The sequence below is a fragment of the Gossypium hirsutum genome, chromosome A02 (genome assembly GCF_007990345.1).
Source record: "Gossypium hirsutum isolate 1008001.06 chromosome A02, Gossypium_hirsutum_v2.1, whole genome shotgun sequence".
In the NCBI taxonomy this organism is placed as follows: Eukaryota; Viridiplantae; Streptophyta; class Magnoliopsida; order Malvales; family Malvaceae; genus Gossypium; species Gossypium hirsutum.
Genome location: NC_053425.1, coordinates 2,141,670 through 2,213,758, shown reverse-complemented (window position 1 = coordinate 2,213,758; position 72,089 = coordinate 2,141,670). Strand labels below are relative to the sequence as shown.

The 72,089-nt window shown below is 31.4% G+C and overlaps 5 protein-coding genes and 1 long non-coding RNA gene across 7 annotated transcripts; 5 read left to right on the top strand and 1 right to left on the bottom strand.

The window, feature by feature from the left end:
- Positions 1-34,343: 34,343 nt before the first annotated feature.
- Positions 34,344-36,139, top strand: LOC107939137 (CRIB domain-containing protein RIC4). The gene is made up of 3 exons (XM_016872415.2): positions 34,344-34,641; positions 34,735-34,878; positions 35,737-36,139. The coding sequence occupies exons 1-3, from the start codon at positions 34,515-34,517 to the stop codon at positions 35,970-35,972; spliced, it is 507 nt and encodes a 168-aa protein (XP_016727904.1). The 5' UTR covers positions 34,344-34,514; the 3' UTR covers positions 35,973-36,139.
- Positions 36,140-37,258: 1,119 nt separating this feature from the next.
- Positions 37,259-37,952, top strand: LOC107939139 (uncharacterized). The gene has a single exon (XM_016872418.2). It carries the CDS (start codon positions 37,438-37,440, stop codon positions 37,753-37,755), a length of 318 nt encoding a protein of 105 aa, XP_016727907.1. The 5' UTR covers positions 37,259-37,437; the 3' UTR covers positions 37,756-37,952.
- Positions 37,953-39,913: 1,961 nt separating this feature from the next.
- Positions 39,914-40,785, top strand: LOC107939131 (uncharacterized). Its single transcript, XR_005910146.1, has 3 exons — positions 39,914-40,207; positions 40,323-40,389; positions 40,659-40,785. It is a non-coding gene; the product is annotated as an uncharacterized lncRNA (long non-coding RNA).
- A 478-nt stretch (positions 40,786-41,263) lies between these two features.
- LOC107949891 (uncharacterized) lies at positions 41,264-42,320 on the top strand. The gene is made up of 5 exons (XM_041091721.1): positions 41,264-41,284; positions 41,435-41,545; positions 41,634-41,740; positions 41,881-42,142; positions 42,222-42,320. Exons 1-5 carry the CDS (start codon positions 41,264-41,266, stop codon positions 42,318-42,320), a joined length of 600 nt encoding a protein of 199 aa, XP_040947655.1.
- Positions 42,321-46,534: 4,214 nt separating this feature from the next.
- LOC107939129 (uncharacterized) lies at positions 46,535-49,702 on the top strand. Of its 2 annotated transcripts, none has more exons than XM_016872407.2 (7): positions 46,535-47,166; positions 47,309-47,411; positions 47,506-48,104; positions 48,185-48,287; positions 48,416-49,020; positions 49,113-49,211; positions 49,291-49,702. In XM_016872407.2, exons 1-7 carry the CDS (start codon positions 46,630-46,632, stop codon positions 49,369-49,371), a joined length of 2,127 nt encoding a protein of 708 aa, XP_016727896.2. In that variant the 5' UTR covers positions 46,535-46,629; the 3' UTR covers positions 49,372-49,702. The 2 variants fall into 2 exon arrangements, with proteins under 2 accessions (XP_016727896.2, XP_016727897.2); XM_016872408.2 differs by having other exon boundaries at positions 46,575-47,166; positions 49,296-49,702.
- Positions 49,703-51,611: 1,909 nt separating this feature from the next.
- On the bottom strand, positions 51,612-53,633 carry LOC107939149 (xyloglucan endotransglucosylase/hydrolase 2). Its single transcript, XM_016872430.2, has 3 exons — positions 53,067-53,633; positions 52,316-52,509; positions 51,612-52,238 (listed from the first exon to the last, which is right to left on the bottom strand). The coding sequence occupies exons 1-3, from the start codon at positions 53,346-53,348 to the stop codon at positions 51,839-51,841; spliced, it is 876 nt and encodes a 291-aa protein (XP_016727919.1). The 5' UTR covers positions 53,349-53,633; the 3' UTR covers positions 51,612-51,838.
- Positions 53,634-72,089: the final 18,456 nt, after the last annotated feature.

Here is a 72,089-nt window from a genome sequence, read left to right as displayed (position 1 = left end):
ACAACTGGAAACTTTTGATCGGGATAAAATCCAGCAACATCTTGAAGGAATAGAAACTCGACTTCAAACGGGCAAAGCTATGCTGAATTGACGAGAACGGTATTGCCCCGGCAAAGAATTGCATCGTTCGCACTGTAAATTTCTGACATCGTGCTGTTGTGCAGGTTTTATTATAAGACTCGAGGCATACCCTGGTATGATCATACAAAGACATCTTTGAATTTTTCGTCTCTGTAGGCAGGTTAATTCTAGTCTTCATCAAGCTCACAATTTCTAATGATTCACTGAGAGGTAGGATCTGTTTATCCTTTTGTTCTACCATCCTCAACAAGTTTGGAGATAAGCTACGATCTGTGTCATCTTCAAAGTCGTGAGATCCCTTTAAGCACATATCTCGCTCAAAAGGAGGTTCTAAGTCTGTAGCAGTGTTATTCATGTCGTTGATATCCAGGGACCTATTGTAGGTACAAAATAATATATAAAGAATGTGTGAATTTAAGAATAATTATCTGCACAGTATGATTATGAATGAACGAAAGAATGATTTGGATGGAAGAATAAAAGAATGATCGATGAAAAAAATATTAGTTCAAAAGATCGCAAAGATGCATTCCATTAAAATAATGACGTTCAGACATAAGCCTTTTTCACAAAAGACTTCTTGTTGCTCTAGGCTGAAAGCAACAAGTGTGTTTTGAATATTACTCTGAGTAAGCTCTAAATACTACCAAGGTTTCTTTAGAACACTCCCAGGTTTATAAGGGCGAACATCTAATAAGATCCCTTTTCAATTATGCCTTCATATATGGTATTGATGTGAAAACTTCCCAACACTTTCTCATATATTGCGTTCACCCCATTGTTAATCATGATTGGGTGGCGAATTTTCTGCATTAGATGAGTCACCAAACTTGACGACACCCATGTTGATGAGCTTTTCAACCAGTTTCTTGAAGGCTATACAGTTCTCTATGGAATGCCCCGTATTTCCCGCATGATATTCGCAATGTGCATTCGCATCGTGCCATTTGGGGTACGGTGGCTGTGGAGGTTTCGTGTAGAGAGGGGCGACAATACGTGCGTTGAATAAGCTTTGATACAACTCCTTATATGACATCGGAATTGGCGTGAATTGAAGGTTCTCAGTGCCTTGCTTCACATACGATTCTTGTCTAGATGAACCTTGCTGACTAGTAATCACCTTTCTTGGCTGTGTAATCGATTTGTTGTAGGTGTTCACATTGCTCACATCATTTTCCTTCCTCTTTAAGTCTGACCTTCTAGTATTCTCCCCAGCATCAATCTTTCCACTTCTCACGGCACTTTCAATCATTTCACCGCTCATGACTATGTCTAAAAAACTCATCGAAGCACTTCCCAACATGTGAGTGATGAACGGGGCCTTCAATGTGTGGATGAAGAGCATCGTCATTTCTTTCTCTAGGAGTGGCGGCTGAACTTGAATAGCGACCTCCCTCCACCTTTGTGCGTATTGCCTAAAACTTTCATTAGGCTTTTTCTCCATATTTTGAAGGGTAATTCTGTCAAGGACCATATCAGCTACATGACTGTATTGTTTCATAAAGGCTTGTGCTAAATCCCTCCAAGAACTAATCTGGATACGCGTCAATTGATTGTACCACTTAGACGCTGTCCCTGTGAGGCTATCTTGAAAGCAGTGTATGAGCAGTTGGTCGTTGTTGACGTATCCAGCCATACGCCTACAGAACATAGTAATATGGGCTTCTGGGCAGCTGGTCCCATTATATTTCTCGAATTCCGGCATCTTAAATTTGTAAGGAAGTACCAAATCCGGAACTAAACTCAGATCTTTCGCATCTATTCCAAGATAGCCGTCGATACTTTCTATCGCCCTAAACTTCTCTTCAATCCATTTCCATTTCTCCTCAAACTGCTTTGGTAACTCCTCCTTCATCTTGTCTTTCTCCGCTACTTCATCGAAGTCCGGGACAACCAGATTATCGTCAGGACTAGAACCAGATCTGCCCTGAAGGTTCTTCGGTATTGAAGCGTCACCTTGAAAGTGCTGAGGCCTAATCGAAACAGAAGATCTTCGTGGATGTGGTTCAATCTGAATTTGCGCTTGCGGAGGCGTGTATCCTGGAGAAAAAAGTGGCTCATCATTGTTTCCTTCTTCATCGCAAACCACAGGATTTTTCCCTTTATCCACTCCCTTGGTTATTAGTTGCGTCAATTTAGTCATTAGTTCCTCCTGAGACTCCTTCATCTTTTGTGCCATGTCTTTCTGGATCTTTTCCATATGTTCTTTCATTTGCACCTGTAACTGGTCTTGCACCTCTTTTTGCGTTTGCTCCAATTTCTCTAATCTTTGATCCATTTCTTTGGCTTTGCGACGAGTACCGTACGGATGTTTGGTTGATTGGTTTTCCAGATTAGCTGAAATAATTTTACATAATTAGGGTCACTTCGTGAAAATCTAATGCATATGATGCAATGTAATGCAAATGCATGAAATGAATACCTAAAGAGACGTTGATTCTGATTCAATTACATTTAGGAAACTTTTCTAGAAAGTAAATTCCCTTACATAAAACGGATACATGTACGACCTTACCCTCATATTCCAAGAAACAACATCGATTTTTTTCTTCATCCGCATGTTTGAGGTAATCTCACCAATAGATGCCATTGCTAGCTCATTTTCTTGATCTTGGTCGCGATCCATCATCTGCCCATCTTCATAAGGCCTCGTCAGCTTGTTGAAGGCTTTTGGACAATCGTCTCGAATCCCCAGGCCACCAAGCAAGGTCACGAACTCTTCCATCGCCATTCTTGTGTTTCTCAGAATATATTTGGGAAGTCGTATTGTTTTCCACTTTATCAAGGAATTCGTATCCCATGACAAGCTTTCTAATTTAGTAATTGGATTTGAATCCATATCTCTTTCCTAAAATGCAATGCAATCATAATCAAAACAAAACAAGATCGGTTAGTAAAAAAAACAGAAGCAAACAAGGAAAACAAAAAGTACCTAATCGGGTAGATACTAGGGGTTTGGAGTGGCTCTACCTAGGTTAAGTTCCTAAGTCTACCATATGAGGGTTGGTTCTAAAGTAAGGGTACCCGAACCAGCAGATTCCTCGATCCTCACCCATTATAGGCTCATACGGACTGAGTTCAGTTCAGGGGAATACATTTCCCTATGGCCATGCGGAGATGAAAATCTCACGAAGACATAGGTACGGATGTATCCCGAAAGCGATTCACTATCCCATGCGGAGGTGAAAACCTCATGAAGGCGTAGCTTCTCACTCCCACTTAAAAGGGTATGACCAACGGTCATGCAATGCAATGTGTAAAAATAAATCTGAACTTAAACACAGCAATTATGAATCACAATGACGAAGATCATAATAAAGATAAATAAAAATACAATGAAAGGATTGTATATTTAAACTAGGTTTTTGATTTTTGACAAAAAGACAAAAAGTAATCAACTCATGGCTTGACTCTTGTGCTTGTCCCCAGCGGAGTCGCCAAGCTGTTGACACCTTTTTTTTGATTGAAAAACGGGGTCGACTTGGGTTTTAAAAAAGAAACGGGAGTCGCCACCAATCCTTTTTTATGAGGTGTGATTGGATCACCTCGAAAATGGGTTGTTTTTAATAAACGGTTTGATTTTATTAAAATAACAAGTTTGGTCCACGAAATTTAGAAAAACGGGTTCGGGAGTCAGTTACGCACGAGGAAGGATTAGCACCCTCGATACGCCCAAAATTGGTACCTAGTTGATTACTTAATGTCTTAGTGTCAAAGAATGAAAACTTTGAAGAATTTAAAAATACGATCCTTGTATTAAAAGAGTTAAAAATTTTTAGGAAAATGGCATGTTTCACATTATTCGAGAAAGAGAATCATATCCAGTAAGTTAGGACACAATTGTCTCGAATTCTCGATACGCGAATGAAAATGCTTGTTCAAAAGACATTTAACTATCTTGGATAAAAAAGGGATCACGACCAGTAAGTTAGGACACGATCATTTTTTAATTCCCGATATCGTTTAAAACTTGAGTTTGAAAAGATTCGTGTAATAAAGTTTAAATGAATATTCAATTGTTTAAATCAAATGAAGAAATCGCAACCCAATATGTTAGGGCACAATTTATCAAAATATTAAACATTGAATATTACATTTATTTTGAAAAATCATCGTTTCGAGAAAATAACATGTCACATCCAATGCGTTAGGACACAATATATTGAATTCTCGATAACGAACTTTTTATCATTTTTAAAAGAGTAATCTCGATTATTTTGATTCAACAAAGAAAATCGGAACCCAATACGTTAGGGCTCGATTCTCTCAAAGATCTCAAATATCGAGTGTTATTTTTATTTTGAAATTTTCCATTTTTGGATAAATCCGAGTAAAAAATGAATGTAAAATAATAATGATGATAATGCAAATAAGATAATACAAGCAAAATAAGAAAAGATAAATAAATAAGATGGCAAATATATAATAAAAGAAATCAATAAATAAACGAATAAAAATTAAAGCACTTAAGTAAATAATAATAATGAGCATGTAAATAAATAAATGAATTAACATTAAATGTATATATGAAAATGAAAACGTATATATAGGACATATATAATATAAGGTATAAAATATGATATATATATATTAGGGAAGTAGATAAATACATAAATATGTACATAAATAATAATGAAGGGATAAATGTATGCCTATATATATCCTAAAATATGTATGTATATATGAAGATAATAAAAATGCATGCATATATACGTAGATTATAAAATATAGATATGTATGTATATATGTATATGTTTTAAAATATGTATGTAATAACAAAATACATTAATACGTATATAGGATACAACATATAGAATATAAGTATATAATGTACAAATATTTGATTATAATATCAATAATAATATAATAATATTGTATGATGATATTAATAATATTAAAACAAGTAATTTTAAATAAAATAACCTAAACAGCAAAAAAAATGGGATTAAATTGAAAACGAAATTAAACTTTGGGCTCGAAATAAAAATAAAAAGGGATTAAATGGTAAGACGCGCAAGAGAGAAGGGACCAGTAGTGAAATATTCCCACATCACTGAAACGGTTCGTTCTAGGGGAATACAAGCGCATGGTCAAAGGACCAAATCGAAACAGAAGCAAAATTACGTCGCCAAAATCAAAGATAAGAAGGAGATCTCATCGAACACGCCACAAGGGAGGGGGGGACCTATGGCGCAAATATCCCCCTAAGGCAAAACGCGCGGACCCTCCGGGTCGGGTCGGGTCAACGCGCGGATCCCTCACCAAAACGGTGTCGTTTCGCTCTTTATAAAAATAAAATTAAAAGAAACCCTAAACTAATGCTCAGTCATTTGAAATCAACACCAAAACTTAGCCGCCTCCCCTCTCATTCGGCCGAAAAAAAAAAGAAAGACTTCAATTGTTGTTTTGCCTCCGTACTCGGCCGACGGTCATCAAGCGAAGGCCAAATCTAGCCCTGTTCGACCACGAATCCGAGGGTCGTGCTCCTGAGCCTCCGAACCTTCGCCTAGGCTTCGATAACGACGAAGCAAGCAAGGACTCGAAGGAGTTACTACTAAGATAAGTCTCTTCCGTCCTTATTTGATCTCTATCTCCTTTTTTAAAACCAAAAATCAAAAATAAAAGGGAAGAAAAAAGGGTTATTTCAGATCCTATTTTCCCTCTTTTAAACCCTCGTTGAGAGCTCAACGGGTTTGTGGCGTCAAAACGCCGGCGACGGCCTTTAACCGTGGTGAGAAACCAAGACAACAGGTATGTTTTGCTTATTTATTTATTTTATCAAAAATAAAAAATAAAAAGGATAAAAAAACCTTTCGAAACTCTTGGTCTCTTTTTGATTAATTTCTTCGTTTTTTGAATTTTTGAAAAAGAGCCCCTTAAACATAATCGGTCTGGCCTTTTATAGCCGAAAGAAAGAAATAGAGTTTTTCTTCGTTTCTGCTTGCGTGTTTGCCATATTCTTTGCAGGTGATGTGACGATGGCGGTGGAGTTGGTGGCTACCAGAGGAGTGGCGGTAGGTCTGGGGCAAGTGGGCGTGGTGACGGCTGTGAACAGAGGGCAGGTGAGGAGGCCAGGAGCTGGGCCTTTTATTTCTTTCTTGGGTCCGGGCAAATGGGCCTGCAACAGACATGTTATCCATGTGACAATCCATGTGCATGTGAATCCAACAAAGTTAACAAAAGTTAACTTTTCTATCCAATTTAGAATGATTTGACAAAAAATGAAAATTTAAGGGCTAAAAAAGACAAAAATTAAATGAAGAACAATCACTATTTTTTTTTGTAAGATTAGAGAATAAAAAAAATCATTATACTTTTTTTTTACTTTCATAAATTTAATATAGCACGTTGAAAACCTAATTTTGGTTTAATTCGTTCATATAGATAAAAATAAACTACAAACTCAATTAATTCAAATAAAAAAGATTAATATGAAATACGAAAAACATGCTTTAAATTTGTTTCACATCATATCCAAACTAAAGTTTAACGTAGACGTCAGTAACTAAACTATTGAGACTTTTGAAAATTGATCGCAAAAATGTTAAAATTAAAAATTGATAAATTATAACTCATAATTTGAGGATGTCTAATGAAATTAACCTATAATTTATATAAAAATAAAACTCATTTAATTTCTTATTTATGATCATAATTTTAGGCTTGTTAATATCATATCCCATCAACATTACTTCGGAACAATAAATGCGCGAAGAGCTAACATATATATATTTTTATATAAAAATGCTTACTTCTACATAAACTTCATCCTCAACTCTTAAATCAGATTAAAAATGCACTTAATTGTGCTTAAACTAATGTTTTCTTGGTTGTTGCAATTAGCAACGGTTCCAATTGAACTAAAACTCAATTGACAAGATAACTTATGTTAGATAGTACTATAGTACTTACACTGTCATTTTCATTTTTCTTTTAAAAAAACCACATCCACGTATAAATCCATTTATCTATACCATTGTTGTTGTTATCATTTGAAACTTTCAGATCCTTTTGGATGGCGATGAGATTGGCTCCAATGAGATGAAAGTAATAGTATAGATGTGTAACTAGGAATGGTCAAACCTGAATCACTCCATGAATTTTGAATCAATCAACCCTATATGGAGAGGATTCTTTTTGAAAAGTGGATGTGGAGCAGGGTGAGGTGGATTTTTTTATTTTTGATAGTGAGTATGGAGCAATTATGGTAATTGCTTACCTTACCTCACTCCATGAGATTAAATTATATATGATTTTATCATTGTATATATAACAATTGAAAAGGTGAAAAAAATGTAATAATGTATTATAAAAAAATTCATATATTTTATGTTCAAATATTTTTCTGAAGAATTATGGTTAATTATATACTTGACTTTAAAAATAGTTACTGAACTATTCAGAAGATTTTTATTTATGTCACTTGCAGGCTCAGCCCTCGGGTTAGTTTAGGAGTGCAGCGCCCAGGGTTGGAAGGTCTCAAAAAAAAATATTCAACCTTTTAAATCTTCAGATTTACATGCAGAAAAAAAAGGCCCCAATTTTTTTTGTTATATTGTATTACATCTTATAATTTTTTTAAAAGCGCCCCCAATTTATTGTTTTGCATAGAGCCCCAAAAATGTCAAGAATGGGCCTAGACATTTGGCTGTTTTTTTTTTTTGAAAAGTCTAGGTAGCCAGTTCCAAGCGACTATTTGACAATCGGTATTGTGATCGATACCCATAGATAAGTAGAATATCATACCTTAAATCCAATGCAATTTCACAGTTAGTATTCGATATAGAAGAAGAAAGCTATTTAGATTTTGGTTCAGAAATTAGTGACGTTTGAAGTTGTTTCATCGAAAAAAATTGAACTATAAAAGGAAAAGGAGTGTTTTTGATTGGTGCAAATGATGTAAATAGAGAAGGTCAGAATGATTTTAAAACACATCAACCATCACCCACAACGTCTTTGAGTGAAACAAAGTGAAGTAAATTGAACCCATTAATAATAGTGATAAACATGGCAATTGAAAATGGGGAGAGAAATTATATGTATTTTTGTCGTGTATGGCTATTAGGCACTAGACTAGTCAACGTCCCTTAAATTTGCCCAAAATATCTCGTTTAAAACTCTTTAAGTTTCATCTCATTTTCATCCTTAAGCATCAATAAAAATATATCTTTACTTACTTCTTAACCTTCTTAGAAAATAAAAAAGATGGCAAAGGTTTTTTTGGTTGTGTTCTCATTGGCTTTGGTGCTCTCAATCCAATTCGTAGTAGGACAATAGGAGAAAGCTTTTGATGAGGCAGCATCTCTGGGAGCTGACAGGGTACTTTTGAGTTTAAGGATGGCAGCTTCTTCAGAACCGGAAGTTGAAGCTCCTACTGGATTTTTTGGCGGGTCAAAGAGGAGAATGGCATAGTGATGCTCAAAAAGCAACATGAGACCCTTATTTTAATGAGGAGGATGCTAACACTGAAAATGAGAAAAATTAGTCAGAGGATGATGCAACAAATTCCCATAATCACAATAAGCAACCTTAGGCAATGTAATTGAATAAAAGAAGCACATGCAATAATATGGATATATATATACATTATATGGGCTAGAAAATTTTCTCAATGGCCAAAACAAAAGTAATTGGTAAACAATAAATTCAACGAACAACAATAAATTTCATACATTTTCGATGTTCGACTACGTAAATATTATTATTTAATATTTGTCTTGGGAAATTAATTCTCTTTTTTTTACTTTTTATAAAGCTGCTTAACTTTAGATTCAACTTTTGGAGGAGAAAAGAAAATTTAAAAATTTTTGCCATAATGACTTATTTGGCCCTCCAGTTTGATAAAAATATATTTTATTTTAGCCATTCATTTATTTTTTTCATTCTTTTTAGTCTTTAAACTTGTGTTTTTATCAAATCACCCCAAAATGGATAGAAAAATTAACGATTTTTTAACTTTGCTAATGTAGCATACACGTGGATTGCCACATAGATGACACCTCATCATTTAATTATTTTTTAATTTTTAAAAATTAAAAAATCTATTTTTAAAAATTAAAATGATTAAAAAGTATAAAAATTATAAAAAATAGTTTTTAATATTTTAAAATTTTAAAAAATTAATTAAATGTTGACATGTTATCCACGTGGAAATCTATGAGTATGCCGCTTCAACTAAGTTAACAAACGTTAACTTTTCTATCTATTTTAGAATGATTTGACAAAAAATGCAAATTTACGGGCTAGAAGAGATGAAAACTTAAATGAAGAACTAAGGTGGCTTTTTCTGTAAAATTAGAGAGTAAAAAAAATCATTATACCTTTTTTTTTCTTTCATATATTTAATATAGCTGGCATGAGGAAAACCTAATTTAGGTTTAATTCATTTATATAGGGAAAAAATAAACTACAAATTCAATTAATTCAAATAAAAAATATAAATATGAAATACGAATAACGTGTTTTAAATTTGTTTCACATCATATCCAAACTAAAGTTTAACGTTGAAGTAGACTATTGATACTTTTGAAAATTGATAGCAAAATGTTAAAATTAAAAATTGATAAACTATAACTCATAATTTGAGAATGTCTAATGAAATTAAACCTATAATTTATATAAAAATAAAACTCATTTAATTTCGTATTTATGATCATAATTGGAGGCTTGTTAATATCATATCCCATCAACATTACTTCAAAACAGTAAATGCGCGAAGAGCTAACATATATATATATAAATTCTTACTTTTAAAGCAAAATTCATCTTCAACTCTTAAATCAGATTAAAAATGCACTTAATTATGCTTAAACCAATGTTTTCTTGGTTATTGCAATTAGCAACGGTTTGAATTGAACTAAAACTCAATTGACAAGATGACTTATGTTAGAAAGGACTATAATACTTACACTGTCACTTTCATTTTTCTTTTAAAAAAACCACATCCACGAATAAATCCATTTATCTATACCATTGTTTTTGTTATCATTTGAAACTTTCGAATCCTTTTGGATGGGCGGTGATATTGGCTCCAATGATATGAAAGTAATAGTATAGTCGTGTAATTAGGGATGGTAAAACCCAAATCATTCCATGGATTCTAAATCGATCCACTCCATATGGAGAGGTTTTTTTTTTTTGAAAAGTGGATGTGGAGCAAATATGGTAATTGCTTACCTTGCCCGCGCCACGAGATTAAGATCATTTTATCCTTGTATATATAACTATTGAAAAGGTGAAAAAAATGTAATAATGTACTATAGAAAAATTCATATATTTTAGGTTTAAATATTTTTATGAAGAATTATGGTTAATTATTTACTTGACTTTAAAAATTATTATTGAACTATTCAGAAGATTTTTATTTACGCCATATGCAGGCACAACTTTAGGGTTAGTTTGGGAGTGCGGCCCAAGGCTTGAAGGGTCTCAAAAAAAACTCTTTAACCTTTTAAATATTCTTGTTTATTGCATGCAGAAAAAAGGGCACTAATTTTTTTTTATAGTGTATTACATTTTATAATTTTTCTAAAAGAGGCCCCAATTTATTGTTTCCCCTAGGGCCCCAAAAATGTCAAGAACAGACCTGGGCATTTGGCTGTTAATTTTTTTTTTAAGTCTAAGTAGCGAGCTTCAAGCAACAATTTGACAATCAATACTGTGATCGATACCCATAGACAAGTAGAAGAACATACATTAAATCCAATGCAGTCTAAGGTTGTTTTGGTTGTGTTCTCATTGGCTTTGGTGCTCTCAATCCAATTCATAGTAGGATAAGAGGAGAAGGCTATTGATGAGGCAGCATCTCCGGAAGCGGACAGAGTATTTTTGAGTTCAAGGGTGACAGCTTCTCCAGAATTGGAAGTAGAAGCTCCTATCGGATTTGCCAGCGGGTCGAAGAGGAGAATGGCATAGTGACGCTGAGAAAGCAACATGAAACCCAAATTTTAAGGAGGAGGATGCTAATACATAAAATGAGAAGAATTAGTCAGGGGATGATGCAACAAATTACCATACTCGTAATAAGCAACCTTAGGCAATGTAATTGAATAAAAGAAACACATACAATAATATGGAGATATATATATACATTATGTAACACCCCTTCCCGTGTCTGTCGTCGGGACAGATACGGGGTATTACCGGATTAAAATGTAAACATACACAGAGAACCGAGCCATAAAATATCTTTGAATGCAAAACTATACATACACGTGCAACTCGTCCCTATTACGGGCTTACAAATCCCAAAACATATATCGGGGGTGGCTCGAGACTAAACCGTGAACTTTAGAAAAAAAATTTAAACAGGGTCACACGCTCATGTAGATACAAGGACACGTCCGTGTGCCCTTGACACGCCTGTGTCTCCAGGCCGTGTAACTCCCTATTTATGACGTCAGCATCAACTAAAGATCATACAGCCAAGTCACATGCCTGTGTGCTAGGCCGTGTGATGAATTAAATTCTCACACTTAAGGTGCAGACTTCACACGACCTGGGCACACGCCCTTATCCTAAGACCGTGTCCTCTACATGGCTGAGACACACGGCTGTGTCTCTGCCCGTGTGTTTACTACCATGCATACTGACTTGTAAAATTAGGGTACAGGGAGACACGGCCGAATAACACGCCCATGGGGCTAACTGTGTGTCACACACGGCCTAGACACAGGCCCGTGTGTCTACCCTTGTGGAAAAATTTTGAGGCTATTTTCCAAGCCCTCTTGTCACCCTTAATAATACATACACACACTCACATCTTAGTGGTGATTATTTTGGCAATAAATGGGTTACTTAAACATCCATATCTTGTTGAATTCCTTTAATCTATTTGTTTACTCAAAATCATTCCATAACCATGGAAATTGACTTCATCCATTCATTATCAACTCCACACACATCTCAAGAGCAATAACACAATTCATGCATGCACTAATATTTAGGGTTACAGCCCAATAATCATTATGAGCCATATCTCATGGCCAACTACAAAATGAATTAATGTACCAACATAAGCCATCACTTTTGGCCAACCAGCATGACACGTATAACAAAATACTAAGTCCCCTATACATGCCATACTTAAATGTATTAAGCCAAACATACCTAAAAGAATTGTTGATAGTATGGCTCAAGCTCCGATGTCCACGATACCCGAGCTAACTTGGTGATACTAAAGGAAAAAGGAAAAGAAAGAAGGGGTAAGCATAAAGCTTAGTAAGTTGTATATAAATAACAAACATATCATGAAATTCATGGATTAAACATGCTATCAATTACTACCACATCATCATGTTACACACAATGAACACAGTGAAGAATTAAAACAAATGTACTCGAACATCATGCTTATCTTACACTTTTCCACTCATACTAAATTTCCCAACATGAATCGAGTTCAATACTCATGAGATTTACGTACATACCTGTACCATTCATTTTACTCATAACACTCCATTTTTTAACCAAAATCTTGAATAGCCTGTTGAACCACTCGGAATACTAAAAGATGATCAAGATTATCATACACCAAATAAACTGCCAAAGCCATGTCCCAGACATGGTCTTACATGGGATCACATATCGATGCCATATCCTAGATATGGTCTTATACAAAGTCTCATATCGGTGTCAGTGCCATGTCCCAGACATGGTCTTATACGAAATCACTTAACGATGCCAAAGCCATATCTCTGATATGGTCTTATACGGGATTACACATTGGTGTTGATGCCATGTCCCAGACATGGCATTACACTAGCACACATATCAACGCCGATGCCATGTCCCAGACATGTTCTTATACTGGCTCTCATCTCGGATACCGATGCCATGCCCCAGACATGGTCTTACACGCGATCTCATTAACCATGGTGTCATGATATCCAAATCCAAAGCATTCCTCTAGATTCCCTGAGATTTTCGAGATACATGGCTATCACCAAGATTCCATTGCATCATCACAAACCAATTTCATTAGAACATACATACGTATATCATATGATATCAAATGTTAAACACATAATAATGGAATTTTTGAATTACTTACACACAAACTTACCTCGGTGCAAAATGTGACAATTTGTGATTTAATCCACAACCTTGCCTTTTCCTCGGTCAAGGTCTATTCCTCGTCCCTCTTGATCTATAATAACACATTTAGCTTGTTTCATACACGTACTATTCAAATCATTCCAAGAATCACAATATGAAAAAATTATAATTTTGCCCCTAAAGTTCTACATAATTACGAAATCACCCCTAGGCTCGTAAAATGAAAAGTACCTTATTTTTCTCGTTATCCAAGCCTAGCCAAATCATTTTGTCTCTTATACCAAGGTTATTGCAAGTAATTTTGTATTTTTTTCTTTTAAATATCATTCTTTACTTACAATTTAAATAAGCCATATATAAGATTGATGGTTAGAGTATTCAATTTTCTAGATATGATTTAAGTTCGAGTCATGCTAACTCTATTATTATTAGGGTTTTGCCTTTAAACCTATTTATGGATCGAGTTATTCGAAAAATGAGAGGATTTGGATAAAAATATAGATTCAAAAAATAGATTTGGGTAAAAGAATGCTCCTTTAGAAAACAGGTTGGGTCTTAGATAAAAAAAATTTGCTTGAGTCTGGCCTGACCCGAATATGCTAAAAAAAATTGATGTTTTTTTTTTATTGTTTTCTTACTGTTCTTTATTGTTTTGTTGTTAATTTCTTATTTTTTTCAATATATTGCTACCATTTCACTATTATATTGCTACTATTTTATTATTTAGATATTGTATAACTCTTGTTTTATTGTTAATTTTGCTACTATTATAGAGGTTTTAGTATTTTTTATGTATTATGTTTTAAAATATATATAAATAAAATAAAGAATTAATACAAACAGACTGGACCAAGTTCGAGTTTTAACATTTTTATCCGGACCGAATTGAGTCCAAACCTAGCAAATAAAACTAAAATTTTAATTGGGCCCAACCTAAACCTAACTCGAATCATAAACATCACCAAAAAAAATATTTATATTTAAATTCTTTCTCGATCATTACAATAATAATAATACTAATTAAATTAAAATTCTTATAAATAAATTTCAAATTTGTGTTAGTGTTAAATTTATGCCTTAAATAATTTTGGTGCAACCAAAAATAAATTTATTTTAAATAAAAATCAAATTAATAAAATCTTTTAATCATTATATGAAAAACTTAATTAGGTTTTGACTTGTAGTACTGATGGTAATGATAAGCCACCACACAAATGGAACTCCACCTAGTCAAAGTGAACAAAATAAAGGCTATCGTTTTGTCAATTTGTTTCTCCTTGTATGAAATTTGAAAGTCAACTTTTTTTAAGTATTATATATTTTAGGATTGTGGAATATTACGAATCGTTTTATGGATTTTGAATTATTCTATTAGTAATTATAGTAATTTTTTACTCTTTATTATAAAAAATTATTATTTTACTCGTATAATATGTATGACTATTCAAATAGTAAAAATGTACAAATCCATTTAAAAAAATTATCCTTAAATATTTGTTTTTTTATAAAAAATTTAAAAAATTTAGAAATAATTAACAAAAATTAAATTGGGGTGGGATGGAGTGGGGTGTATTTAACATCTATAGAGGTGGTAATAGTTTTCAAGGTTACACATCTGTAATGAAGCAGGGCAAGTGGTGAAGTGTACCAACTGTGGAGCAGTGGTGGATTTGACAACAACTATCCCAACCCGCACTATTATCATCTCTAATAAGTGTAAGTATTTTTGTTAGAGTTGTGTGACTCAAATTCCTGTTAAATAAAATAAGATATTGTTTGTAAGTTAATTTAAGCAAAATATATTTTCTTTTTAGAAGATTTAGTATTTATTAGTATAATAAATTTAAAATTTATTAACATAATTTATTTTACCTATGAATTTAGCCTATAAATAGGCTCTTTTATAATCTCATAAAAAACACCCATTAAAAATATTAGAACTCTAAAAAAAGAAGAAGAAGAAGATAGTGTCACATTTGATACTTGTACTTTTATAAAATATCTAATGTGATACCTTATCTATCAATACGTGTTTTATTATAATACTTGGCGTTAACACTATTAGTGAATTGCTAAAGCAATCAATAAAAGTTTTGGCACATAAAATTTACTTAAATGAAGAAGATGACGTTTTTATTTATGTAAGTTTAATAATCGAACTTTTTTTAATAATACATTTAGTTAATTTGTTTTTATGAATAATATATTATTCATGTGGATTTGGATGATTTGAAAAGAAAAATTACGTGTCAAATTTTCATTGACTGACTTAATAATTCACTAACAATATTAACACTAGGTATTATAATAAAAACACATTAATAGTTCAAGTATCATATTAAATATTTTACAAAAATGTAAGTACTATAATAAAAATATATATTAATAATTCAGGCATCCCAAAAAAGATATAATAGTACAAATTGTACTAAACATCCTTACATTATACAACAGAAAATATTAAAATAATATAAAATTGAAATTAATATTAATATTAATATTAAATAATTATAACAGGAAATAATAAAATAATATAAAATTAGTAATTGACAATTCACCACTTGTATCACCCGCGTGACACGTGAATAGTGTCTGTTTTTTTCTTTAATTAGAATAGTGTCTTTTTCTTTTTTTGCTAAAATTGGACAGGTTAATAATGAATATTCCATTATTGAAATAATTTCCCTAAAAAGTACTTTATTTAATTTTTTATTTTTTATTTTCTAATTTTAATATATTAATTTTTAAACTTAAAAATAATAAATAACTTTTGTAAAAGAAATGGTTGGTGATGCATTTTGCAATATAAATTATTCTAAGCAAATGCTTAATCAACCAAACATATTCATGTGATTTTATTATAAATTTTAATTAATAATTTATAAGATATACTAAAATCCCATTAATCATGTTCCATTGGGTGGGAAACAACCAAATTACACTTAACTTTAATTACACACAAAAAAATTTTCTATGGAAATAGATTTATGATTTTGTTTGTAATTTTAAAAAATTCTTAGATTGAGTTTTAATTTTATTGTTATTAATATTGTTGTCAATGTAAGAGGATATGGGTTTGAATGTGCTGAAGCTCATTATCCTCCTATTTAAGAGTTGGAGAGAGACTATGGATAGTTTTAGGTATTGTATAAAAAAATAACATATATGATAAGAACATATAAAAATATTAATGTTAAAAAAACTTATTATTTGTCTATTGAATATGGTAATGTAAATTAATTGTTAATATCTTAAGAAATAAAGTATGAATGGAAGTGACAGTGAAATTGGGTATTTCTAATAACATTGTGATAAACAACAAAAATATAGGTGATAAGAAATTGTTTTACACAATCTAGCTCAATGAGATGAATCTACTATCTTCGAACTCAATGCAACAAGTAATCCTAGTTCTGTCACACCCTGGCCTAGTAACCTCAATGTTGTACTCAAGGGCTAGATTTCTCACCATCAAATTCTCCCCTCGAGCACATAGTTTGTAAAACCACCATCAAGGCAACAATAAGTTTTACTATCTCATTTGCACTCTCACAATAATGTTCCTCTGTGAACTGGTAAGTGGTCTAAAAAACTCAATACAAGTATCTCAAATATATAGAAGTTTTCTAAGACTTACATACTAAAGATCAATTACAATCCCCTTTGAACAACAACTAAAATAGTTAAATCCAATATGATAATAACAACTAAAGTAAAGAGGATTGTTGGAAGATAAGTCCTCAAGTTTTGTCCCGATCAAACATCCTTAATCAAAAGAATTTGGTAAGATTGATCTGATCCGATCCGATCCTTAAAAATATGTTTTTCTTAAATTGATTGATATTCATTGATGAGCTTGAATAATTCCACAATATTAGCCTAACCCAAAGGTTTTATTTCAATAAATTGTCAATTTCAAATATAACAAGTAGGACTCTATAGCAGTGGTAATAGAAGTGGGCATTTCCATTGGCACATAATTGATCATTTCAAAAACTTGCTTCAATGAAATCATAAATAGAGTGGTAAAGAATTTGTGTTTAAGTTTTTGGTTAACAAGTTGGGCCTTGGGTAAGAATTTTTGGCCCAAGTTTAGCCTGACCTGGATATGCAAAAAAGAATTGATTTTTTTATTGTTTTTTTATTGTTAATTTTGTTACTATTTTAGAAGTTTTAGTATTTTTAATGTATTATATTTTAAAAAATTTATATAAAAATAAAATAAAAAATTAATATTGGCGGGTTGGACCAAGTTTGAGTTTTAACATTTTTATCTGAGTCGAGTCGAGTCGAGCCCAAACCTAACAAATGAGACTAAAATTTTAGTTGAGCCCGACCTAAATCTAACTCGAATCATAAACATTTATGTTTACTCTTTTTTTTGTAATTCACTAAAAAAATATTTATATTTAAATTCTTTCTCAATCATTACAATAATAAGAATACTAATTAAATTAAAATTCAATAAGATGTTATAAATAAATTTCAAATTTATGTTCATATTAAATTTGTGCTTTAAATAATTTTGGTGCAACCAAAAATAAATTTAATTAAAAATAAAAATCAAATTAATAAAAAGTATAATCATTATTATATATTTTAATCATTATATAAAAAACTTAATTAGGTTTTGACTTGAAGTACTGATGATGATAAGCCACCAGACAAATGGAACTTCACCTAGTCAAAGTGAACAAAATAAAGGCTATCGTTTTGTCAACAAGTTCACGCGTTTGTTTCTTCTTGCATGAAATTGGAAAGTGACCATTTTTTGAAGTATTATATATTTTAGGATGGTAAAACACGAATCGTTTTATGGATTTCGAATTATTTTGCTTTAAATAGAATAGATTTTTCTTTAAAATATAGTTGCTAGTGGATAATTGACACTAAGTAGTTATAGTAATTTTTTGTTTTTACTATATAAAATTATCATTTTATTTATATAATATGTATGACCATTCAAATGGTAAAAATGTACAAATACATTATAAAAAAAGCTTTTATATTTAATTTTTTTTAGAAAATTTATGCTTAAATATTTGTTTGTCTTATAGAAAATTTAAAAATTTTAGAAATAATTAATAAAAATTAAATTGAGGTGGGATGGAGTGGAGTGTATCTAACATCTATAGAGGTGATAATGATTTTCAAGGTTAAACATCTGTAATGAAGCAGGGAAAGTGGTGAAGTGAAGTGAAGTGTACTAACTATGGAGCAGTGGTGGATTTGACAACATCTATCTCAGCTTCTTCTATTGTCATCCCTAACAAGTGTAAGTATTATTGTTAGAGTTGTGTAAGTCAAATTCCTATTAAATAAAATAAGAGATTATTTGTAAGTCAAATTAAGCAAAATATATTTTCTTTCTAGAAGATTTAGTATTTATTAGTATAATATATTTAGCATTTATTAGCATAATTCATTTTACCTATGAATTTAGCCTATAAATAAGTTCTTTTACAACTTTAGAAAAAAAAACACCTATTAAAAAGATTAGAACTCGAAAAAAAAAAGGGTAAATTACACCAACAGTCACTCAACTTTGGGGTAGCTAACAAAACAGTCACTCAGGTTTCAATTCAGTTACTCAACTTTTGAAAAATAACAAAACAGTCACCACTAACCATTTTCTGTTACAGACATAACGGAGCTACCATTTTTCGTTACAGACTTAATGGAGCTACCATTTTCCATCCCCTGTCACTGCTCTCCCATCCCTCTTCCTCTTCCCCACTATCCACTTGACCTCCGCTGCCAAAAAGTTCTCTTCCCAAACCAGATTCTATAGCAAGAACAGGAGGAACAATCTCACCACAAAAGAACAAGATGAGGAAGAGGAGCCTAAAAGGACGACGAAGATTGAAGAATCAAACATTGTTGTTGAAGTTGGATTAGAGGACGCTGGTTGGAGCTCATCTGAGATTTTGGTTGATGGTAAGTTGTTCCCGGATCTTCTGGGCCTTCAGCCAGATTTATGGGAAGGTCCTAAGTAGGATGTTCTCTGTTTCTTTGTCAATATTTATTGGCTTTTGGCATAGTTTTTTGCGGTATATCTCAAAGTTCTTTATCTTTGCCTTTTTTTTCCATCGTTCAATTTTGGTGTGTTGATGCCTAAAATGATTGATGTTTGAATTCATATAAGCCTATGGAGGATTAGGATTATGGGTTTAAATCAAAGTTACAAAATTTAACAACATGATAGCTTCTGCATACTAATAAAGGGAAAAAAATCTACCCTAAATCCAAATGGTGGTTAGAACTTGAACTTGGGTTTGGAGATTTTAGTTGTAAAGTTCAAATGAAAATTTATGAGCCGGGGATGTACCATAAGAAAAGAATGAAATTCTGCATGTGTTAGAGTCCAAAGCTCCGTTGTGGAGTTATAAGGAAAAGGACTAAGAAAGAATGTTCATACTGAGAGATTTTTTGTAGATTATGTTTCCTCCAAAGGGGGATAAGGGAATGAAATTAAAAGTTCAAATAAACATTAAATATGCACCCATGAAATTTAGAGAATTATGGGAGACTAATATGACATTTTGTTCGAATTTGGTGGCTGCAACAAGGTAGCCTGGACTACTTTTTGAGATTTTCTTTTTTTGGGTTTGTGATGGGAATTAAGGAAGGTGAACAACATGAAGCACCCAAACTTGCTAGGTTTGATTTTGTGCTTACCAAATGTGAAGATGTGGTTCCTGAGTTTGGTGAAACATGGTGGGGAAGAGAAGGGGAGGAAGAGAGAATCAGAGTAAGGGGGATGGTGGGGAAGAGGGAGAGCGATGGGAGAGCAGTAATAGGGGGATGGGAAATGGCAGCTCTATTAAGTTTGTAACAGAAAATGGTAGCTCTGTTACGTTTGTAATAGAAAAGGGTTAGTGGTGATTGTTTTGTTATTTTTCGAAAGTTGAAAGACTGAATTGAAACTTGAGTGACTGTTTTGTCGGCTACCCCAAAGTTGAGTGACTGTTGGTGTAATTTACCCCCCAAAATAAGAAGACAATGTCACATTTGGTACTTGTACTTTTATAAAATATCCAATGTGATACCTTAACTATCAATACATATTTTATTATATTACTTGGCATTAACACTATCAGTGAATCGCTAAAGCAATCGATAAAAGTTTTGGCACATAAAATTTATTTAAATGAAGAAGATGGTGTTTTTATTTATGTAAGTTTAATAATTGATCCTTTTTATTAATAATATATTTAGTTAATTTGTTTTTATGAATAATATATTATTCATGTGGATTTGGATGATTTGAAAAAAAATTACGTGTCAAATTTTCATTGATTGATTTAATAATTCACTAACAGTGCTAACACTATAGGTACCATAATAAAAACACATTAATAGTTCAAGTACCATATTGGATATTTTACAAAAATGCAGGTATCACAATAAAAAAATATATTGATAGTTCAGGTATCACATTAGATATTTTCAAAGTACAAGTACTACATTAAATAATTTATGAAAGTATAAATACTAAATATAACATTATCCCAAAAAGATATAACAGTACAAAAAAGTTAATTGTACTAAACATCCTTACATTATAATTTATATTTTAAATTGATTTCTAAAATTTAAAAATTCTAATTAGATTTTTAAAATATAATTATCGTTTTAATTAAATCCTTTTTGTTAGTTTAATTATTAATTCCCACATTAAATATTTGTAAAGCATATTTGCAAGACATTAAACACCACTTGATATGCCCACGTGACACGTGATACTGTCTTTTTTTTTCCGACAAGTGTTTTATTTTTTTTTAAATGATGAGATTGATTAATTATGTTTTTTATACATTTTAATTACGTCTCAAAACAATCGATGTTTTGTTAATCAGATCTTTTTATTATAAAAATTGTTAATTCAATCATTAAACATAAATTAAAATAAAAATTTTAAGGAAAAGTAAAATGTTGTTACATAATTTTTAAAATTAAAAATTAAAAATTAAAAATAAAGTAAGACAAACAAAAATGGAAAATAAACGATAATTTCTGTAAAAGCTATGAAATTCTCAAAATTGGTATTCATACAATATTCATTTTAAATTATGTCACCTAATATTTGATGTCTCATTTAACAGTTAAGTTAACAATTTTAATAACGGAAGAACCTTATTGATATAACATTGATAATTTAATGACATAATTTGAATGATTTAAAATTTGAAGACCAAATTAAAATGAGAGTCATAGTTTGAAAATATTTGATAAAATTAACTCTAATTTTTATAAGGCAAAAATAAAATTTATTTAAAAATCCAAATTAAAATTTTAAACATAAATATATTATTAATCTATGTCCTTCGAGAACATATTAATCTACTAACTATTCAATCTCAACTGTCTTTTTTAATAATATCATTTTCAAAAGTTTCAATAATGTTATTTTCGAAAATTTAAATCAATAATTGTTGTTGATAAAGGTAAAATAAAATTCTGAAGGAAAATGATTGGACATTATCAAGTTAATGAAAAGGTATTATTTTCTTGATAGTAATAATCTCATTATAGATTTTGATCATATCTGCTCTTTTTGATATAATGTTTGAAATTATTTATAGTCTCTCATTAACCCATAAATAAGAGGATAATACATTTCAGTGTACTTGAACTCACATTCTACAATATTGACAACAATACTGATACCTATCGAATTAAGAATTTAAATGAATAAATTAAATATATAATATGAATGTGTTAAATAAAAAAAATTATTTATATAATAAAATTGATATTAATATTAATATTAAATAATTATACAGAAAATAATAAAATAATATAAAATTAGTAATTGTCATATGACACTGACCTTTCACCACTTGTATCACCCGCGTGACACGTGAATAGTGTCTGTTTTTTTCTTTAATTAGAATAGTGTCTTTTTCTTTTTTTGCTAAAATTGGACAGGTTAATAATGAATATTCCATTTTTGAAATAAATTTCCCTAAAAATTACTTTATTTAAATTTTTATTTTTTATTTTCTAATTTTAATATATTAATTTTTAAACTTAAAAATAATAAATAATTTTTGTAAAAGAAATGGTTGGTGATACATATTGCAATATAAATTATTCTAAGCAAGTGTTGAATCAAGCAAACATATTCATGTGATTTTATTATAAATTTTAATTAATACTTTATTAGATATACTAAAATCCCATTAATCATGTTCCATTTGGTGGGAAACAACCAAATTACACTTAACTTTAATTACACACAAAAAATCTTCTATGGAACTAGATTTATGATTTTGTTTGTAATTTTAAAAAATTCTTTGATTGAGTTTTAATTTGATTGTAATCAATATTGTTTTCAGTGTAGGAAGACGTAGGTTTAAATGCGCTGAAGCGCATTATCCTCCAATTTAAGGGTTAGAGAGGTGTAATGCCCCCTTACCCGAGACCGTCGCCGGAGTCGAGCACGAGGCATTACTAAACTTATTTGAGCACTTAAACAAATTCGGACAAGCTGTCCAACTGCGTCATAGTTGCTTAAAAATTCATATCTCGAGTTCCGAAACTCGAAATCAAATTCCGTAAATTTTTCCTTAAACTAGACTCATATATCTATCTACTAATTTTTTTCTACAATTTTTGGTCGGGCCAATTAGTATAGTTTATTAGTTAAAGTCTCACCTGTTTTAGGGTTCGACTGCTCTGACCTCTGTGTATTACGAATCAGATATCTCCTTGTACAGAGTTTCAATGACTATTCCGTTTGTTTCTAATAAAACTAGACTCAATAAGGAATCTGTACATATAAAGCATAACTTCTAATTATATTTGTACAATTTATGGTGAATTCCCAAAATCAGAATAGGGGATCCAGAAATCGCTCGGGCCCTGTTTCACAAAAATTTAAACTTCTCATAAAATATAACTCATATACCTGTTTTGTTCCATCCATATGAAAATATACTAATAATTCTTCAATTCCATATTTTATTCATCATCTAATTGTATCTCTACTATTTTTAATGATTTTTCAAACTCACATCACTGCTGCTGTCTGAATCTATTTTATGGTAAATTTTGCCTATTTCATGGTTTCCATGGATTAGCTAGCAATTTAGCATACATAACACCAAATATGATCATGATTAGCCATTCCAATGGCTAATCATTACCAAGCATTTCCATACCACTCAATATCCATATCATAAGACCATATACACAAAATGATTATAATGCTATACATGCCATACTCAAAATATACAAGCCATTATGCCAAGATGGTATACGGATAGTGTGAGTGGGCCTCCGACTGTTCCCGATTTCCGAGCTGGCTTGTCAAAACTACAAGGAATGAAAAGGAGGGAGTAAGCATAAATGCTTAGTAAGTCCATATGAAATTAATAAGCAATTACCAACATGCTTTTAAGATAAAACACCACAATTGTACAATTATACATACTCAGCTTAAACTGTTTTATCGAGATACATTTACTAAATAATTTATTTCTGGAGCTACGGAACTTCAAATTAAGTTCCGTTAATTTTCCTTGAAACTAGATTCATATACCTTTCTGCCATAAAATTTCCAGAATTTTTGGTTTAGCCATTTAGTACAATTTCTAATGATTTTCTAAAATCAGAACAGGGGATCTCGAAGTCATTCAGACTCTGTCTCACAACAATTTAAATATCTCATAACATAAAATCCAATTGCATGTACCGTTTCCTCTATATGAAACTAGACTCATCAGGCTTTAATCTCATATTTTACTCAGCCCGTAACTCAATTTCCACAATTTATGGTGAACTTCAAAAGTTACACTACTGCAGTAACCCAAAACTGCCAAGGCCATATTTATTCATTCACCACTATTATTCACTAAATCCATACAATATCATTTCATCCATCATGGTAAGAACACATAATTATGCTTCATAAGCATAGATCCATAATCTCAATGTCATCAAGTATCAAGAACTTATTCCAAATCGTGTCATTTTCATAGTATTCACCAATTCTTAATCTTTTCGGGCCATTTTACATTTTCGTTCATAATCAAATTAGGGAACGATTACGGAATTGAGTACCTCATTATCACAATGCCATAGTAAAACTATGGTCTTGCACAGTCACATATTACATACCGAAGCCATAGCCCAGCCATGGTCTTACACGGATCACGTATCACACTGATGCCATATCCCAGATATGGTCTTATACAGTAGCACATATCACATTTCTCCGAAGCCATAGCCCATCTATGGTCTTATACGGAAATCACATTTCACATGTTGCCATGGTCCAACCATGGTCTTTTCCGTCAATTCTTCTTAGCCACTGAATGAAAGTACTCAAGTCCGTTGTTCCATTTAATTTGTACTTTTATTCAAATATCATTTTACAATTATCACAGTTTAATGACATTTTATATGCAATAATATACTATATCATTCATGAAATTTTCATTTCAAAACATTAAATTACACATTGCATTATTAAAAATCATATGAACTTACCTCGATATAAAATATTAGCAATCGAGCCTATTCCTCGTAAACTTTATTTTTCCCTCGATCACGACTTGAATCTCGTTTCTCTTGATCTATAATATAAATTATTTCACCTCATTAGCATTTATTTGATTTCTATTTCACTTCACAATTTATGCTGTTCAAATTTCGAAATTGCACTTTTACCCCAAAATTTATAGTTTTTACAATTTAGTCCCTACTCAATTCACCCATAAATTGAACTAATTTTTCTCAATTAACTCTTTATTTTATCATTATAAACTATTTCACAACATTTGATATTCTGAATTTCAACACCAACATCTAATTCACAATTTTTTTCACAATTAAGTCCTAAATACCATTTTCTATCAAAATGACTTAATAAAACAACCTTAATATGAAATTAGAACTTAAATTTCATAATAATTCATCATATACTGCCCTTACTCAGCCACGGTAACTTCCAATTTCACCCACCAAATCAAAAACTAATGAATTAGATGATTGGACCTAATTGTAAAAGTCACAAAAACATAAAAATTACTAAGAAAAAGTAAAAATTGAACTTACATGGTGCAAAAATATGAAAAACCAGCATAGGAGACCTACTACGGCGTTTTTGGCTGAGAAAGATGAAGAAATGTCTAGATTTTTCAATTACATCATTATTTAATTACTAACTTTTATGTAATTTCCAATTTTGCCCCTTGTTCACATTGTTTTCTTGCTTATTTCATACCCAAACCGTCCAGCCATTAACCTTTGGGTCTAATTGCTCTTTAAATCCATCTTTTTAAATACTTAAGTTATTTAATCACATCTCACAAATTTTGCACTTAGTTCAATTTAGTCCTTTTCACCTAATTAATTACCGAAACCTTAAAATTTTTTGACGAAACTTTAATACTAACTTATTTACACTCCATAAATATTTCTAAAAATATTTATGGCTCGGTTTATGAATTCGAGGTCTCAATACCTCGTTTTTATTCCGTTTTATCTACAACTTCCTATACTACATAATTTCATTTAATATCCAAATGACCAAAATGCCCTTACTACTAAACTTTCCAAAAATTTCATCCATGTCCAATTTTTGTCCATAGACTTACAAATTGGTCAAATTGCTCTGTAAGGACCTCTAATTAATAATCTAATTCAATTTTATGAAAAATGCTTCTAGAACACAAGTTTTGCAATTTAATCAATTTAGTCCCTAATTTCAAATTAAGCACTTTATGCATAGAATTTCTTCATGAAATTTTCACACAATCATGCAATCATATCATATCATAGACCTCAAAATAATTATAAAAAAAATTCTTTCTATCTCAGATTTGTGGTCTCAAAACCACTATTCCGACTAGGCCCAAAATCAGGATATTACAACTCTCCCCCCCTTTAGGGATTTTCGTCCCCGAAAATCTTACAAGAAAAGTGGTATTCACTTTTAATCTCAAATTCGGTGCCAAAGAACTTTCACTTAGGCAGTGCCATGTGCCTCCAATATATCTCTTTTAATTTCTCATATATTCTGAAAGCTTACGGACTCATTTCTTAATTGTTCTTAAATTTTCAACCCTTCTCAGTTTCCTATGATATCATGACATAAAACCCGTATCTCAACTTGATTTAATGGAGACCGGAATTCCAAGATAGAGAAACCCAGAATAAAGAAATCCAGAATAAAGAGATCCAGGATAAAGAAACTCAAGATACGATACTATGCCAGAGAATCGAAAACCAAACTCATAGAGAAAATACAGAATACCCCGATAATTCTTCAAAGAAAGAAAGTCCAAAAGAAAACTTCATTTAATCCCACTAAAATCAAATATAACAAGAACAATATATCTTCCCATACATATATATCAGATGAAGTATCAAGTAGAAGAAACAGAATCATAATATCATACGTATTCTCTTATCAATTCTTATCAGACAAAATGAAATAGAATACCCGATGAAATAGAGCAATATAAATTATAAACCAGTCAGACTACCAATGCTTTCATCCAACACCAGGATTAAAAGACATCCCATATAACAAAAATTTCTTCAGAAGATCAATAGCCATAGAAATATTTTTTGAGAACGGGTAAACACATAGAACATCTCAAAAGAGACTGCTAAATCTGTCCAGTCATAAGTATCACACTCAGATAGTTCACATTTCAAATATCATTTCCCTAACTAGTTCTGCCGTCACAAATTTCATACTAAACCATTCACTAAAGAAGGCCAGTTCTGAATAAATTTCGATTTACTCTTTTCTCGACCTTGCACCTGAGTAATTCGATTTACCAAAGAGAATTCCTTCTCTAATTGGGACAGTGCATAACTCCAATAATCTTTACATCAATCCGATACTTTACTGTCTCGGGCTTTACTTATCAGCTCATTTTCAATCTCTGATCATACTTATAATTATTCTATCACTGAACTCTTTGGGTTCTCAACTGGAAACTTATTCATTACAAATCTCATGAAATTCCATTATAAGTACCACTCCGGTAAGGGGAGGGGTTGTAGGACCTCTGACTCGACTTTCTTATACATACACATATGACACAACTTCCATCATCATAGCAACATTATCAAAATCATGTCATTCATTCAGGCAATGCAACATTCATGTTGGCTTACACAAATTTTCCTGTTGTCCCATTTAGACAATATACTTATGCATACATTCTATGTTTTCTAGATAGCTTTACTTATCCATTCATTTAATTAAATTAATTCAGGCTCTTGACATCATATAAGGCCAAACAAACATAGATATTTGCATCACAATCACAACTTTCATTTCGTGCATCATCATGTACATATCATTACAATCATATAATTCAGTCCAACAATTTAACATAGATAAGTTCATTTCATTATAATCCTTTATCTCATAAAAATTATATATCATTAACATTCATCAACATTCAACGTCCAATCAAGACCAGAACATTTTCGTTCGTATCATGATATTATGACATTTATTCATACCTCTATTACTTTCTATTTATTCCGTTCATCTTATCAAGTAAGCCACATACACTACATCATATGAGCATTAAGCAAATATGGATATTTATCACAATATGAACTTTCATCTCACATATTATCACATATGTATCATAAACTTTTATTCATACTTTTCTGAACCGAGACTTATCATAATCATAACTTTAGTCAAATACCTTCACATAATATTGAACATGGTCAGCGCAGCTCGGTTGGAGAGTACCCTGTCTAAATAAGACGGTACTTATACGCGTCGGAAGACATCACACTATCACAGATCAGTGGCATGGCATGTATAACTAAACTTTTACACATGCTAAGTTAGTCCGAGAACCGACTAAACCTGCTCTGATACCAATAAATGTAACGCCCCCTTACCCGAGACCGTCGCCGGAGTCGAGCACGAGGCATTACTAAACTTATTTGAGCACTTAAACAAATTCGGACAAGCTGTCCAACTGCGTCATAGTTGCTTAAAATTCATATCTCGAGTTCCGAAACTCGAAATCAAATTCCGTAAATTTTTCCTTAAACTAGACTCATATATCTATCTACTAATTTTTTTCTACAATTTTTGGTCGGGCCAATTAGTACATTTTATTAGTTAAAGTCTCCCCTGTTTTAGGGTTCGACTGCTCTGACCTCTGTGTATTACGAATTAGATATCTCCCTGTACAGAGTTTCAATGACTATTCCGTTTGTTTCTAATAAAACTAGACTCAATAAGGAATCTGTACATATAAATCATAACTTCTAATTACATTTTTACAATTTATGGTGAATTCCCAAAGTCAGAATAGGGGATCCATAAATCGCTCTGGCCCTGTTTCACAAAAATTTAAACTTCTCATAAAATATAACTCATATACCTGTTTTGTTCCATCCATATGAAAATAGACTAATAATTCTTCAATTCCATATTTTATTCATCATCTAATTGTATCTCTACTATTTTTAATGATTTTTCAAATTCACATCACTGCTGCTGTCTGAATCTATTTTATGGTAAATTTTGCCTATTTCATGGTTTCCATGGATTAGCTAGCAATTTAGCATACATAACACCAAATATGATCATGATTAGCCATTCCAATGGCTAATCATTACCAAGCATTTCCATACCACTCAATATCCATATCATAAGACCATATACACAAAATGATTATAATGCTATACATGCCATACTCAAAATATACAAGCCATTATGCCAAGATGGTATACGGATAGTGTGAGTGGGCCTCCGACTGTTCCCGATTTCCGAGCTGGCTTGTCAAAACTACAAGGAATGAAAAGGAGGGAGTAAGCATAAATGCTTAGTAAGTCCATATGAAATTAATAAGCAATTACCAACATGCTTTTAAGATAAAACACCACAATTGTACAATTATACATACTCAGCTTAAATTGTTTTATCGAGATACATTTACTAAATAATTTATTTCTGGAGCTACGGAACTTCAAATTAAGTTCCGTTAATTTTCCTTGAAACTAGATTCATATACCTTTCTGCCATAAAATTTCCAGAATTTTTGGTTTAGCCATTTAGTACAATTTCTAATGATTTTCTAAAATCAGAACAGGGGATCTCGAAGTCATTCAGACTCTGTCTCACAACAATTTAAATATCTCATAACATAAAATCCAATTGCATGTACCGTTCCCTCTATATGAAACTAGACTCATCAGGCTTTAATCTTATATTTTACTCAACCCGTAACTCAATTTCCACAATTTATGGTGAACTTCAAAAGTTACACTACTGCAGTAACCCAAAACTGCCAAGGCCATATTTATTCATTCACCACTATTATTCACTAAATCCATACAATATCATTTCATCCATCATGGTAAGAACACATAATTATGCTTCATAAGCATAGATCCATAATCTCAATGTCATCAAGTATCAAGAACTTATTCCAAATCGTGTCATTTTCATAGTATTCACCAATTCTTAATCTTTTCGGGCCATTTTACATTTTCGTTCATAATCAAATTAGGGAACGATTACGGAATTGAGTACCTCATTATCACAATGCCATAGTAAAACTATGGTCTTGCACATAGTCACATATCACATACCGAAGCCATAGCCCAGCCATGGTCTTACACGGATCACGTATCACACTGATGCCATATCCCAGATATGGTCTTATACAGTAGCACATATCACATTTCTCCGAAGCCATAGCCCAGCTATGGTCTTATACGGAAATCACATTTCACATGTTGCCATGGTCCAACCATGGTCTTTTCCGTCAATTCTTCTTAGCCACTGAATGAAAGTACTCAAGTCCGTTGTTCCATTTAATTTGTACTTTTATTCAAATATCATTTTACAATTATCACAGTTTAATGACATTTTATATGCAATAATATACTATATCATTCATGAATTTTTCATTTCAAAACATTAAATTACACATTGCATTATTAAAAATCATATGAACTTACCTCGATATAAAATATTAGCAATCGAGCCTATTCCTCGTAAACTTTATTTTTCCCTCGATCACGACTTGAATCTCGTTTCTCTTGATCTATAATATAAATTATTTCTACTCATTAGCATTTATTTGATTTCTATTTCACTTCACAATTTATGCTGTTCAAATTTCGAAATTGCACTTTTACCCCAAAATTTATAGTTTTTACAATTTAGTCCCTACTCAATTCACCCATAAATTGAACTAATTTTTCTCAATTAACTCTTTATTTTATCATTATAAACTATTTCACAACCTTTGATATTCTGAATTTCAACACCAACATCTAATTCACAATTTTTTTCACAATTAGGTCCTAAATACCATTTTCTATCAAAATGACTTAATAAAACAACCTTAATATGAAATTAGAACTTAAATTTCATAATAATTCATCATATACTGCCCTTACTCAGCCAAGGTAACTTCCAATTTCACCCACCAAATCAAAAACTAATGAATTAGATGATTGGACCTAATTGTAAAAGTCACAAAAACATAAAAATTACTAAGAAAAAGTAAAAATTGAACTTACATGGTGCAAAAATATGAAAAACCAGCATAGGAGACCTACTATGGCGTTTCTGGCTGAGAAAGATGAAGAAATGTCTAGATTTTTCAATTACATCATTATTTAATTACTAACTTTTATGCTATTTCCAATTTTGCCCCTTGTTCACATTGTTTTCTTATTTCATACCCAAACCGTCCACCATTAACCTTTGGGTCTAATTGCTCTTTAAATCCATCTTTTTAAATACTTAAGCTATTTAATCACATCTCACAAATTTTGCACTTAGTTCAATTTAGTCCTTTTCACCTAATTAATTACCGAAACCTTAAAATTTCTTGACGAAACTTTAATACTAACTTATTTACACTCCATAAATATTTCTAAAAATATTTATGGCTCGGTTTATGAATTCGAGGTCTCAATACCTCGTTTTTATTCCGTTTTATCTACAACTTCCTATACTACATAATTTCATTTAATATCCAAATGACCAAAATGCCCTTACTACTAAACTTTCCAAAAATTTCATCCATGTCCAATTTTTGTCCATAGACTTACAAATTGGTCAAATTGCTCTGTAAGGACCTCTAATTAATAATCTAATTCAATTTTATACAAAATGCTTCTAGAACACAAGTTTTGCAATTTATTCAATTTAGTCCCTAATTTCAAATTAAGCACTTTATGCATAGAATTGCTTCATGAAATTTTCACACAATCATGCAATCATATCAAATCATAGACCTCAAAATAATTATAAAAAAAATTCTTTCTATCTCAGATTTGTGGTCTCAAAACCACTATTCCGACTAGGCCCAAAATCAGGATATCACAAGAGGGGCTATGGGTAGTTTTAGATATTGTATAAAAAATAACATATATGATAAGAACCTATAATGAGATTAATGTTAAAAAAAAACATTATTATTTTTCTATTGAATATGTTAATGTTAATTAATTGTTAATTTCTTAAGAAATAAAGTATGAATGGAAGTGACAATGAAATTGGGTATTTCTGATAACATTGTGACAAACAACAAAAAAATAGGTGATAAGAAATTGTTTATGTAGCTCGGTTTCCTACGTCTACACAATCTAGCTCAATGAGATGAATCTACTATCTTTGAACTCAATATAACAAGTAATCCTAGTTCTATCATACATTGGTCTAGAAACCTCAATGTTGTACTTAAAGACTAGATTTCTCACCATCAAATTCTCACATTGAGAACATAGATTGTAAAACCACCAACAAGGCAACAATAGGTTTTACTATCTCATTTTCACTTTCACAATAACGTTCCTATATGAACTAATAAGTGCTCTAAAAAACTCAGTACAAAAATCTATACAAGTTTCTCAAATATATAGAAGTTTTCTGAGACTTACTCACATACTAAATATCAATTACAACCCCCTTTAAACAACAACTAAAATAGTTAAATCAAATATAATAATAACTAAAGTAAAGCGGACAATTGGAAGACAAGTCCTCAGGTTTTGTCCCAACCCAACATCTTTAATCGAAGGAAATTGGTAAGATTGATTTTATCAGATTCAATTCTTAAAATATGTTTCTCTAAACGGATTGATATCTATTGATGAGTTTGAATAATTCCACAATATTAATCTAGACCAAGGATTTTATTTCAATAAATGTCAATTTCAAATATAACAAATACGATTCTGTCGCAGTGATAATAAAAGTGTGCATTTCCATTGACACATAATTGATCATTTCGAAAACTTGCTTCAATGGAATCATAAATAGAGCTGTAAAAAAATTGTTAACAACCCCTAACTTATATATATATAATTGAATCAAGATTCTATTTGAAATAATAATTATTTGATAAAATAATTTTAAAAAGATACTCAAATACTATAAATTATTAATTTTTGGTATTGCTTGATAAATTGGGAAATTAAGTATTGAATTTTTAGTACTAAATTTATTTTATAAAATTATTTGTTAAATTGGTAAAATTTAAGTGCCGAATATAATTATGTTGTTTGATAAAAATAAATATTAATTTTAAAAATTATTTATTTCTTAATTTTAATCTTATTATTGTTTCGGATAGTTTTAGATAAAAATTAAATATGATAATTTTAATATCTCATTTTGAAAAAAAAAATATTTATAATAAAATTACGTAAAAAGTCAAAATGATTATCACGCATACATTTAGAACATTAAACATTCAACATTTTCAAATAAGTAGCTATCTACCTTATCTTATGTAACAATATTTTATTTAAAAATTTTATATAAAAATTAAAATGATTATGAAAACGTTTAAAACATTAATTGTTGAGTTTTTTCATTCGGAGTAAAATGAAAATTTTCAATGGTATAGTATCAAAAAAGGCTTAATTCAATAGAAAGTACTTAAACTATTGGTTTTGTTTGAGTTAAGTACCTAAACTATTTTTTGATTGATCCGAGTACCTAAACTTTGAAAAAAATGGTTTAATCACTTTTAACTACTAGATCAAGCTTTTCTTGGGTTTCAATTAAGCCCAATTCATATTCGGGCCACCATATAAATCTAGACCTATACTAATAATGCTCCAAACCTTTTATGGAAAATAAATTGATTTTCAGTAATATATCTAAATTTGTTTTCAAAATATATTAACAACACTCACTATGCGAAAAAAATTATGAAAAATTTTATATAAAAATAAATAAAATTTAAATTGAAATAGTAAAATTAAGGCTTTAAAAATTATGATTAACTTGTTATGTCAATTAATATATTTACATAATTCATGGAATAATATTATAATTAGAATCATTTGTAGATCAGACTAGACTCGAATATAAAAAAAAATTAATTTTTGAACAAAGATGAAAAGTTAAGTAATTCACTAACACTTAAATAATAAAAAGAAAATGTTAATGTTGATCCAAGCAATCATTCCTTAATTAAATTTGGGGTTATAGTTAGCTATCTAACAACATTCAAGTACTCTTTTAGACAAAAATTCCTTTTTTGAAACTAAGGAATACTTGAGACTATCATTGAATTTGATGGTGAAGTCACTTGAGATTCACTCTATGATTGATGCTATTATGCCTATTACGTTAGTCCATTTTCAAGCTTGATGATGAATGTATATATATGTATATCAAAGAAAAAAAAAACAAAAAAGGGAGAATGGATGAATCGATTGCATGAAAATAATCAATTAATAGTGGCTTCAAATACAAGAGAAGAACAAGAAATACTTTTTCTTGAGCCCACCAATATATTTAGAGGAATTATAATGAATACAAGTGTTTCTAGTAGACTTAATCAGCAAAAAAGAAAATTAGGTTGAGTTGCACTGTTTAACTAACTATCTACCAAACCCCAACCCTACCCACTCTCTCCCCATGTGATGACAAGTGCTTATTTAACTTATTTGAACATAAAAGGTAGTGATAAATTAATATTTAGTCCCTGAATTTTATAACTTCTTAAATTTAGTCTTGAACTCTTTTTTTAGTACATTTTGATTGTAGAACTTGACAACTTTTCCCCGTTCTAGTCCAATTTGTATTCACAGAGAACAACGTATTCGACAATCAATTTAATAAATTTTAAGTCAGACATAATTTTTTAATTTCTAACCCAACTTATGAAATGGCTACGATCTCCCAACCATATATAAAATCATTACCCATGTTCTCATTTTTCAAATGCTAAAATCATTCTATCTTGATGATAAAGCCAAGGCCTAACCAAAATATAAACTGACCCAACATTTCCATTTCCATTTGCTTCTTCTCATTCATTCATATTGGTGACAAATCAATTACCAACCCCCCAAAAAAGTGATAAATCGATTGTTTTTTCTAAAGGAAGGAAAAAAAAAACATGAAAGAGAGAATGGAAAGGCTTGTTCTTCCTTTCACAACTGGTTGTTCTTCTCAGGCAAGTGTTGCAGTTGGCAAAAGTCCTCCAAGGAAACAAAAACCAGAACCGAACTGTCAAAATCTAATAAGTATGATCATGTCTCTCCGTTTCTGTCTGATCTTTTTTTCTGCTCAGGTTTAGGGTTTTGTCTGATATATATATATGTGTGTTTTGAATTAAGGTAAACAAGTTGTAGGAGAAGAGTGTTCATCAAAGGGAAGAACAAAAAATTCATTTGGTCGGTTGGCTCTTTCAAAGCCCAACATATCGAATGGGATACATAGATTGATTCGAATTACTGTAAGAAGCTTCTCTCAGTTATTTGGTAAGTTTGATGATTAATGTCTTTTTTTTCCTTTGCTTGGATGTTCTTCTTTTGATAATTTCACTATATATATATATAAAATCTCAAAATTTGATTGATCCCATTTCTTCAAACATACCAGATGTGAGTATTTGGTATCGCATGGTGAATGCTTATTTTTAAAAGTTTTTTCTTTATATATTTTAGGTTATTATTTATGGTCTATTTTTGCTTTCAGTCCTTGTACTTTTTTAGAAAAATTTAGTTGATATGTTTTTAATTTCAAGATTCATTCTATATATCCGATTTAAAAATTAAATTTAATTGATAGCACTGTTATTATTTGACCTGAATTAGAATTTGAATATTTATTGAATACTAAAATGAAACAATATTGAAATTTAACAAAAGTTCATTGCTAGTGTCATTAATTTGATTTTAATTTTTTTGGCTTAAATGCAAAATTCAGTCTATTCTGTTTTTCCTACTTAGATACTTGAAGTTTTTTTTTAGGGTTAAAGTGACACCTAAACTATTAATTTCTTCCCATTTACCTCAAAACAAGATATTCACTAATAAGAACATGATACATGGTAAGTTCTTATCGGACATGGTACACTTTTTTTTTGTAAAATGAGATGAAATCAATAGCTTATGTATCACTTTTAACAAAACAAACTTCAAGTACTTAAGTAGGAAAAATAATATAGTTTGAGAGTCAATTTTGCAGTTAATTCTAATTTCGAAAGTCCCAATTTTACATGGATTAATACGCCATATGCAAATACTCTTGGTTGAAATTAGCACATTGTGTTCATACCATATATAATTTCCTTCAAAATTACTAATGGAAGCAAGCACCCATTGGGGGTTGCACAGTTTACAAAGACATAGAGGAAGTGACAACCGAGATGGAAATTGGGTATCCGACAGATGTGAAACATGTTACACACATAGGATTGGATGGCACCACCACAACCAACAACAACCCTTTTAAGGGTTGGCAAGATTTCAGTTCACTTGACCATAACTTCATTGCTTTCCCTTCTATTTCTTTGAGGCAATTCGAGATGGCCATGGCTGCCCAATCTCAACCTGGACCACTCATTGTTTGAATGTATGTTTTTTTTTTTATCATAATTTTTTTATTATTTGTATCGGATTGGATCATGCCAATCATTGAGATACATTTGTGTTTGTGAAACTTTTTGTGTGTATGCACCAATATTTGATAGATTTCTCAAATTACATGATAATATATATATAATGAAATTTTCATAAACTTGAGGTCTTTTGGATGCCAAATTAGTAGGGTTAAATCTAGCAAACATCTCCTATATTCTAAATTGATTAGTATATTTTAAAACATTCTAATTTAGTCATTAAAGTATTAGCACAATATAATTAGGTTTTTCTATCAGAATTGCCATTAGCTTGAGTGTTAAATTCTAACTCAAATATGGTGTGGGTCAAATTGTAAACATGAATCATTTTGGATCCGACATATTAAAAAAAAAAGAAGAAATAATCTTCTTAAATTTTAATAACGCTGTTTGTTTCTTTTAACAAGTTAAATCTAAGTTATTTGTACAATAAGTACACATATATTTACAATTTTATCCATGTATTTTGAAAAATAATTTACGTCATATTTAAACCGACATTTAAAATTTAAATTGAAAACTAGATAAATAAAAGAACCTAATTTTAATTATTACATATACATCTACTTTTGGTCAGCCCTTTTTCTAGAGAAGCCCATAAAATAGATCAGCTACCAAAATCTGAATTTAATAATCCTTTCAATTTAGTTAACTTAGGGTGGGTTTTGATGGGCGGTAAAGTGCAATGCGATGTGTTTAACTTACTTTTGACTCATGGTATAGTATTTAATTTTACCGTCACCGCTATTTTTACACTAATCATAGGTAAACGCACCACCCATCCATCTAAACGCACCCTTAGAAGACCCAAATAATCAAATCCTAGCTAGAAGTATTTTTCATACTATTAAACACAAATACTTATATGATTTAGACATATTTATTTTTTTATATAAATAATAAAATTATTTTAGTCTGAATTCTTTTTAAGAAAACTTTCAAATTTTAATTAATTTTTTACATGAAAAAATTGATCGAGTCAATAAATTTTTAATAGTAGTGACATGGTAACTTGCGTGTACTTTATAAAAATTCAACACATTAAAAATAATAGTAATATATATTTAAAAAATTATTCACATCAACAATAAAATACACATAGACTGTCTTGTTAATATTGTTAAAATTTTAATAGATTACTCAGCTAAGGTCACTATAACAAAAATGGGTATATATTAGGGACTAATTTTGTGATTATCCCGTATAAATTTATTCTTCTTGAAAAAACTAAACCCAATCAATGACTTGCAGTTAAAGTTTTATTCTAATATTTTATCCAGTACTTTCCGTACACGTAGACAAATTACATAAGCAATGCCTGCCGGCTATGAGAAAATTTAATTTAAGTCGGTTTACAATCACCTATATATAGACTAAGTCTCCTTCGTTGTATACACGGAACATAATACAAATAACAATGGCGAAACTCACTTCTTCATGTAAACGCAGAAGACCCACCACGGGTTTCTCAGAGATAGAGATGGACGTAGCTTGCCAGCTGATGCAGCTTTGTAAACAATACATCAACGGCGACAAAGGGTCGAAGAAGACGAAAGCAAAAACCGATGAAAGCAGTCCGTGGGATCGATATCTTCCATTGGAGGATGAAGAAGAGGAGCATCTTCAGCCTAGGAAAAGGAGGTTTAAATCAATGGATTTCATTTACAGTTCTACCAAGCCTGTGATTATTCAGGACCAGAACGTAAAGAAGATGAAGATCATGATGTGTAATTAGATTAATCGAAAGTTCAAAGCTGGGTTAATGATCTGTTTGAATGCTTTGGTGCTGGTTTTGTTAGCACCTAGCTAATTTTTAGCAGGTTGTTTGTTTTTAGGTTTTCTTGATTGGGCTTGGTTTACTTGTGCACCAAGATTTGTGTTTTTGCTTAAATTAAATGAGAAAGTGTATCATTGTATATATTTGGGCATTAAGATTGGATTAAGAGTACATTCAGTCCTCAATACTTACATATTTTATCATTTTGATTCTAATTCTAAAAAATTAATAAATTTAACTCTTTATATTTATAAATTCCATTAATTTTATCCTAAACTTCCTAACAAAAACTTTTAACTTTTAAAACAGAGACCTTTTACATCTATTAATTATTTTATTTATGGTTAAAATTGTCCAACATAATTATTTTATTTTTAAGAAGTTAGTGTTAGAAATTAATTAATACCGTTAAAAATAATAGAAAATATAAATTTTAAAAATATAATATACCATAAAGTTTTTTGTTTATCTATTAATTATTTTATATATGGTTGAAGAAGGTCAATTGCACATCATATTAGACATTTTTCTGGGAAGAGAATAATAGCCTCGTGACAAGTGGTATAGAGCAACCCTTAATTGTTTGATTTCAAGCCAAGTGTTCTAAAGAAAGGTCTTGGGCTATATAAGCATATTTACTACACATGCCATCACATATCTCTTTTTTAAAGGCTAAGTGACACTAGCATGTAGCATGCTCGAAATGTGAAATCGCTCCTATGTACCTCCATCAATCTAATTGCCAATCGATTAGAAGGCTACTATGTCTCTTAATGAGTAGATCGAGATACACCCATACATTAAGATACAAAGGCAATAGCCAAAAAGTGTATAAATATCACTTCGTTTACCATTAGAAGGTAGTACTCTCCCTTTTGCCAAAACTCTGTCAAAACATCCTCTAGAACGACTCTCCACATGATCATTCTCTTACCACCATGTAAGCCACGTTCATGTTCTCCTCTCTCCTTACATCAACAAAATTAAAAATCTAACGTATTATCATATTTAAACCGTTACGATTCTAACAGCCAATGAGATTTAAGATATATAAATGGTAAGGTTCCACATATGGAAATCCAACGAGTAAATCTCATTCATTATGACAAAATGCCTTAAAGCTTAGCCCAACAATGACTTGCTGTTAAAGTTTAGCTCTAAAATTTTATCCAGGACTTTCCCTACACGTAGACACATTGCACAAGCAATCCCTGTCGGCTAGTAGAAATTTTAATTAAGTCCGTTTACGTTCACCTATATATAGACTAAGTCCCCTTCATCTCCATTAAAATTCGAATTAAACAATAGAAGCAACAATGGCGAAACCCTCATCTCCATGTAAACGCCAAAATGCCACCAGTTTCTCAGCGATAGAGATGGATGTAGCTCGTCAGCTGATGCAGCTTTGTAAACAATACATCAATGGCGACAAAGGGTCGAAGAAAACGAAAGAGAAAAGCAATCCATTGGAGGTGGAGGGAGAAGAAGAGGAGCATCTTCAGCCAAGGAGAAGGAAGTTTCAATCGATTTATTTCATTCACAGTTCTACCAAGCCTTTGATTATAAAGGATCAAGATGTGTAATTAAATGAATTGGTTTTCGCTTCTCTTTAATCCCCTTTTTTTGGGAGATTAAGCGAAAGTTCAAAGCTGGTTTTAATCTGTTCGAATGCTTGGCGCTGGTTCTGTTAGCACCTAGCTAAATTTTAGCAGGTTGTTCTTCTAGGTTTCCTTGGTTTGGCTTAGTTTACTTGTGCACCAATATTTATCATTAATCTTATTATAAGTTTTTATTATATCATTTTTTTAAGATAAAATGTCTAAAATTATTCATAGTTACTCTCAATTCTTACATAAAATGATAATACGTATTAGTGCACTCAAAATCACAACCTCTTAAACCGACAATAATACTATACCAGTTAAACTATGACTCTTACACCATGTTTGGTTGGGTGTAATGGATTAGCCATTACACCCCGATTCGGTGGCCCCACCCAATACACCGTTTGGTTCACCGTTTACTGATTCGGAGGTTTTGCTATTCCTTGCCTATTCCCTCAACAGTTGTAATAGGTATTCCGGGCTTTTAGTTTGTAATAGCTATTCACCGTTTTCTTTTTTAATTTTGAGACCAAAATAGCCTGCCTTCTTCTCCCCAAAAATTTCCCATCGATTTCATATCCTCAAATCAAGCCAAATCGATTCGCCTTCACGTTTTCACATATTCTTCCAGCCAAATCGATTCGCCTTCATCTTCTTCCAGCCAAAGGTATGCTGGCAGCCAAAGGGCTTCACCATTCTTCCGCTTCTTGCAGCGACTGGGAAATAGTAGCGGGAAGGGAGGTAATCTTTTTCTGCCCTCATCAAGCTTCATCCTCTCCGACTTTTCCCTTCCATTGATTGCAGAGGTAATCTGTTTACTTCTTTTCTTCATTGATTTTTCCTTCTTACGTTTGAAAACTTAAAACCGATTTCTGCCCTCAGCTCCATCTTCTCCTACGTTTTTGCTCTTCATTTTATCAGGAACGAAAAATGTCATCACTTTCACATATTTGAACTTCCAGCACCGCCGCCTGCGCCTCTACTACCAGTGAGAATAGCTTGTCTCCTTTCCTTTAATTTCTAGGCTTCAGATCTTTATCTATGTTTCCGATTATCCTAAATTTTAGTGTTTTTAATTTATTTAGTTTAAAATTTTGATTTAGCTCCAATCTTTTCTTTTTCTATCTGTGTTTATTTCGTTGTAATATTAATAAATTTTATAATATTTTCTGTTAATGCCACTATGCAGTATCAATTAAGCATTTTTTTACATTTATTTCTAATTATAAATTTAGCGAAGCATTTAATTTTGTTTAGAACTTTCGAGAAGGATTTTGATGAGGTGAAGAAACTATGGCAAGAAATTCAGGAAGAGGATACCCTACAAATGGTTCCATCTATGTTTGTAATTTACCTGAGGGAACTGATGAAAGTATGTTAGCTGAGTATTTTCGAACCATTGGCTTCAGAACTTGAACTTCTCCAGAAGTGCATAATTAAAAGTTTAGAGTTTATGCAGTAGTTAACATTTACTTTGCAGTAATTGTAGAAGTTTGGGGTTTTACTTGATCTCTTTAGTCAAATAAGATAATGGACAAGAGGAGAAATAGTAAGTTTCATTATCTTTTTTCAAGTTCTCATAGATTTCCAACATCATAAAGCTGTCATTGCTATCTTTGCTTTTTCCTGAAAACATCAAATCAGAAGCTTGTAAGCAATATGAACCTGCAATTGTAATTTGTGTTTTTAGATGTATCTTGATGGTGTTTCATGTTTTCAGTAGGAAAAATAATGAAATTTCGTTTTCAAATATTGCTTCTATACTGCGGCTAGCATCCGAATCCTATGTTTTTGATTAATGTGATAAGTGATAATTATGTTTATTATATGTATATCTAGAGGGAGATTTGTTAATGTTTGCCATGAAATTATATGATAATGTGGTAAGAAGGAAATTTTGTGAAAATATGTTGAAAACCAATGCTAGTTGTTTGAATGAATGAAGTCAAACAGTTATGCATTGAATATATATATATGCATATAGCAGAGTTATGCATATGCATTGGATGTATGGTTTTTCTTGTATTGCGCAGATTCTTGGTTGCTTGACTGTTGTTACATTTTTCGGTGCAAGCAACTCGGATGAGACTGAATCAGTAATGAAGTTACTTTGGGACTTAATTAATCCTGGAACTGACTCTAGTGTATGAATTTTAACTGATATTTTTATCTATATATTCTGTAATTTAAATTGGAGCCTAAAAGGATAGGTTTCCTTCTATGTCTCATCAGATTGAAAGGAAAGATTCACTAGCCATTTTAACTGTCATGATATCCGTTTGGTCCTTTCTTCTTTTTACCATTGATGGGTGGAGGCTAAGTCACAAAAATTGGCAAGGGTGAGCCTTTTAATTAAAAAGTCTCATTTATTGTAAATTTTTAACAATTACAACCTCTAGATAGTTATCGTCTTTCTTTTTGTTTTCCATCTACAAACAAATTTGAAATGTCATTGATAGATCTGCAAATTTGGATGCAGGGCAATTACATACTTCTCCAACATATTAGACAGTAACGATGAAGCACTATGTGCAGCAGCATGTGAGGCTCTTGCTTTAGTGTTTGAATCCAACTGTCTGGAGAAATTCTCAAGTAAAACCAAGGATTCAAACAAAGAACTTAAGGACAACATTATAAAGCAACTCAGAAGCCGGTTGTCAAAAACAGGCAATGAAAGAATTTCTAGTCAAGATCCAAGAACAGGGTTCAATTCTGCCTCGGCTACTTTAGATTTCCTAGAGGTACTGATTTGACTTTGTTTTATGCATATATTTAATAGATTGTATCTTGAGCTGTCATAATAGTCTTAATAACTTTCAGGATGAGAAATGTGCAATCTCATGGATATTTTCATTGAAAAATTCATCTTTTGTCTTTATATTGTTGATTTACTTTTCTGGGCTGGCTTTGTGTAGCTGATCATTTACCTTAATTCCAGCAGTAAATAGGCTGATTTTCCAATGTTTCTATTTCATATAAATGCACTTTTTAGGACTTCTTTGGCACATGAATGACCATATTAATTCTTTTTCATGAATTTTTCTCTCAAACCTTTCTAATTATTGTTGTTGTTGATATTTTGATAGACATTATTACTATTTACATTTTTTAAGCAAACCAATGTCAAGTATTGATTTTGAGTTTAGAAAAGCAAAGATACTCCACATCTATAACTGGATGTAATTGATGAGCGTTAGATATAGGTATGTACTTGACATACCCTTGAGTGAATTCACCAATTTTATATTCTGATTTTGCTCGAGTAAATGTCATTAAGTTACCTTGTGCAAAAGATGAATTTGCCTCACCAACATTTGTCAAAGTCCTTGTGCATATTTGAGATGGTCTTAATTTGACAGAAAATGAAGTATAGTTTAACTCTCCTTGCGGTTTACTTGGCTTTTCTTAGCACTTGGCTGATCTATATACAGGCATCCCAATATATAATATAGAATTCACCATGAGGCTTTATTCTAACAGCCATCCTGTCTGTGGGAAATCTCTCTCAAGTTATAATGAACAAAAAATAGAAGAAGAAATTCGTTCATATGATCATTTCTGCAAAAGAAATTATAATCCAAATGTTGCACATCAAAGTTACCAAAAAACAACCTTCCAATTCTCCATTTGATAAGTTGCACAGTAATAGGTCTCTGTTCTATGCTAAAAGCAATCCAATTCTTTCAGAATACTTAAAAAACAAATAAAACGGTAAAAGTACTATAGAAGCCATTATATTAGGAGTTGCATTGTATTTTGCCCTTTCCACTGGAAAAATGAGTAAATTACTCTTTATATATTAAATTAAAAAGTAAATTAATCTTTTTATTAATATATGAATATTATGTTTGGATATTATGACATGTAAACTAATGAAATTATGTAACTTTTTGTTAATATATGAATATTATGTTTGGATGTAAAATATAATTCTCAAGTTATTTATTACTTCTAATATTTTTTTTATTGTAGAATAATTAAATTATTTGTTTCACTAATGATATTTTAGCACATTAAATATGTATTGCGGTTTAAAAATAATAAAATATATTATATATTATTTTTATAGTATTATATATTATGATTTTAGTAAATTCATATAAGAATATTTAATATTAAGAATTTTATTAAATTATATTTAAAAATAATTATGTTAAAATATGATTAAATTATTTATTATTGATATTAATAATCTTATTAAAATTTAATAACAATAGCAATAATCATTTACCTAAACAAATTTTTGCTACGGGTATTCTAGTCATTTCAATTTTTTCCCTTATGCTATTACACCTCCATTCCATTCAACCAAATACAAGAATATTATTACGCCTCTATTCCATTACATTCAACCAAACAATTGATTTGCTATTACTCGTCTATTCCATTACGCCTTTATTCCAATACAGCGAACTAAACGTGCTGTTAGATTATGAAGTTAAAATTTCCTTATAAATATGTACTTAATACATACTTAACGCATGCGAAGTTTTAAATAAAAAATATATGAAATATTTATGAACTCTATGCATCTTTAATAAATTCTTATAAAAAATAATAAATTATATTAAAAATTATAAAAAATTTGTATTTGTAAATATACAAGGTAGACGGGCAAATTTTATCTAGTAATAAAGAAATTTTAATACAAAAATCAATTTGTTTTACTTATAACCATAATAGATTGAAACCTGATGATTTAGGGGTTTTTTTTTACCTTTACTTAATTACGTTTATCTATATAAGGGTGAGTATTTGATCGAGTCGAATTTGAGTCAAAAAATTTTGAATTAGTAAAGTTGATGAATCTTATTTTAGCAACCGAATTCAATTTGATTTTTTTTAATCGAATTGAGTCAAAAAATTTTAAGTCAAGTCAAGTCGATGTAATGAATCTTATTATTTATACTCAATGTTATATTTACATGGATCAATTATATAACTAGTAGAGGGAGTACAAGATTATTTAACTATATAAACAAATGTAACGATTTTTCCTTTTAACTTAATAAGTAAACATTTATCAAAATAACGTAGCCTTTTAACTTTAGAAAAGGTAAATATTTATCAAAACAACATAGTTTTGTCTTTATTTATTTAGATTTTTAGATAACTTGAATTGTGTAATTCATATTTGAGTTAAACCGAAAAACTTAATTTTTTTTATTCGAGTTTATCTGAATAACTTGATTAACCCAAATAACTTGAACTATTTAATTTAAAATTTAAAATTTTTATCGAATTTTTTTAAATCAAATCGAATTTAGCTCACCCTAAATCTATAAGCCATGGATAGATTTCAATCAAGTTCAAATAAGGCATCTTTGCTCATTCTCTTTCCCTGAGTTTGATTTGATTTGAGTATAATAGCTTTCTATTTGATTTGGTTTCATTAAAGGGTAAAGGAAAAAGAAAGAGTACAAATGTAAATTACACAAAATGTTAGGGTTAACAACGATAGTAGTTCACATTGTTGATGGTACAAAAAGCCATTAAAATTATGGTGGTTCACAAAGTAATGCGAAGAGCTATTAAAGATGGTGGCTTATTTGATTTTGAAGGTTGTGCCTTCTTGGCAACTTTGTAAACAATACCCTCCTCTACAGATTATGGATGTCTTCTCGCTCACTGGTAAACCAGTTATAATTGATCACTGATGCCTCAACCACTAATTCTTTCTTAATTATAAATTAATCGTGGGAACCGTTCAATGATTTACCCTTATTGAACGAATAACTCCTCGAAAGACACATTCACTATTTAATCCGTTGACAACCTTGCAAACTAGAAGAACCTGACTCTAATTAAAGATCTCAATCCTACAAATCATTTAAATCAGATCAATTAATCTTATGGCATCACCCAACTTCACTCCCAATTGAACCACGCCAACTTATTCTTCGGTAAAGTAATTTCACGCGGAATTAATTGTACTAACTATGTATCGTTCCCAACACTGTACAAGAGATTCTTTTTAAAACAACACTAAAAAAAATAGTACGAGACGATCTTATCTATTTCTTGAACTGAAAAAAAAGAGAGAGTAAATGCCCAAACGAAAACTATTAAGTGCAACTTCAAATCTCACAACTCAAATACCGAAATTTCATAGACTTTTAACTAGAAAATAATTTAGTTGCTTATAATAGAAAAAAAAAGAATTTTTAAAAAATAAAACTAAAATAAAAAAAGAAAAAGAGTACAATTTGAAAGAAAAGAAAGAGAATTTTTTATTCCCTGCCCGAAATTCCGAATCAAAAGTAGCGCCGTCATTCCCCTTTAATTTTCAGAAAATTAATTTTTAGTGTTCTAATCCTACAAATTTTTAAAGAATAAAACTAAATATTTATCTAAGCAAAATATAAAAAATAAAATTTAATCCTAATTAAATTTTTAATAAATATAATTACAAATAATATTTAGATAAAAATAATCTTAATTTAAAAAAAAAATTCTTGTACATCATATTGCTGTCATTCCAATATTGCGCTCAAAGTTTTTCGAAATAAAGCACACAAATATTTCGATTTAACACTCTATTAATATTTTTATAATTAATTTAAATAAAAATATTTTATTATTAAATAATAATTTAGGTACATTTAACAAAAGATAAAATTTTATTAGTCTTTTTAATTATAATTTCATCATCTTTAATTTTTAAATATTTCGAAATATATATTATTAGAATTAATTTTTCTCTTAACTTCTTAAAATAAGTAAACGTAACTTAGTCTTTTTTAAACATGTGGGTGTATTGATGTACACTTTATATTATACCTTTCTCTTATTTAGTATTAATTTTTTTTGAATGTGCAAAAATTTATTCAATTGTAAAACAAAAAATATAAGGTTAAAAAAATAAGCGAAATTAAATTATTTTGTATTATTTCATAAAATGTCACGTAATTTTTATTACGATCGATTTAATCAAGTTGTAAGAAGTTTGATCTTAAAATAATATCGAGAGTATTTTGTTTTTTGTTTAAGGATTTGATCCAACTCGAATTTCAAATATGTACTAGTTTTAGAGCAAAAGAAAATTATGGGCTTTTTTTGGAAGCAAATTCATAAATGGTAAGGCCCAAATCCATATTATTTCCCGCCAAGCTTAGCACACGTTTTCCCGCTCTGCATTCAAATACTTTTTATCATCCCTCTTCTTCCCGCGGAACTCGATTATTCTCTTCTTTCTAGCTCACAAGCACCGTTCCTCTGAGGGTTTACGATGGAGTACTCAAAGGGAATCTCTAAGAAAAGGAAGCGGCCATCTCTTCATCCCTTAATGGGAACTATAACTCGTAGCAAATCCCAGATCCATATTCATCGCAACCGGTCGGGAAAATCCCGAACCCAGTCCGTCGGCGGAGGAAACCACCAAGGTCTACAACCCTTTCTCAAAAAACCCAAAAAAAGATCACTGGCTGAAGATTCATCGGTGGGGTACGATTTATCCATCAAAGATCTCCGGTTAAGACGGGTCTTCTCCCCTTCTTCTACTGATGGGGTAATTCCTAATTGTTTGGACGATGCCGAGAATCTGGGGAAAAGTGAGGTTGCTGGGGATTGTTTGGATGAAAAGAAAAAAGGTTGTGAAAATGGGGATTTGGAGGAATTTGGGCAATCTACCCCACCAGATGCTGAGATCCTTGGAATTAAGGAAGAGGTTGAAAGAAACGGAAGTGAAGACATGAAGATACATGATGAATGCAAAGAAAAGGGGCTTAATGAAGAGAGAAACGGCATCAATTGTTCAATAAAAACAGTAAGGTTTTAAATTTTTTGTTTAAAGTAATGTCCTGGTTGGTACTTTTTTGCCATATGTTGAAAATTATGTTCATCTTGTTCATAATTTGAGTTAATTAATCAGTTTTTAATGGCGGTTGTGTATGTGGGGTTTCGTGTAGGTTCTAAGACCATGTTCTCAAGAGATGCTTTTCAAAACGCCAGGCTCGTTCAGTTATAGAAGATTGCTTCCTTATTTGATGGATATCAAAAAAGAATCTTCTGGTAATTCCTTTGCTTTGGTTTTGTTACCTTCTCATGCTTTGGTTGGAAAAAGGAACTATGGGATTATAACATTATTGCATATGATTCTTCACAGGGTCCCCAATAAGGGGTCATTGTCAAAAAACTGAAAAGGGTTTTGAAGAGAAGAACATGTTGGGTTCAAATGTTGAAGAAGCATTGGGAGATAAATCTGCGGCGAGTGATTGCTTTTTGGAGGGTCATAATAGTGATTCTGGTAAGGAGTTGAATATGGTATTGGATGAATCTATGATGACACTTGTTAATGGAGAGATTAAGAAATTTGAGTTGCAATATGAAGACCCGAATTCGAATTGCTCTTCGGGTGGTGTTTCTAGTGATGAAATGTTGGCAGATGATGCAAAAATTAATGTTGAAACTCCTTGTGATGCTCAAAGTCTAGAAGTTTTGGACCAGACTTTGTCTATGGTTGAAAATAAGTGTGAATCTGGTGATTATAATGAAGTTCCACCAAGTTCTAATGGTGATTTACAGCAGTCTGAGATTGAAGTAAATGATGGTGAAGCTGTGGAACAAATTGAAGACTTGAATGGACAATGTATTCCAATGACTCGACTGGATTCTGACATGTTTAAATCCGAGACTGATGTTGAAAAGTCGATGAACGAAACCCCTAGTGATAAAAGCTTAGACACAAGTCCTAAGAACAAGTTGGTAAGATGCTATCAAGCTGCAAGTATTTTCAGTTATGGTAACTCATTTGCTAATATAATTGGCCTTGTGATGTTGAATAGGTTCCATATTCACGGTTGCATCCGAAGTTATCTAAAATACCTGGCTCATTCAGTTATAAAAGATTGCTTCCATTTTTGATAGACATAGCAAATGATTACTCCTGTGAGTTCTTTACTTCCTAGGCCGTCTCTTGCACATCCAATGCTTTTCACTTTCTAGTACTTCTATTGTTTTAAGAATCGATTGCGAGTCTTTTTGTAACCTTTTCACTTGTATGCTTGCTTTATCAGGTGTTCCTGGCAAAGATGCAGGCACCGGAGCTTCCAATTGCAAAAGTTCTCATGTAGAGCATAGTGATCGTATTAGGCTCACTGTGACTGCAGCTACTGCTATCGGTTTGCAACAGGAACAGGCAACACTTGGTAAAAATGCTGCATTGGATGCAAACCAGAGGCTAGAAGAAACGAACCCGGAACTTGTGGTTGAGCCACCAGCCGTGTCATCTATCATCGGTGCTAAACCATTGTGTTATCGGTTACCCTTAGAAACCGAAGGGGATGCCATAAAGTCTATTGTGAAATGTGCAAACCATGTAAATCAAATTGAAGCTGATAGCTTTGGAGAAGCCTCTATTACTCCAGCAATTCCTATTGTTGGTCTCAAAAAAGGAATTCTTAAAAGAAATCCTCCTGGTTGTAGAGGTATTTGTACTTGTCTGAACTGCTCTTCTTTTCGGCTTCACGCAGAGAGATCATTCGAATTCTCGAGAAATCAGATGCTAGATGCTGAAGAAGTGGCCTTAGATTTGATTAAAGAGTTATCGTTCCTACGGAATATTTTGGAAAATTCTGCTTTTGGTGCTGCTAAAGATCAGTCTACCATGTTCATCAGTGAGGTAAATATGAAATGAACTCTTATCCATTTACTTCGTATAGATTAGACATAATTATATAAATTTGTGCTAAATTTCCAACATGCTCAATTCAGGTTGAAGAAGCTTGTAAAAAGGCCTCCAAAGCTGAAGAAGTTGCGAAAACCCGTCTCGGCGAAATGAACTATGATCTAAACATCCATTGCAGAATGCCAGTAAGTATAGTTTGCACTTTGCCGTCCATTAGCATTTTGATCCATGCTTGCCTTACAATCTAAGTTCTTGTTAATGTAGTGTAGGCAGCGACCAAGAGTGAGATTCGCCAGTTATGTAGAAGAACAAGTCATTCCAATAGCCGATTCATCAAATAAATAGCTTCAAAGTCGGGAAACTATTGCAATGGCAGCTAGTATGATTTCTTTGTGATTGTTGCTTTTCATAGTTAGCTATGAAGCAACGTTGCTCCTGCTGTGAGTGTTAGATATAGGTATTTTCATGCATTCGAGTACACACATGGCTTTGAAGTCATCCTGTGATTGAACCAAGCATCCAATTTGAATGAGAGGAAAAATGAAGCAAAGAAAAGAAAACTTGTGCATATCAGTTATGATTGAATGATTGTTATGGAATTGGTTTTCACTTGTATTTCTAAAGTTCTGTATATACTTATTATTATGTAAAAGAATGTGGGTCTTCTTTGCTTGCATATCAATTTGATCTCCATTGGTTTGATTGTGGGGTTGTGCACAGATTTTTTAATGGAGGCTAACTGGGTTTTACTGCTTTAAAACAATGGGTTTGTTTTTAGAAGCAGCACCCAAAAATTGATTGGGAAAATAAGACTATTTTATATGGGGATAATATAATTGTTAGTGTTTGAACTTGGATCTTATTAAGATGATGTGATTAGTGTTATTAGAACATGATTGAATTGGTCTGTCGGATTAATTAGATTGAACATCAATTGTTGGTATATTAGTTTGAACAAAGTGGTTGAATCAATTGAATTAGAAATGGCTTGAAAATTAGGATAAAAATTAGTAGTTGAATTTTTTGAACCGATTTAATAATTTTTTATGTTTTAATAATTTTATGAATTTTTAATTATTTATTCAGTTATTGTTGGTCTAACAATTGTATCAAGCCATTATTTAAAAATTTAATTATTTAAGTATTAAAATGGACCCAAAAAATGACACCAAGGGTTAGTTTTCAAGAATGATAAAACAGACCTAAAAAATAAGTAAAAGTACTATTGAGATATTTATACAAGGATTCAGATTGTATTAAATAATAAATTAATTCACATAGGTTAGATTAAAAAGTAAATTGATTATTATATTAAAAATTTCATAAATTTTTACTACTAAAAATCGGTTTATATATGTCAACATGTGATACACATGGTATTAATTTTTTGTCAAAATAGATAAAAATTTAAAAAAATTAATTTTTTAATTTAATATATAAGAATTAATTTACTTATTTTCTGAATAAAGAACAAAATATAATTAATTTTATAACAATACTTTTAAAAAACTAAATTGGTATACAAAAATTTATAAAAATATTATAATAGATATAGAAGATAATAAATGAGTCAGACCACCCCTTCTTCACGTGATGTGATGGCTATTTTTTTAGGCTTATCCTATAATTTTTGGACTGTAGCTGCAGTTTCACAGTCTGGAACTCGGTGAAGTCCCTTTCCTTATCATTTAATAATATTTTTATATCTTCAAAATTTTCGGATTAATTTCGAAATTTGACAATTTCTTTTTTAATATTAGTCCTTGTATTTAGATTTTATTAAAATATAATACATAAGATTTCTAACATATCATCAATTGGAAATTTTAGAGTGATAATCTGTATGATATCAGCGTGACATGCCATTTCAAAAATCAAATTAAAAAAATTATTCCAAAATATGAAATTAATGATCAAGGATCAAGATGAAAAAGGTATTAAATTTATAGACTAAATGATGATTTATCCCTAATTTAATAATAATAAAGTTGGTGAAACTGGTGCATGCATTGCATCGTGATACTATTTCACTTCCCTCAGGACAGGAGAGCCTTATCCTTTGACACACATTAAAACAAAAGCTCTTTAGTTCCATAAATTTGCCCCATAATTCGTACGACCTTCTGCCCCATAATTACTAAGAAAAAAAAATTATATTATTATTAAATAAAAAATCTTGGTACTCATTTTAAAAATGTCATTAATTCCCACTTGTTGATATAAAGATTATTAAATTACATTTATTGTTCCAACAACAAATCGCAACCAGCAATCAACTTAAAATTTGGTAAAATTAAAATTTAGATTAAAAAAAAGTCGAGTTTCTTTTTTCCTTCCTCAGTCGGTTGTTTTTAGATTACAATCCGGATGCATCTGGCTCGTGTTTATGAGGCGAAACTTTAGGGTGTTCTTGATTGTTTTGAGTAAATTTGAGAGTCTGATTGTCGTGCATCATAGTAAGGATATCCTAATAATATATCAACCTGTTTTGAGATTGAGATATTGATATTAAACATGAGTATTGGTCACGGGAGATTACCTCTGTGGTAGGGGAAGAATTACTTTGAAGTTGAGTGAATATTAAGTACTAAAAAAGAGGAAAATTTTATTATCAGAAACAGGGAATTTACATCTATTTTCAAGATGATTTAAGAAGCAACAAAACGAAATAAAAATACATAAAAAAAAGAATAATAATAATAGCAACTTATTCCATCCATCCCCAAGCATCAAGTTGAGTGCAACTTGAATACATAGTAAGAAAGTAGTGAAAAAAAGAATATATTACATGGAAAGGAGGAGAGGTTTGATTTTAGAACCTTGGGCGTTTACACTCTGGTGGAACACCTTGAGGGAAACGTTTCAAATCAGTACAATAGTTATAAATCATGAAATATTTTTGAACCCATCTTAATCTTCTTCTTCCTGGTGCATCAAGTTCGTTTGTTTCCCATGCACCGGCGGAGACCGAGTTAGTTTTAGCGCATGATGAACTTCTTCCTGACCAGACACAAGCATTGGCAATGAAGTTCCTGTAATAAGCTGTGAAAGGTGCTTTTGCCCAATCAGTTTTCACTAACCCACCCCTTGTGGCCCAATCATCAGCATTCCATAAACTAGAGTAAATCCTCATGGGTTGGCTCTTGGGGAACGGTACACCAATGGATTCAGCATTTTTGAAGACTCTAATGGGGATGTTATCCACCAAGAAACTGAGAAAAAGACAAAAAGTAGCTAATGTTATTAAGGCAAAAGACAAAGTAGAAGACATTATTTGATGGGTTCTTACATGATGTGTTGGGGTTTCCAAATGATGGAATAGGTGTGGAAGTTTCTTGTAGGGTCAAACCAAAGATAAAACTGTTGTTCTCTGTTGCCTTTGCCTTGTGTGAAGACATTGGTGTGTAAAATGTAAGGGTCACCACTCAGATTCCCTAAGAATTCAAAGTCTATCTCATCATGGGTTGGCCCTTGAGATGACAGCTGCAAAACATACACAAAGAAATACATTAAAAACACTTCTAAAATGTAACATAAAAGCTTTGTAACACATTCTATATGTATGTAGCATGAAAAAGGTCATAAAGATAGGGATGGTTCAAAACCAAAAGAATTGGTTAAAAACCAAAATAGTAAGTTCATTCTTGTGAAAGAATACTTTTTCCTCTTCTTTTTGTCCATACAAATTCTATTGTTATTATCGGAGTATGCAAGTTTCGGTATTAAGAGTAATATTTTTATTAAAAAAATAATAAATTTATATACATTTAATTATTATTTTTAAAGTTTTATCTATCTTTATTATTAAATATATGTATAATGTAAACTTGCGGATATATAAAAATTAATTTTTAATAGTAATAATAAATAACATTTTTAATAAACAAATTAATTTCTTTTTAAAATAAAATATAAAAATTAATTTATCCATTATTTAAAAAAGAATGTGTAGTATAATCTAACTGTTAAGATAATAGTTGATGATAGCATATCAACTAGCGTATTCAAAATAATGAAGTAGTACTATATGTTTAACATACATAATAAGCAGTGACAGTGCCAGCTGAGTTGCCAGCAACAAGCTTGAGTTGCATATCAATCCTTCCAAACAAATACTCTTTCTTGGATTTAAAACCAGACCCTGAAACCCTGTCTAAAGACAAAGACAAGAGCTTGCCACCATTGAAAATCTTGCCTCTTTTGTCACCCCATGTTAGGTCGAAATCCTGGTAAAAGTCACCACCATGGGCAACAAAAACCAAGGAGTTCAACACCAAACAAGCCAGTAAAGCCATTGAAACAACATTACAAGAAGAAGCCATTTTTGCTTTGATATTGAAACTAAAGAATGAATGAGTAAAAGAGAGAAGAAGAGAGGGGTTTTGTGGATATTTTTTCAAAGAGAGGGTGTATTTATATAGGGAAATGAAAGAAGGGGGGTGGGGATTTGATGGTATGGAGAGGTGGGGGTAACGCGTGAGGCAATAACAGAGGGAGAGAGCCTAATAGGAAAGCTGGTGACAGCTTAGCAAAATACAATGAAAGCTGGATGTTTGGAAGCTTTTGTTTTGTGCCTATGGGGAAGGGTGAATTTGAAAACTTTTCTTGGGTTTTAGCAAACAAAAGGGAACTAAACTATATAAATAAAGAAATGGATTAATATAACTTTTACTCCCTAAACTTGGCAATTAAGTTCATTTGTGGCACATGTACTTTTTTGTTATCCACTTTAGTAACTAAACTTAACAACTAGGTCCATTTTGCAAGACTTTCAGAATTGGACTAGTGGTCGAACTGGTTAGGCCATCGATTTGACTAGTTCAACCGATCTATCCTATTCGATTAAATAATCATAAAAAAATTCATACAAAACATTATAAATAAAAAAAATTTGGTTCAACTGTTTGATTCAATCAATCCGTATTGATTCCCAGCTTAATTGGTTCAAAGCATTTCTTTGGATTAGTACCTCAATTGGTTCTTAGTCCAACCGTGTCGACTGGCCGATTAGGTCTAGTTCAGATAACCATGCCATTTTTTCCCTTGAACTTGGAAAAAGTAAAAGTTTGATGACGTGACATTTCAAGATTGTGTCATGTCATCACCTAAAATTATTTATTAAATTTCAGGTGATGATATGACACAATATTAGAGTGCCATAACATCAAATTATACTAGAATTCGTGTTTAAGGACCAGAATGGACCTAGTTGTTAAGTTTGGATTTTAACGTGGACCAAAAAAATATAGGTATCAAAATTGACTTAATTATCGAGTTCAGGGACTAAAAGCTATATTAACCCAAAGAATAATAAATGAGGAAAAAAAGGAGGGGGTTTTGATTTGGTTTTATGTGAGAAAAACTATGTACAATGATTTTGTTTCCCATGGAAATGAGGTAGAAGGAAGGGGGTCCCTTTACTATGATTTGCTTAAAAATAGGTGGGTGGATGACAACTAGGATCATGGATGGGGAATAAGTGTCTTTAGTTTAAGCCATGATGGACCACTAATTATATGTAATTTCTAGCCATTCAACGTTTGCCATGTGTTCAAAATGGTATCCGAGTCATTGTCTATTGCTTGCAAATTCTTCTTTAATACATTTTTATTGGGTCAAAATTTGATTTTGGTCCCTCTACTATGCTTAAATTTGTAGTTTAGTTTATATACTTTAATTTAGTATAATTTAGTTTTATGTTATAAGAATTAGATCTATGGTTAAATAAATTAAACAATTGGTTCCTAGTTCAATATGTTAAATAATGATTAAAAATTTCAAAAAATTCTAGAGAAATTAATAAATACAAATTCTAACATTTGGGCAATAAATATGGGACAAAATCACCAAAAACAACTATTCATATGTTGTTAAGCCAGTTTCGGTTTTTATTAATTCACAACGGTTCTCTTTATTCTGTATTATATATAATTGATCGAACTTGTTGAACCATCACTTATCGATTCAACTTGAAAGCATTGATTTGGCAATTTACCATTATAAAATAATTAGTTAATCAAATAATTAATTAACACTGTTAATTGTTCTAATTAAAGTGTTGATATGAGGCGTAGTTAGGGGGATTGGCAGGGCCCGACCCCTTAAAATGAAAAATTTTCTATTTAGTCCCTTTAAAAATGATAAAATTTTTATTTAATCCTTTAAAAAACTATAAAGATATAGGCTATTAAAATTGTAAGATTACAATTTAATTTCAACCCCTCCTAAAAGAAATTTTCAACTTCGCCCCAGAATGTTGACATGAATTTTACCTAGAAACATCACTTTCAACTTATCATACTCACATGATTTTATGTTTTTTTGTGTCGAAAGAAATGTTTTACTAAAAAAAAATCCCACCATTTCAACCGAAATACCTAATGGTATTAACTATTCTAACTAATAATAACATTTAATTTAAATCATATTGTTTTATATACCTAATTTTAGAGATAACTCGATGTCAATCTACAAAAGTAAAAGAATAAATAAAAACTTCACCACTAATATACCGAATAACAATCCCTCTAAGATTATCATGCTTGATTTAGGCATGTTAATGGTATTACTACTATCATGTTTGATTGAGACATGTTTAATGGTTTTAATGTGTGTGTGTTTTTTTCTACCTTTTAAAAATGGGAATAATCTTAAAAACAAAGAAATTAAGAGAGTCACGAGAACACTAGGGTTTTGTTGTATCATTGTCTCTTTGACCGTTGGGTATGGTTTTTTGTTTTTATATGTATCACATTTCAAACTCTTAGGTAAATTTCCCATTGTTTTAAAACCTCAAAAAAAAATCTTTACTCAAATTAGATTATAAAATCTCATCATTAGGACAATTTTTGACCTAGTATCAAGAAAATTGTCAAATTTTGAAGCACGGTTGAATAAAGCCAAGAAACAAAGGCAACGAATCCGATAATCGTATCAGTTGAATCGAGAATTAACGTCTAGATGCGTGGATTTTAATTTTTTATTAATATTTAAGATAAATGATGTTGTTTAGATGGTTGAAAAATTGAAAGTGACACTAAGTGTTTTGAAAAAGTAATTAAGCTAGAACACTACATTATATCATTTTATATTTATTAGACGGTTCTTGTGTGAAATTAGTGATAATTGATGGGTAGAAAATAGATTAAAGGACCAAAATGAACACAATTTTGAGTTTTGAAATTATAATGCAAATTGCAAAAAAAAAAAAGATACCTTAGGTACATTCGCAGGCTTTGCGTGACTCTTATCGGTCCTTTGCACAAAAAAGAAAGATGGAATTTTATTTATTTATTTATTTTTTATTTTTCAAATTTTTACAGCTATTATTTATTTATTTTTATAAAGGAAAACGTGATGATCATGTGAAGGGATGTCTTGAAATTGTGGAAGCTATGTACCATTTTGTGTATATGAATTTTGTGTAATTTTTAACTTGGTACAATTATATATTTAATCTTCAATACTTACATATTTTCTTAATTTAATCCCAATACTAAATAATTTAATAAATTTAATCATTTATATTTACAAATTTCTTTAATTTGTAACATGGAAATGCCACAAGTAGGGATGACAAACATCAATGCCCTAATTTCACAAGATGACTTGTCATCATCTACCTCATCCTTGTGGATTGTCTGAATAATTATTATGTGATTTTTGCTTTCCCATAATACAAATTGATAGAAATTTAAAAATATAGAGAGCTAAATTTGCTTAATTATTTAAAATGAGAATTAAATTGATAGTAGGGACGATGGTGGGAGCTGGTAGGGGCTTTGGCCTCCTTAAAATAGAAAATTTTTACTTTTGATTCTTTATACTTTATAAAATTTTAAATTAGTATAAGTCAAATTGCACTTCACCTCCTAAAATGATAAAATTTTGATTTAGTTCTTTTAAAAATTATAAACATATAGCGTATTAAAATGTAGAAATTGCATTTTAACTATCGTAAAAATATACAATTTAATTTTACCACAAAAAAATTTTTTGACTTCACCCCTGATTGATAGAATGTTTAAATGTTTAGGAATAAATGTGTAATTATACCAATTAACGCCATCATTTCCATTAATGATTCAACGGAGAGTGACTAAAATAGAAACAAATGATAACGTTGATGACTGAAAATTAAATAAAAAAATTTATAAATCGATATTGACTAAAATAGAAACCCGTTAATACATAGATGACTAACTATATAATTTACCCTAAACATATCTCTCCTAAACCCATTTTTGATATAACGAAAGAATCAATCGGTGGCAAATGCCCAGATTTGAGTACAAATTTATTTGAAGCCCATCACTTAAAAATAAGTGCATAAAACCAAAGATGCTAAGATCCTAAGCTCACATTTTTTCTGAACCCTATGACAATAGCTTTGACCCCATGATAATGGAACCAATTTAGATGAGGTGTGAAATCACGCATGGTTTCGATTTCACTATGCACACACATTCACAATTGGTAACATAATCTTTATGAGGTAATATGCAATAATTTATCTACTTATTTTACTTCAGAAAAGGTCAGAAAAGAAAATAAATAAAGGACCAGATATTCAGTAACCTGTTTTGGAAAAGTAAGAGAATTTGTTGCTATTATTAGAAAACCTTTGTATCATCATCATCATCATCATCATCATCGTTGCTTTAGTAGCAAAGTAGAGCAGCTAAATTGCTCTTAGCTTAAAAATAGTGAGGATGATGAGATTAAATATTATAACGGTACTGTAATATGAAATAAAAAAATAAAATACACCATACTAAAAATAAACACCCATTCAAAAAGACTCTTAATAGCTCTAATATTTTCTAAAGGGAAAGGGGAAAATGTCTCTTTAACATTTCTTGTGCAAAAATGTTATTATTTTTGAGTTTTAGTCGGATTTGTTGCCATGAGACAATATTTAATAAATTTAAAATTGAATAATTTTTATTTATTTTTATACTACAAAATTTGTATTTATATAAAATTTGTTCTCTTTTGTTTCGATTTGATTATGCTTATTTCGGTCTAAGAGTTAGGCTATTTGTTTAAGCTCGAAAGCTTATTCAATATTTGAGAGATTTTTTTTAAAAAAAATTAGACTTAAACAAAAAAATTAAGGTAGTTTAAAATATAAATCTAGATTGTGTTCTAAAATTCACAACTAAGCTTTGATTAGCCCGGTTTTCAATTCTTCTAGAACTAATATATTTGAGAGAGTTTTCCTTTATTAGACTTAAAAACTGGACTCGGACAAAAAAATTGTTCTATTTAAAAAATGAATTAAGCTTAGATTCTAAACTTGACAATTAGGCTCTAGTTGACCCATTTTTCAATATATATCATATTTTATATTATATGAAAATTAAATTATAATATTAAAAATATTTAAGTTGTTTATGAAAGTTTAATAAAAAGTATATAAAATAGTAAATATTAAATAAAAAATATTTTATAAGAATCTTATACGTATATTTCAAATCAAAACTTGAACAATTATATATGGTGTTGATGTGATACATAAACTTGACATGAACCCAATCGATACACATTTATACTTTAGAGCAAGGTTGTTTGAACTGGTTTGGGGAAGAATATTAAATTGTTGATCCAAATATTGGTATGAATTGATTAAACTAAGACAAATCGGTTAAATCGAATTTTTAATTTTTAATAAATTATTTAATTAAATCGAATAAATAATTTAACCTTTTGAATAAATAAATTAATAAATTAATTAACTGATTGGTTCGATTAAACCCACAAACCAACCAATAACATGACCCATAACAAGATTATCTCTCATTATAGAGTTTAACATCACATATAAAAACAATGATTAAAATAATAACGTATTTATATAGCAATGATTGATCATAATTGATGATAGCTAAAATTATCTAAACCCATTACCTATCTAAAATGCTGTATTGCTGGATGCAATTAGTGTTACATAATTATACTCACATCAGCACCAAATGATGTATTATTATATCCTTCCAATTATTCTCCATCAGAGATAATGGCCAATTAAAGTAAATCCCTTGATTATATAAATATGTAACCTTTTTTTATTAGGTTTATTATATAAAAAGCCCCTTGAAAATAATTCAATAATTAATTGAGCCCTCAATTGAAAACAACACTAGCCGGACTTTTTCTTTTAAAAATTTAACAATTTAATGACCATTTTATAATTTTTTAAATTTAAAAATCAAAACATAAATTTACTAATAATTTAACGACCTCAAATATAGTTTATCTTTTTTTATTTATTTTAAACTTGGATAAATCTAGAAATACATGGGTAGTGCTAGTGGGGTATGCTAGCCTTCACCCTCAAAATATAGAATTTTTAGTTTCGTTCCTTTAAAATGTGTAAAAGTTTAAGTTAATCTAATAGTAAAATTATATTATGACCTTTTTAAAATTTGATCCGTTCAAACATAAAAATTTATAATTTAATCTATCAAAGAATAATAAAATTTTAAATGATGAAACTCTATTTAAATTCTTTTTAAAGATTTATAATTTAAATCTGACTCTTTAAAAAAAATTTCATGAATGTGCCTTTGCACGTGAGCTAAAGGCGTTGTTTATATATATGCAGGCCCGACCCTGGGGTAGTTTGGTAGTGCGGCAGTTCAGGGTCCAGGGCTGGAAGGGGCCTAAAAAATTTTTTTCTTTAGCTTTTAATGAAAAAAAAATTCAACCTTTTCTATTTTCTGATCGATGCTTTATTGTACATGGAAAAAAAAGAGGGCCCCAATCTTTTTATTTTATTACTAGTATATATTTTTATTTTATTGTATTACATTTTATAAATTTTTTACAAGGGGTCCCAATTTATTATTTTACTGAAGGTCCCAAAAATATCAAGAACGAACGTGTATATATGCACACGGATAATGTAGTATAAAATTCTTAAAATATAAACTCAAGGGAGACAATTTCGATATTTTATAGGGTTAAAATGTGAACGAAGGAACGATCAAATCATTATGTAGGTAGGTGCTTTCCATTTCTTTAAAGAAGCTATATAACTGAGCCAATAGAAAATGAAAAATTTACTTCTAAATTTATTTATAATATATTTATTAATGTTTCAGAATAAAAAAATGTTTATTTAAATTTATTTATTATCTATATATATTAATTTGGTAATAATACACGAATAAATTAATCGAACTTGAGCTTTAAATTCTATTGATTGTATTATTAATTAATAAATTGTCGATGAATCAAATCAATCAAAATCGAAATTGAATGATTTATGTAAGTTGATAGGTATATTAAAGCTAAATATCTACAATGTAGGAAGAAAAATAAATGAAATAAATTAGGCAAATGAATGATATTGATTGGAAGGTTAGGAAACCAAAAGCAATAGCTTTGAACAGCTCATGTATATAGTTGGGTTCCTACTTGTCTCATTATTTATAGCTCTTTCAAATGTGAAATTGAGATAACCTCTATCCCTTGGGGGACCATTTGTTTAAATATCAGGGGACTTCAAAAAAATTATTATTATTTTTGTTATAAAAGATACATGCATGCACCGTATTTGAAATTTTGCATAAAATCACAACTAATATTGCATTTAAAAAGCAAATCAATATATATTATATTCAAATTAGAAATATTTTTAATACATCCGTTTTAATTCGGGTTTTGTATAAGCTGGATTTAATTTTTATACTTTAATTTGATTATTTTTAGTCAATGTCAGAAGAAAAGTTAGGAGGTTGACAGGGGCTTAGCCATCCTAAAAATGCAAATGTTCAGTTTAGTCTCTCTAAAAATAATAAAATTGTAGATTAATATATGATAAAATTATATTTTGGCCCCCTAAACATGAAAAAAATTATATTTAGTCCCTTCAAAAATAATGGAATTATAAACTAATAAATGGTAAAATTACATTCTTTTAAAAAATTTATAATTCAATTCCGCTCCCCCTATTTTTTTTGGCTTCGTCCCTGGTTTTTGTACTTTACAAATTGGTCAATTTTAGTCTAGGCCAAACGGTAACAACCAAACTTGTTTGGATAAATTCTACTATTAGTCATGTACTATGCGTAACATTGTAAATTCAGCCAATTTTCTCCAATTGGACCGTCCTTAATCCCTGTACATTTCGAATTTTGAAATTCCAATCTTAACCCAAGCAACTATCTTTAAATCCATTAACTGGCTTTTTTTTTAGTAATATGTAGAAATAGTAAGCTGTTGCACATTTGAAAATATGTTTGCCACATCAGATTTGGGAAATAATAGAACTTAATGAATTTAACATTTATCATTTGATTAGACTGAAATGTTAAAATTCACAAAGTACATGGATAAAAAATGACTAAATTAAAATAAAGGGACAAAATTCATAACTTACATATAGTACAAGGACTTACATCAAAATTTAACCAATTCCAAAAGGTATGTATGCTCGCGAATATTTAGTGGTTGCAAGAAATGCATGGAAGAGGTATGTATGCTTGTGCCTTGTTATCATTATCTAATTTATAGGAGCAATTAATTAAAGATCCATATTTTCATTTTTCAATGTAGGATTGAATTCCCTTTTCTTCTAAACTACTTAAATCTCAAAACAATTAGGGATGGATCCAAAGTATTTCAAACATATTCACTTTTATTTTAAAAATTAATAATTTAATTTAAACCCAAAAAATTCTTTACTTTATCGTTCACTTCAACACTCATGATACTTCGCTATGATTAGTTAATTTATCTATTTAATTGGAATGCTTGACATGGCTTATCACAACTAGTTATACTCATACTTAGGCGAGCACGTAAGTGTCATGCCAAATGCTCTAAAGAAATAAGTAATGCTTAGTAATCCCACATTAGAAAAAAAAAAGAAGAAAATCCTGAGATATATAAACGATTATGCTGCAATCTTATCTTTTGGAAAGAAAGTAATGACGGCCTTTCTCCAAAAATATAAAATTTTCAATCAATTTACTCTTCAAAAATTTCCGATTCAATCTTAACCTCCTCCCCTTTATTATACTTATAAAATTTTGACGCCGAATTGAAACACTCTTTCCATTCTCTTTCATAAACGCCATGACTTGACAAATGCTAACGTTTTCTCATGAATGTTGTTGGTTGATAGTACTAAAGAAATGGGGGAATGGTTGAACATATGTAATTCACCAACCCAACATCAAGAAAGAAGGTAGCTCGGCGGTGGTGAGTGTGAAAGTTGGGGGACCTTTTTTTAAAATTTTATGATTGCAATTTCTTTAAAGATTCCCCCCATTTGTAATTGGACTGTCACATTAGACGCGTGATTGATTCCTATGCTTTTTTTTTTTGGGGGGGGGGGGAGAGGGGTTCCTTTTTTATTATGAAATGGCAACAAAAACATCATCATTGATATGCCCTTTTTAAAGGGGAATTTTTTGCTATAACATATTCTTGGAATTTGAGTTCCTTCACCAACACTCACAAGAAATCAATTCTAGGGTATTCAAATTTTTGTACAATTCTTACTTTCCTAGTTGTATGACTTCAATGAAATAATATATATAACGGTTAGAATTTAAAATATGTGGTTTGGATGTTCCGAAAATTTATAGTTTAGATTTTAGGTTTGAATTTTATTTTTTTTAATGAAAAATATAAGAGAATACGAGTTTAAGTACGTTGAAATATATTTTTATAATATTAATAGATTAGAAAGAGATTATGAATAGGTTTAGACATTATATTAAAAAAATATAGATATAATCAGAACCTATAATGAGATTATCAAAAAAATTATAAATTTAATTTCAATATTTTTTATTTTTTAAAATTTGGTCAAATTATTATTTTTATGAAAATTTTTTTGATTGAATTGTTAACATTCATGTCAGCTTCTTTATATATATATATACACGTTACCTTGAGTAAAGGTAAATTACTTTTTGTTGTTGGCTTAGGTTTGTGGGAAACCTTACCTAGAACAAAGGGTAAACAGCTCTTTTACTTGTAGACTTGAATCATTGGGTCAAAATGCCAGTTCAAGATAGACTTTATATTTGAAACTCGAGTAAATTTTTTTAGTTTATTTAATTATAAAAAGTTAAATTATAACTATTTGATATTTTTCTTTTTTGGTCATTAGGTATTAAATGGCCGACGGAAGAATGATATGTTGGCATAATAAAAATTTTAACCCTTAAATTAACAATCAATGTTTACATATTGTGTAATTTGGTCTTTATTGTAGTTTTGTTTTTTTTAGATCATTTCACATAAAAAAATTCAAAAAAAATTCATCAGCTAAATTTGATAAAAAATATGTCAAAAATAGAAATACCCAAAAACCCAATATTATAATTCACTCTTCGATACTTCGATTATGGGAAACTAATGGTTTACAAGATTTTGTCTTCATCAGTTCACTCTTCACCGATTTTATAAGATTCATACTTGAGGACTAAATTAGGTAATGTGTGAATGTTGAGAATTAAATTTGTTATTATGCCAATTTTAAAAGTTATCTTGTTATTTTTACAATAGTACTTAACGACTGTTGACCAGAAAAGAAAAAGTCAAATAATTGGGTGACTATTTTATAACTTTTCATAGTTAAGTGACAAAAAAGAAACATTTTAACAGTTGAGTGACTATTAATGTAGTTTACCCTTCTTTATATATAAAATATAGTTTGATTTATTAATAAATGAAACTAAAACTATATTTGAAAATAACTGAAATGAATTACTAAAGCTTTTATACAATAAACCCTCCTAAAAACCATTTATATTTTCAAAATTTTGACAAATTATATGTTACTTGTTGTATCCTTTACTTCATTTTATTTTCAAAATTTGATTTTTCCTTATTGGAGGCTAATAGGAACCATCTCATGTTTCCATTGTTTGTATAGATTTTCCAGTTGCAAGCTGTAGGTTTGAGACTTGGAGCTGGAACCATCTCATGGTTCAAATAGCCAGGTGTTGTAGGCCAATTTTAGCCCATTTATATCAAAACCCAATTTAGCCTTACCTAACCCACCAAAATTAAACCCAAAACCCAAAATCTTAACTACCCAAAGCCCAATTTACATCAAAACCCCAATGGCCCAAACCCTAAGCCCAAATCAAAATAAAAAACCTAGCCCACAACTTAAACTTTTCTCAACTAGCCACACCTTTTCCACCACCAACTCCACTAGTCACTCCTTTTCCACCACCAACTCCACTAGCCACACCTTCTCCACCACCAAATCCACTAGCCACACTTGCTCCATTACCTACTCCACTAACCACAGTTGCTCCACCACAACTTGTACCTACAAATGAAGACATAAACAATAAAAAAATATTTTGCAAATGGCTATATAAGCCTTCTCATATTTTGTATATGAGGAGGGGATTTTTTGGAGAGTTTTGGGGGATTTTTTTTGGAGAGTTTTTGGGAGAGAAAGTTATTGTAAAGGATTTTTGGAGAGGTTTCTTTTTAAAGTAATTAAGGAGAAGAGTTATTGTGAAGGCTAGTTTTTGGAGAAGCTAGTTTTTTTTGAAGATTAATCAAAGATCAAAGCAAAAGAGGTTTCTTTGTCTATTCTCATTTTAAGTTTTTTGTTTACTTATTGTTTTCTTTTCAATCTTATTTTGTTTCTTTTATACGAAAGTAAAAAAAAAATAAAAGGAGGAAGCTTACCCATTTTTACCGAAAAAGTTTTTTTGAGGCCCGGCTGCCGTGTACGGTGGCGCCGGCGGTGGTCCGGCGACCGAACGATGGCCGACCTTGTGGCCGAAAATCATCCACCCTCTCCCTCTCTCTCCTTTTTGTTATTATTATATTTCTTAATATTATATTATATATATTCTTTTAATATATTAGGTATATTTTAAATTCTATATTACGTATATATATATTTTATACTATTTTATTTATATATCTTTAATAATATATTATTTATATATATATTTTTCTACATGTTATCTTATGTATATATCTTAACTATATTATGTATGTATTTTTAACACTATATTATGTACATATTTTTAATATTATCACGTATTTATTTTTTATATATGTACATATTGATGTAGTATTATTAATAGTATTGATTTTAAACATCATTATTATTTCTAATATATATATTATGTACATTTTTTATTTCTATTTTATTTTTATTTGTCAATATTAATTATTATTATTCTAATATTTTGATATTTTAATATTTTATATTTTATATATTTTATTATTCACATCATTATTCGCATTTTTTTGACAATAATATTCTTGGATTTTTTTTACTATCATTTTAAAAACTTTTTACATTTTAATTTTAAGAATAAGGCAATGTACCAATTTTAACATTAAGTCATCGATTTCATCGCTATGCTGGGTGAAATTAATCGGCTCGTGTTAAAAACGAGACGTCCTTCTAAAAAACAAAAAACTTGCAACTTCTCATTTCCTTCAATCGGATCACACTTAAATGTCAAATTGAATTCGTATTTTTGAAAATCAAGACAACATGTGTTTAATAAGATACCAATTTTGGGCGTCGCGAGGGTACTAATACCTTCCTCGCGCGTAACCGACTCCCGAACCCTAAATTTTCTCTGAATTTTAACGTAGACCTAAACTTAGCCTTTTATTTGTTTTAATAAGAGATCTAATAGGTGTCCGATCACACCTAGGAAAAAGGATCGGTGGCGACTCCCTGTTTATTTCAAAAATCAAACGTCAAATTTCAAACTTTTTTCAATAAATCGCCACAATTAGCGACCAAGCTAAGCTAAAATTAAAATTTTTACGTCGCTACAACTGGCGACTCCACTAGGGACCCTTTTTGAGAGTCGTGTCTGGAATTAAACTCGCGTTGTCAAATTTTCAAAGTTCCTTGTTCAAATTAACATTTAGTCGTGATTCTCAAATTTTTTGTTTTCAAAAAATCATGCATTTGCATCGTGTTGTATATATTCTAACTTGTTTTATTCGGTTGTTTTTCAGCTTTAATTTTTTGTGATTTTAGTTTTGGTTTAGTTTTTAAATAAAACGTAAAGGTTTGTGAGTTTCTCCCCACACACCGTGCACATACATCTTTGCATAACATGAGCTCTATACCCGGGCTCCGTCCGTTTAAGTGAAAGTAAACACTACGCTTTCGTGAGTTAACTCGTCCCTCGGCACAGGCTAGTGAATACTTTCGGGTTACATATGACTTATGCTTTCGTGAGTTAACTTGTCCCTCCGCATAGGCATAAGTAAATGTAATCCCTCGAATTGATCTCGTAAGCCTATGATGGGCCATGACCGAGGCTCTGTACTAATCTTAGTAGATGACAGTACAGATGATTCGAGTACCCATCTAGAACCAAAACCGCATATAGTGAACCATACGAGCCATCCAACTAGAGCCATGCTGAACCTTCGTCCGTTTAGTAGTCACCAAATAAGTGCGCGGGAGGAACGCCTCTTACCTTTTGCACTTTCGCTTTCTATGTAAGGGAATCAGTCCATTGGACCAAGTAGCTTAATTTGTTAGATTTTCCATAATTTTCTCTGATCATATGTGTTTTGCTAACCAATGTTATTTGTCTGTATTTCTATTTTTCATCATGCATCATAGACATCTTGTTAGGAAAGGGTTGATTAGAGATTGGTTGCCAAAAAGGGGTTTCTGATAGAAGAGTCAATTACACGAGTGACCGAAACGTTGTGTAATAGACTCTTTTGATTAAGGAAATGCCTAAATAGGGCTATCTTGAAATTAACACCAATTTCTTGCATTTCTTTCATGACTAACAGTCACTTGACATTCATGCATTCATTCATTCATTGCATATTCCATACTCGTTCGCTGAGGTTAAAACATACAATTCGCTAGTTGTGCATACCATACGGGAAACCAGGGACATTCCACGAAAAACTGCCTAGCCTTTAAGAGAAGAGTTCAAGGACTCATTGATGCAGGTATCCTACGATTCGATAGTGCCAGTAATGCAACTGGGAACCCATTCCCTAACCATATCGAAAGGGATGTGAGCATAGTGGAGAAAGTGGACGAATGGAAAGTCAGAAGATGTGTTTCGGAAATAAGGACGCCTCTGCAGAAAATCTGGGAGGTACTGGTTAAGAAAGGATTACTTTGTCACCCCGATAGAATTCTCGGAGAAGAAGGTCAAAGTTTTTGCAATTTCCATAGAATTGTGGGACACGACATTCAGTCGTGTGAGGAATTTAAAAGGTTGCTTCAAGACCGGATGGATAATAAGGAGATTAAGATCCTTAACAAAAGGGAAGAGACCAATGAAAGAGAAGTATGCGCCTCTGATAGCCAGTCATCAGGTCCCCCTTATAGCGCTGATCAACCGTTAGTAATTTATTACGATGCGACGAAAGAGCCGGTGAAACCAAAAATTATAATCGAAGTACCATATTCTTTCCCTTACAAGGACAATAAAGCAGTACCATGGAAATATGACGTTAATATCGTCACACCTGAAGATGAAAACCCAAAGCCATGACTGGAAGCGTCGGGGAATTAGGTCATTTCACTCGTAGTGGAAGATGTTATTCGAAGGAGATAAAGAAGAACAGTGACTTGAAACAGAAAGGAAAAGCACCGATGCATGTGACCGATGATGAGCATGAAACTGCGCCTGAACAAGAAGCTAAAAATCTTATGGACGAGGAGGAAATACAGGAATTCTTAAAATTTATCAAGCACAGTGAGTACAACATGGTAGAACAATTGAGTAAGCCAGCGCGAATCTCGGTATTATATCTGCTGTTGAATTCAGAACCACACCGAAACGCTCTGCTGAAAGTGTTAAATCAAGCTTATGTGGCAAACAATGTATCTGTTGAAAACTGGATAGGTGGATGAACAACTTGAATGCGGATAATTTCATTTCTTTTAGTGATGATGAAATACCGCCCAATGGTAGAGGCTCAGTGAAAGCATTGTATATCACAACCCGTTGCAAGGGCTACATAATACCGAACGTGCTCATCGATAATGGTTCGGCACTCAACGTTATGCCTTTGGCCACGCTTTCCAGAATTTCGATGGATCTGTCCCATTTAAGGCTCTGTCATTCTACGGTAAGGGCATTCGACAGGACAAGGCGTGAAGTCATGGAAAAAATTGAGATCTCTCTAGAAGTGGGTCCCTACATATATGATGTCGAGTTCCAAGTCATGGACATTACATCCTCATATAACTGCCTTTTGGGAAGACCCTGGATCCATTCTGCTGGAGCGGTCCCATCATCCCTCCATCAAAAGGTGAAATTTATCATAGATGGCTGTTTGGTCACTGTCGAGGGAGAAGAAGACATTGTCGCATCTATCTCTGCTGATGCGCCATACCTTGAAGTGAGCAAGGACGTAGTGGAATGCTCCTTCCGATCCCTTGAATTCGTCAATGCCACATTCTTCACTGAGGGAAACAAAATTCCCGTGCCTAAATTGTCGAGAAATACTAGAATGGGTGTCAAATTGACCGTAGGAAGGGGAGCTCGAGAGAGAAGAGGTTTAGGGAGATATCTGCAAGGAATAGTCAGGGCTTTAAAGCCAGTGTACCACAGGGCCCGATACGGTTTGGGGTTCCATCCTAACATGCGTCAAAGAAGAAGACAGTGGAAAAAAGATCAAGAAAGAAGGATTGCAAGAACTTTGGGCCGAGAACCAGAATGGGAACCAATAGAGTACCCTCCTTTGTCAAAAACATTTACATCTGCGAGAATGATGTACCCTGGACAAGATGGTCCACGAAACACGCTATGGTTAATTGAAAAGGGTCTTCAAAATGTCAGTATAAATGTTATTGACAAAGGGGCTGATGTGAGTAAAGACGTCTCAAGGATACGCCCTTGTCCCCCTGGTTTCATGTTGAACAATTGGATTGCTGAGGAGCTTCTTGTAGTTTATAAGCCTTCAGAGTAATGCTAAACATCAACCTTCTCTTGTGTCCTTAGATATAATGGAATTCTTTTGTAGGAGCTTGCATTCGCTCTTTATCATTTAAGTGAATATCAATGAAGATGCATTTTGTCACGATTTTTCGCATTATCACTAATTTCATAATCATTTTCTCATTTCATAGCCTATCCTTACATTTGCCTCATTGCCATGACATAACATTTTGTTTGTTGTTTCCAATACTTGGATGTCCCCCGATAGTTTCCTTTTCCATTCAACTTTCAGGTGCTCAGATATTGACGACATGAATAAGCCCGTTACGAATCTTGAAATTGATTTTGAGAAAGCTGCTTGCTTAGGAGAATTTGAAGCCGAAGAAAATGCTGAAGATTATGTCTCGTCTCCTGAATTGTTAAGAATGATGGAACAAGAGGATAAACAGGTTCTGCCTCATGAAGAATCTGTGGAAACAATAAATTTGGGCACTGAAGAGAGGAAACAAGAAGTGAAGATTGAGACTTCTATTTCAGAAAGTACCAAGCATAGTTTGATCACTTTACTCCGCGAATACAAAGATGTTTTCGCGTGGTCATACCAGGACATGCCAGGGCTAGATGAAGATTTAGTGGTCCATAAGCTCCCATTAAAGCCAGAATGCAAGCCCATCCAGCAAAAATTAAGACGGATGAGGCCCGAAATGCTGTTGAAAATAAAAGAGGAAGTCAAGAACAATTTGACGCTGGCTTCCTACAAGCCTCCAAATATCCAGAATGGGTGGCTAACATAGTCCCGGTACCAAAGAAAGATGGAAAAGTATGAATGTGCATGGATTACCGTGACCTGAATCGAGCAAGCCCAAAAGATAATTTCCCTTGCCACATATTGACACGTTGGTGGACAACACAGCAAAACATTCATTATTTCTTTCATGGATGGATTCTCGGGGTATAATCAGATCAAGATGGCCCTGAGGATATGGAGAAAACTACCTTCATAACAATGTGGGGAACGTTCTACTACAAGGTGATGCCATTCGGGTTAAAGAATGCTGGGGCAACATATCAGAGGGCTATGGTGACGTTATTCCATGACATGATGCATAAAGAACTAGAGGTCTACGTCGATGATATGATTGCTAAATCTCGAGGAGAAGAAGAGCATGTAATGAACCTCAAGAAGTTGTTCGAAAGGCTGAGAAAGTTTCAGCTAAAGCTTAATCCAGCCAAATGTACATTCGGGGCTACCTCGGGAAAGTTGCTAGGCTTCATTGTCAGTGAAAGAGGTATCGAAGTTGATCCAGATAAAATAAAAGCCATCCAAGAATTACCACCTCCGCGCACGTTAAAGGAAGTTAGAGGATTTTTAGGGAGATTAAATTACATCGCCCGATTATCGCTAACTTACCAACCAATGCGACCCAATCTTTCGGCTTCTTCGAAAACATAACCCGAGAGAATGGAATGAGAAATGCCAAGTGACATTTGATAAGATAAAACAATATTTGTCCAGTCCTCAGTGCTAGTACCGCAACTCTGGAAGACCATTAATTTGTATCTGACAGTGTTGAAAGTTCAATGGTGGCGTACTGGACAACATGACGAGTCAGGAAAGAAAGAAAAGGCGATCTACTACTCAGCAAAAAGTTCACTGAATATGAGGCAAAATATTCGTCCGTTGAGAATATGTTGCGCTCTGGTTTGGGTAGCTCGGAGACTCAGACAATATGTTGTATACACGACATGGCTAATTTCAAAGCTAGACCCAATAAAATACATGATGGAATCGCCGGCACTATCAGGAAGAATGGCACGATGGCAGCTCCTCCTTTCGAAATATGACATTGCCTATGTAAGTCAGAAGTCAATAAAAGGGAGCGCAATAGCTGACTTCTTAGCAACTCGAACGACAGAGGAATATGAGCCTTTAAGATTCGATTTCCCAGACAAAGACTTAATGTGCATCACAAAAATAGAATCCGAGTCATCAAAAGAGAAGTCATGGAAGATGTGTTTTGATGGTGCATCAAATGCTTTAGGGCATGGAATTGGAGCAATCCTGGTATCACCAGACGGGAATCATTATCCGTTCACTGCAAGACTGAACTTCTTCTGTACCAATAATATCGCAGAATATGAGGCCTGTATCATGGGGCTTCGTGCTGCTATCGAATGAAACATCGAGATCTTGGAGGTGTACGGGGACTCAGCCCTAGTGATTTACCAAATTCGTGGAGAATGGGAAGTGAGGGACTCAAAATTGATTAAGTACAGCGATTTAGTGGCTGGATTGATCAAGGAATTCAAAGAAATAACTTTTCATTACTTCCCACGAGAAGAGAACCAACTGGCTGATGCCCTAGCCACTTTGGCTTCAATGTTCAAAGCAAGTAGAGAAGCAGAAATAATGCCCCTCAAAATGAGCATATACGAGGTCCCTACACACTGTTGTAGCATTGAGAAAGAAGTAGACGGACGGCCTTGGTTCCATGATATCTTAGAATATACCAAGAATCAAAGGTATCCCGAACAAGCGAATGAGAACGATAAAAGAACAATTAGAAGAATGGCAGCAGGATTTGTTCTTGATGGGGATATCCTGTATAAAAGAGGAAAGGATCAGATGCTTTTGAGATGTGTGGATGATGTTGAAGCCAGAAAAATACTTGAAGAGGTCCATGAGGGAATTTACGGAATGCATGCCAATGGTTTCAATATGGCCAGAAAGATCATGAGACTCGGTTATTATTGGCTGACAAATGGAAAGTGACTGCATCAATTTTGCCAGAAAATGCCACAAATGTCAAATCTACGGCGATAAAATTCATGTAGCCCCTTCACCCTTCATGTCATGACTTCTCCGTGGCCTTTTTCTATGTGGGGCATGGATGTCATAGGGCCAATTTCTCCAAAAGCTTCAAATGGACATCGATTCATTTTTGTGGTTATCGATTACTTCACAAAATGGATTGAAGCCGCTTCGTTTGCCAATGTGACGAAGACTGCAGTGTGCAAATTTTTGAAAAAGGAATCATTTGCCGATATGATTTGCCTGAAAGAATCATCTCAGATAATGCCACGAATCTGAACAATAAGATGATGAAAGAAGTGTGCGAGCAGTTCCAAATAAAACATCATAATTCCTCGCCCTATCGCCCAAAGATGAACGGGGCT

Excerpts from the sequence above, each read along its gene's own strand:
- LOC107939137 (XM_016872415.2), top strand. The coding sequence starts at position 34,515 with ATGAAAGAGAGAATGGAAAGGCTTGTTCTTCCTTTCACAACTGGTTGT. Across the intron at positions 34,642-34,734 it reads GAACTGTCAAAATCTAATAA|GTAAACAAGTTGTAGGAGAA; the intron begins GTATGATCATGT and ends TTTTGAATTAAG. Across the intron at positions 34,879-35,736 it reads AAGCTTCTCTCAGTTATTTG|TTTACAAAGACATAGAGGAA; the intron begins GTAAGTTTGATG and ends GGGGTTGCACAG.
- LOC107939139 (XM_016872418.2), top strand. The coding sequence starts at position 37,438 with ATGGCGAAACTCACTTCTTCATGTAAACGCAGAAGACCCACCACGGGT.
- LOC107949891 (XM_041091721.1), top strand. The coding sequence starts at position 41,264 with ATGAAATTATATGATAATGTG. Across the intron at positions 41,546-41,633 it reads ATCCTGGAACTGACTCTAGT|ATTGAAAGGAAAGATTCACT; the intron begins GTATGAATTTTA and ends ATGTCTCATCAG. Across the intron at positions 42,143-42,221 it reads CTACTTTAGATTTCCTAGAG|GATGAGAAATGTGCAATCTC; the intron begins GTACTGATTTGA and ends AATAACTTTCAG.
- LOC107939129 (XM_016872407.2), top strand. The coding sequence starts at position 46,630 with ATGGAGTACTCAAAGGGAATCTCTAAGAAAAGGAAGCGGCCATCTCTT. Across the intron at positions 49,021-49,112 it reads CTACCATGTTCATCAGTGAG|GTTGAAGAAGCTTGTAAAAA; the intron begins GTAAATATGAAA and ends TGCTCAATTCAG. Across the intron at positions 49,212-49,290 it reads ACATCCATTGCAGAATGCCA|TGTAGGCAGCGACCAAGAGT; the intron begins GTAAGTATAGTT and ends TTGTTAATGTAG.
- LOC107939149 (XM_016872430.2), bottom strand. The coding sequence starts at position 53,348 with ATGGCTTCTTCTTGTAATGTTGTTTCAATGGCTTTACTGGCTTGTTTG. Across the intron at positions 52,510-53,066 it reads GCACTGTCACTGCTTATTAT|CTGTCATCTCAAGGGCCAAC; the intron begins GTATGTTAAACA and ends TATGTTTTGCAG. Across the intron at positions 52,239-52,315 it reads TGGAAACCCCAACACATCAT|TTTCTTGGTGGATAACATCC; the intron begins GTAAGAACCCAT and ends TCTTTTTCTCAG.